Here is a 72,089-nt window from a genome sequence, read left to right as displayed (position 1 = left end):
TTTATATTAATGACTTGGAATTACATCTAACATAAAAGTTTCCAGATGTCTTATTTCGTATTTTTAATATGATAATGAACCAAAATATGGTTTAATATTGAGTACAGCTATATTCAACCGTTCTTGTTTTCCCATGAATAAGCTCCTGGAACTGAAGGGAACGCCCAAATGGGTTCCTCATCAAGTGAATATATTCTTCCTGCCAAGCAAAGTGTCTGGTCACACAGAGCTCATTGCAGGATAATTATCTAAAATGGTAAATTATTTATTCTTTGCTTGTTAGTTTACTTCTAGAAAAGCTTTTAGCACTTTGAGTGTTGGTGAAAGATTCTTGGCTGACAGTCCTGGAGAATAAAATTACGAAGTGCAAACGCATGAACGCGTTTTTATCACATCGAGGGACACCACTAGGAAAAAAAAAAGTTTGCTTCTTGGCTTCTTTACAACTCCGTCAACAGAGACTAATTAGTACTAATTACAGCAACAGTTTTAGAGCATACATTCAAATAGACACTGTTCTGACCTTCCTGGTATTTATCAGGATTGTCCCTGTAACAGCAACTCAATGCTACTAGCAAGACCTCCCCTATTCTAGATGTTATATGGACACAGACAAAAAGGAGACCTTTCCTCAGAGGTAATGCCGAATATATAGACCGCAGACTAGTTACAAAACCATGTTTGAGGAAGACTGAGGAAAAGAAAATACAAGTGGACAGAGCCGATTAACTTGATTTAAAGGAGAATTTTTCATACTGCACTAAGAACCAAATCTTAGTCTTCTACTTCTGGTATTGTCTATAGAAGCAGGAAACACCGAACTTCTCTCTTGCTTATTGCTTTTTAAAGCATCTTTGCAGTCTTACATCATAACCCTTAACTTTTGTATGGAAGTAGCAAACCTTAACACCATTCTGCTGCTTGCTCTCTGTTGTTGCAAGACTCCTTAACCTGCAGAGCACCAAAGTATTTTTACTGATACGATGTAAACGACACATGAGCATAGCTATACACCGAAGCGTCATAAAGAGTATGACCCCTGGTTTACCTGATATGGCATCCCAAAGAAACTGAGAAATTGACCAGTAAGTTCATTAAGACAGTATGGCTAGCATCGGGGAAGTATTTCCAGAGGTTTCTGTATCTACCACTGACTTGCAGTCGCACTGCAGAAGTCAACGCATCTCAAGGCTGAGAAGCACCACGTTGCCATCATGTAGGCTTGTTAACTGCGGGTGTTGGTTTATATACTCAGCCAGCAGCAACTCCACCAGCTTGCACTGCATTTTCTCACGGAAACGGACTGCAAATACAGTTCATCTTATTTCTTTTCCTTCCCTCACAATGCCTTTTGTGAGTAGATGGTGTTCCTATCTCCTTGTTCCCCCAAGCCTACAAATACATTTTTGTATTGATAATTGAAAAAAAAGTAAAGATTGCAAGAGGCACAGTCTGACCTGTGCATCAAAAATACCTCTCCAAGAGGTAGGCCACGTGTGTCTAGACAGCAATTTCAGATCAGGTCACATGAGAAAACATTTTATCCTCAGATAGGAAGCAGGTTTTTGTACAACGGAAGAGAAAAATGCTGAGTGAACAACTCACAAAATGGGATTAAAGGATGAATTTTAGTGATCTGCACAGAGATGATTTGTTGCACACTACTGAGTCTCTCTCACTCCAAGGCATCTCTTGTCATTTTACTAACATTCATTTTCATGCAAGCAGTTAGGTTTTGGCATGTTATGACAGACAATTAAAACTTGATGCTCAGCTGAAGAAGCTTAGTTCATGACATTGTAAGTACACAAATTCCTCCTCTTCTGTACACTGAAAATGAGGTGCCAAAGAACGGGATTTGTGACGTGCTCTGAAAGGCAACGCACCTCAGCCCATCAGCAGGAAAAAGTGAAGAATTAGGAACAACTGAATGCCTGTACCTCTTGGAAATTTAGGATTCTCAGTGACCCAGAACATGGCTCTGCTGCCTGGACTAAGGCATATTAGTTATTCTCTCTGCTGGAGAAGGCAGCAGGCAAGAAGGCCATACTTTTACAAGGCACAACATGCAGATTTAATATCTGCAACAGGGCTGTAAACCTCAAATTTCTTTTTTTTTTTTTTTTTTTTTTGAGCCTGATGTCATGTAGTACTTTGCAGTTCATGCCTGTGCAAGTTCCAAGAACATTCATGGCTCCTCACTGCAACAAGTACATGTTAGCACTAACCTCAGATACCAGTCTCTTAAAATTTCACAGACACGGTGTTCTTAAGGTTTCTCTACTGCATTAACCTCTCTAGAGGAAAACCCACCTACTTATATATTTTTTTTAAATGAAGACTTTCTTCTTTGGGTTGTGTTGGAGAAGCTACCTGTCATCTGTCAAGTGAAAAAAGGGATTTTGTCAGCAAACTAAAACATTCTGTCGCACTCAAAAGGAAATGGAGATCCTGGTAAGGCCAGGAGCTGCCGATTTGTCATCTCAAATCCTTGACACTGAAGAAGTCTATCAAACTTTAATTTTTGCTAATTCAACCTTGGAATTTGACAATTTATCCATAGCATTATCACCAAGTGACAAACACTCGCTTGATTATACTATTCACTTTACTTACACTGAAGTAAAATTACTTTTTTTTAATCAAGCAGGTAAGTGCGGTTCTAGTAAACCACTGATGAGTAAGTACTGTCATACTTGTCTGACAGCTCCTCTGAATAATATTTAACAGTTTGACACTAATGTGCTTCAGTCTGAGCGATACTGTGTGGAGTTAACATCTGAATACTAATGGTTGCGATCCTATACTGGATACATAATTAGAAGTTTGCCATGCAGGGTAAGAAAACAAGCATTTACAAGAGCATAGCCTGACATCAGTAGATAAAACCAGAGAGAATGAGTGATTTTACACTAAATAACACCAAGCAGACAGGATGATTAAAATGCAAAGGTGTTTTTCAAAATTTAAAAAAAGAAAATGGACATTTTTGGGTTTTTAAAATATTCAATAGCCACCACAGTCTCAACGCTTTCTTTCCAGCATTCTACATAGTAAGAACGTACCTCAGGACACAAAACAAGCATACTGAATACATCCAAATGCACACTTGTGCTCCAGCAAGTTATAACATAAAAGAATGTCTTCTCTGCTACTTATTCTTCACTTCCATTAACACAGTTCTTCACCCAGGTTACAAGACATCTAACAACAGGACATATGCCAAACTCAAATTTATAGATGTTATGTACACCACTGCATCCACAGATTTTAATTCATATTTAAACTGAAAACTGACCAGTCTCGTACTTGTCATACCTCAAACTTGAATGCATGACAGTACCCTTACTTCAGCCATTCAGCAACTTTAAGGCAGTTCTGGAGTCCATTATAAGGAAGCAAGATGGGAAGGGAAGGGACTGGAAATAAGTATCTGCATCCTCATATAATATTGTACCACAGAAAATAGTTGTGTAAAGCTATCAGAAGTGATTTAGGACAAAGAAAAGTTTATGTGGGTTATTCATCAGTAGCAGACCCAACCCTACAACATAAGATACAGATACTCATCAAGATTTTTGTACAAGAAATAAGACAATGGCTGTGCACACAGACCATATGTGGTTAGCAAACATTTACGCTGTCAGCCTTACAGTGTGGTACTCCACACAGTGTTGTTCTGGAGTTCTGACAACACATATATCTGAAACATTTACACTGAGAAAATGAGTTTAAACAAAGTCAATATTATATTAACAAACCAGACACATGCTCTTGGAATGACAAAAGTAATCTGAGGGTACATTCTGCTATTGGGAAACCCCACAGCAGGTGTCTCATATAGTATGCACTTGGATAAACTACCTACTAAGATTTTTTGGACTACAAGTCCATACAACCAGGAAAGAGGCACAGATTTTTACACAGAGACATTCAGAGCAAGAACAGAATTCAAAGATACTGGGCAGGGGGAAATCTGTTGAAGAAAAAGCATTCATCAGTGGGCTGCTGTGCCCACAAATAAAGAACTGCAGGACTGGGACCTACACCGACAGGTTAAAAGTGAGTAGAAATTAGACATCATCAACATAAGCCCAGAAAGCACGACAAAATGACACATAGATGGGTTAGCTTCTAGATTTGGGAGAAAACTGTGGTTTCATTCCATAAACTAGGAAATAAAGTGGTTGCTTATATGAAGTGTAAAGATTTCATACAACTATTTAATTCTGTTGGTACTGAACTCCACTGGAAAACAAATTATTGTCTCTAGGCACTAGCACCTCTGTTTGCGGGCCTAATTAAAAATTCCCATGATAGCATCAAAAATGGTGAATGATTTTTAAGAAGATGTGAGCAATCTAGAGAGGGCTTTACAAAGAAGAAAAGTTGTGTTTTCAATCAGGGAGAATGCAGACTTGTGCTGTGTCAGCCAATAAAGTTCCTCAATAGTAAAAAGAAAGGCCCTGCAGAAACACTGTAGATCAAAAGAGACTAAGATGACAAAACATGAAACCATAGACAAAAAAAAGACACAGAGCAGATGCTGACTGGTAACTGAAGCTGTTGAAACTTTTAAAGCACATCTGAGATGTCCCAAGATATTTCACTTGTGAATATTTACGGACCATAGGTTCTGTGGACAAAAATCCCAGCTGCAATGTGCAGTTATACATGTAAGTTTTAACACAGACTTCTCATCTTATGAAACAGAATCCCAGAATGGCGGGGGTTGGAAGGGACCTCTGGAGATCATCTTGTCCAACCCCCTGCTTGAGCAGGCACACCCAGAGCAGGGGCACAGGGCCGCGTCCAGGCGGGGTGTGAATGTCTCCAGGGAAGGGACTCCACAGCCTCCCTGGGCAGCCTGTGCCCCTGCTCTGGCACCTGCACAGGGAACAAACTTTTTCTCATATTGAGGTGGAACTTCCTGTGTTCCAACTTGTGCCCATTGCCCCTTGTCCTGTCGTTGGGCACTAATGAAAAGAGCTTAGTCCCATCGTCCTGACACTCACCCTTTAGATATTTATAGGTATTTATGAAATCCCACCTCAGTCTTCTCTTCTCCAGGCTGAACAAACCCAGGTCTCTCAGCCTTTCCTCATAAGAGAGATGCTCCAGCCTCATGATCATCTTGGTAGCTCTACGTTGGACTTGCTTAAGGAGTTCCACATCCTTCTTAAACTGGGGGGCCCAAAACTGCACCCAGATGGGGCCTCACTAGGGTGACTAGAGGGGGACGATAACCTCCCTCACCCTGCTGGCCACTCTCCTTTTAATGCATCTCAGGATACCGTTGGCCTCCTTGGCCACAAGGGCCTGTTGCTGGCTCAGGGTCAGCTTGTTGTCCACCAACACTCCCAGGTCCTTCTCAGCAGAAGCACTTTCCAGTAGATCACCCCCCAGCCTGTACTGGTGTGGGGGGGTTGTTCCTCCCCAGGGGCAGGACCTTGCACTTGCTCTTGTTGAATTCCATGAGGTTCCCCTCCGCCCAGCTCTCCCGCCTGTCCAGGTCTTGCTGGATGGCAGCACAGCCTCCTGGTGTATCAGCCACAAATGATGAAATTTGAAGCAAAGTCTGTATTCTCATTAGAGGACTTAAATTCTTTGTACGAAGCATGAACTTTATTCAGACAGGCTTTTTAAACAGAGACATCAGTGGACTGCCCAATAAAATCCCATAGAACCAGCACGATGCCACCACATTTTGTGCTTCACATGCCCAGTACAACCAGAACAGCAGGTGATACATCTGACAGCTGAACACCAAGTCCACCCAATGGTAACAGACCTTCTCGGAGAAGCCTTTTTTAAAACCTTCATGCTTCTAGAAAAGCCCACAGTGACACCTGGAAAGAGTGTTATACATGTAATATGACTCCAAAGTAAAACTACCTGCAGCTGAATTTCCTGTCTTAGAACACCCATTGCAAAATGATAAAGTAAAAAAAAAAAAAAAAATCTTCAAACTGTTTTACTTGATAAGTAAAAACAATTTTAAAATATTTTTTTTATTAACTTAAAAAAGACAACTTTTTCATCACTGAGCACGCAACTATAGCTTAGACTAGTGTTCCAGTAACAGGCTAGAACTTCTCTGTCTAGATATTAGTACATAATTCCTAAAACTACTGATATTTAAACCTATTCTATCAGTTTAGTGTAGTTTTATTCTTCCAGGATATTGCAAAAAGACAATCGTATCTTCTCATATGATTTTATCACAAGCCTCACAGTATTTGAAGTACTTTTAGAAGTTTCTTTTCTTTAAGGGTTAGGCAGGTGGTGACATAAAATTTTGTCAAATCCCAGCATTTCCATGTTATTCTAATTTTGCTGGTAGGTGCCCTATAGACGCTCAAGATAAAGATTCAAACTGAAAAAATTGCAAAGCATACCTAATATAGTGATCTGCAATACCAATGTAGGCACAATGGCAAAATAAAAAAAAAAATAAAAAAATATCCAAGCCTTCCCCCAGCTGCTTGTCAGCTATCTACGTGATTCAAAATACCAGACTGATCTCACCTGATTTTAACCATTTAAATTCTTAGTGGTTATTCTAAACTAGTCATATGGGCTTCTTCCAGAGTCAGAGAAAAAAAATGGAAGCACCAGACAGAAATTCCTCACACAGTGAATATTTGTTCCATCCATACTGAGTAACAGTATGGGATAAACACCTCTGTGACTGCCTCTCCCTTCTCCAGTTGCCAGGGGGATTACAGGATCACAGAATTACTGAGGTTGGAACAGACCTCTTGAGACCATCTAGTCCAACCCCCCTGTGCAAGCAGAGTCCGCTAGAGCTGGTGAGTCAGGGCTGTGTCTAGTCAGGTTTTCAAAACGTCAGAGACTTCACAACTCCAGACAACATGTTCCAACGTTTGATCATCCTCACAGTGAATTTCTTTGATAATAAAAAACAGCTGTATAATTTATAAAGAGTTAAAGTTCTGTGATGTGCATTCTCTCCTTAGTCACTCGTTTGATACCAAACAGATTAGCTTCCATGCCAGCTACAGCATTGTTCCCTTTTCTCCAGGACTAACTTTCTAGAGGAGTACACCATTTCACACAAACTTCTCAAAGCACTGAAAGCAGCCTGAATCATAAATTGCAAGGAGGGGAAGTTAAGTCTATAGCTCTATTACCAAAGCAACATGTCCAGCTTTCAAGAATATCTCTCAGGAATAATTTTATCAGAGAAAAACATATATATTAGTATTAGGAACCAAAACATTGGTGGTTTTTTTTCCCCTGCAACTCTTAGAGTAAGCTAGTTACTGAGGCAAGAGCAGGAACCTGGGAATATGTGTTCATCTTATTCTCTTTACCCTGGTAGAGAAGCAGAGTCCTCAACAAGGACCCAGTCTCTATTCTCACTTTACTCTAGCGAAAAACTTCATTATCCTGAGTTTATTCCTATCACAGTCTTGGCATCACTTCAGTAATATAGAGAATTAATGAAACCACTCCTGAGAATTTACTGTGAATCCTTAACTGTTTTGATGCACATTCAGCCTTTAGGTTAAATAATTGATCGTCACCGAATTAGATTATAAGACTGAGGAACACACGTAACATACTAAAAAGTTAACCTTATTCTTTCCTAGTCCCTCTACCCCTTCTTCTCCAGTCCACAATTCCATCACCAGCAGGCACTAGAGGTGGACTTGCCTTTTTTGTTTTTCCTTTAAAACACAATTATGAAGTACTTCTAAACACACCATTCTAAGTTCACCTACTGCCATGCTGCCTTGCACACTCCGTGAAGCTACTAGCTATTTTTCTCGTCTCTTCTCTAAAATGCAACAAAGGATAATCAATTATTGGGTGCCATAAACCTCTACTGCACATGAGCTTCGCAGGGAGGAACCCAAAATTTTCACCATACTAAATGGGACAAGAGATTGCCTGGGTAATCTTAATTAAGTCTCTTATTGCACATCAGTTATTGTACAGCTTTTGCCTATTTATTGGACTATCAAGGAGGTTTGCCTCACTGAGGTGCAGAGTGAATGGTGCGCTCCACTCTTGAGCTTCTATTCAGTATTATCCCCTTCCAAGTCCTGTCCTCATCACAGTGCCTTTGATGACCTCATTACCTTGTGCAAGGCATCTGAGCCTCCCCTTAACTCCAACCACTTCTGAATCTCAGGTGTAGTGCCTCCTGTACTCCCATTTCATTCTCTTTTACATCTCCATGAATTATGCAGGCTTCTTCCCCATTACCATCAGATGGACACGAGGGACAGGCACTTGTCATGCAATCCTAAACACATCTGGCCTGAACAAAGGCTTTGTCATCGGTATCATTTCTCCATTGATGAGTATCAAAGATCTGCTGCCACCAAGAGATATGAAGCACTTCTCAAAAACTAAAAAAAAAAATAAATTATTTCAACAATAGATTTGTTGAGTTATGTTAACAAAACAATATGCCAATACCCCTCCTAAGGTAGAAATTGATTAGTTATTTAAAACAATATTTGCTCAAATAATAGATATAGACTAATCATCCTCCTTAACGGTTTAGAAAAATTCTTTTTGATTTAGAAAAATTCAAAAAATTCCTGTGCAATATTTTATCAAATTATGTACTAAGGACAGTTATGATTATTTAATGACTTATGTTAGTAGAGTTGCCAACGCAAAAATGAGAATAGCTCAATCAAATAGATAAAAATGTCAAGATACACCCAACCCATTCATTTATTGTTTCAAGTTCTAAAATTATAGGCAGTGAAACGCCATCATTTATTTCTTTACAATTAACGGAAACCGAGTCTGTTCAGATCAGTAAGCACGCTTACCCTAACTCTAAAATACATTTTAAAAAGTTGCCTTCCTTTTCTCCCAAGTAATCATCTGTCAAACTCAACATTCATAACAGATCTCTCTTCTGCCTTCATCTAAATGCCACCCCTTAGAACACCAATTTCTCCTTGCCGAGAAAGCAGACAATGCTCATCAGCTTGCGTAAGTGAAAAGATGGAAATTTATTTGTAAGTGAAAAGAGGGAATCTTTGCCCAAACACATACTCCATTTTTATAAGCAAAGATTAATGACTGTTTGTTATTGACTCTGGTTCACGTTCAAAGACTTTTCCTATTACATCCTTTGGGCTTTACATCATAAAGATGAAGAGTTCACAATAAACCCATTCAAAGAAGGCAGCCAAGTACAATCAGGTTGTGGTTCCATAATCCGTGTAGTACTGGATCACACCACATTATAAACACAATCAAGATCAGATGTGAGAAGAGGATTAAATTTCTCTGAAAACTGCCAGAACAGATGACATGGAATTTATGCCAACTTTATGCCACTTTTATGACAGCTGTGGGAGGACAAATGATACATGATCCAGAACGGAATAAGGAAGGGTTGGACAGATGCTACCCTGATGAACATAAACTCTGCTTGCAGAAACTTAGTGCATCAAAAACACTGCAACATTTTGGATCCCACTCCAGTGGGAGTTTATACTGAAGCAACATTTTACATCATATGTAATTTTTATCTAATTCTCTGACCTCTAATGACAGGTTTACTATATGATTTGCTCAACGGCCATATGCAGAGCCCTCTTATCAAACTGAATGCATAAATATCCAAGTCCATTTCCCCTCATCCAACACTAGTGACTTCTGTATCACTAAGTATTACTGAGAAATTTAGCACACAGGTATTTATTCATCACAGGCTCATAGAATAATTCAGCTGTGAAGGGACCTCTGAAAGGCATTTAGTCCAATCTCTACCCTCAAAGCAATACCACCTAGATGAGAACACTCAGGGTGTCTCCAGTCGAGCTCTGAGCATCTCTGAGGATGGAGGCTCCCAGTTTCCTGGACACCCCTGCCAGCGTTTGCCCTCCTTCACATGGAAGAAGTTCTCCCTTAGACTCAGACTCTCCCATATTACAACTTTGGGTCCACTGCCTCTCACTGCCACTGTAGCATCTTTTTGCTTTGTTTTATTCTGCACAGGCTAAGTATTAACATCACTAGTATGCGTCAGTAATAAGTCAGGACCTTACTCCAAAAGAGAACGTTCTGATCATCACTTACCAGCTCACTTTGGTACCTCTTTGTGATGGAACTACCCAGGTTATTCTTCCTCACTTCTTTGGACATATCTGCTAAAATGGTTATTTCTGAAAAGTAACTTACTAACTATAGTTAGTTATGCGCCATCTGCCTTGGTGATAACTCACAATATTTTCAAACGCTGTATCTGTTATACCTTTGATTAATTGTTGCTGCCACTGAAATAAGAATAAGCTGGAAGAATATGGACTTAAAAGTCAACACATCAACACCTAAGCCTTACGTTCACACTGCAATGTTTTATCAAGTAATGAAAGAAATTTATTTCCGTTTGCAGAACCATAGAAGGCTTCCCCTTCTACTCTTGTCATTTAAATACAGATAGCATGATATTAAAATAAAAATCAATAATGATCTTACAGTTCCTGTCCCTGAGCTTCTGCACAAAATTTAGTGGATAAGTGCAAAGACAGCTGTTCTTTCCTTCCCTATAATCAGGACCAAGCTACAAAAAAATTTATTTTCCAGTACTCTGCTAACAGCTTTGCTTAACTGAGTGATGAGAAATCTGAAGTGCAAGGGATGCATATTATTCATAATAAACATACAGCAGAGATATAATCTAGCCTTTCATTTTTAACAGCCACTCTTTTACATTCATTAGCTGGAACGTGTGCTTCTCTGCAAGTACTCAAGAAATTAGAAACCACATCAGAATACATTAATAGGGAATGCAATAGACAAAACATGCAAGAGCCCAATATGGAACAGATTTCTGCACAGCTATGGACAGCACACATTAGTAACACTATATTGCCTATATGGTCAACGGGAGACAAAAAAAAGAAGTTTATTATGGGGTTCAAAGAACGTGGCTCCTTTTCCTTTCCTTGCCTTTGTTAAGTCTCCTTTTCTCAGGAGATTATTGTAGAAGTCTTGCATGATCAAACCGATCAGAATTTTCTGTCAGAAAAATAAGTGAACTAGCTCTCTCATGAGCCTGATTTGCTCTACAGAATTATTACACCCAGTACATGACCCAAAGCTCATTAAGATCAAGAGCTACCCTTCCATTAATTGCAGCAGTCACTGGTTAATGACCAGTCTTTGAGAAAGGCTGAACAGGACATAGTTTAAATTGTATATTTGACTATGTGTAAAAGGAATCTCTGAACTGATTTCCTAATTTCATTTTATTATGCATGGCCCATCCTTCCCCTTAGCGGTGCAAAGAATGTTACTCAAGCACTATATCACTTAATGGTTTAGCAAATATTTTGAATTGGACTGAATTCTATTCTATTTGAACCTTCCAACAAAACAGTATGGAATATCCACAGATTTGTATAAGAATATTTTTTCTACTTTATTATTGGGTGTAATCCTTTCCAGCAAGTTGCGGGTGATTTATTCTGTCTTTCTAAGGACATGCAATCAAGCCAGTGGTTTTTGTTTACTTTAATATGCTTTGCCATATATATGTAATAAAGTTACGTACATCTTTACTGCCAAAACATATGATTACTCCAGTTCTGTACTATATTTTATTTTCTTCTTTATTTGGCTTGTGAAGCTGCAGAACAATTAAAAAAACCCACAGCATTTAATTCTGAAACAATGTAGAACACCACTTAAAGATTGTCTAGGAGTATAAGTAGATACATACTTGAGGAAAACTGTGTAGTCCTGTCACTGAAACAAAACCCCATCCTCCAAGGTTCAAAATAAGCATAATAGCGTTAACCTTAATTTAAAATTTTGTTAAGGAATGAAGCCCAGTCTTAAGTAAACTAAAAGCAAATCACTTCAGAATCCAACTCTAACAGTAAGGCTGAATTTCTCCAAGAAAACAAAACAAAACAAAAAACCCACAACAAAAACAAACCACACAACAAACAACCACCACAAAACCTACAGATGTAACACTGGAAGAAATAAGGTACATTGTTTTGTATCAAGAGAACATAGAAACAACAAAGAACAACTGATACTTTTCTTCTTGAAGTACTACAGATCTCCATGAACCTCTTTAAAGACTTAACAGTTACCAGTATAAAATGGTTTGAGTTCTCAAAAGCAGCAAAACTCAGAGAAAACATAAAAAAGAAAATATTTTTTTAAATATCAGTTTATGGTATTCCACCCCCATGACTGCCAACAGACGGTTTCCATGATAACTTTCCACGGTACCTATCAAGTTTTAAAAAAGCCTCTACCTCCTCATCATGGAATGTAAACAGTTCATGCAAGTACATTATGAATAAGTTATCATTTGGGGGCCAGAAGAGTTAAATACAAGAAATTAACTAACATAATTTGATATGGACACAGGTTAGGGTATTCACTAAATTGAAAACATGGCATATCCTACACTGGTCATCCAATGGTCTTCGTTTTATGCCTCCAAGTCCAACCAATTCATCTGTTCTACACATTAATATGTTTCAGAAGTTTGATTAACAAAGATTCCTGTGCTCTGGGACCGTCTCTTTCTCACCTTCATTTCTGTTAAACTTGTTCAAAGTTATTCATAGAATCACAGAACAGTTGGCATTGAAGAGACCTCTGGAAGTCTTCTTCCCAGCCCCCTGCTCAAGGAGGGTCACCTAGAGCCAGCTGTGTCCAGATGGCTTTTTATTCAAAGTAACTGTTCAGTTGCAGTCAGTAATACTCCAAAATAACTGCTAATAATAAACCAATTTAAAAGGAAAAAAAAAACCAAACCAAACAAAAAAAAAAACCCCACGCACCCAAAAAAACCCCACAGTAACTAACAGTAGCTGTGATGCACTGTTACTTGCAGCCAGCTCAGGACTCAGGTGCTATTGCAATGATGACATTATCCTGTCAGACATATTTAGTAGCTCTACACAAAAATGCACACCTATCTTTGAAAGAGACAGCTACCTAGTCTAATTCTGAGAAATATGAAAATAGTAAAAAACCTCATAGTGCTTATCCACCTTTTCACAGTGGCTGGGTAGAAAAGCTCAAAGATCAGAGAATGAACTAAAACAAGGTAAAAACATGGATTTCTTTTTTCAGCCCAAAACTTAAATCCTATTTTAATATAGTTGCTCCCCAGAGCAATTCTCCTCCCAGCAGCAACCACACACACATCCTTCTTTCAGCTAATAAACAACACTAGCAATCCTAGTTCTACAGTCTTTTGAATTGTAACTCGAAAGAGGTTGCAAAATATTCTCATTTCCTGGTTCATCTCTGCTTGTTAGGTAAGAATAAAGTTCCTGAGAATAAGTCAGATAAATTGCAAATTAGCAATCAAGGACTTTTTGCAGAAGTGGGTAAATTAGCCCTTTTTCCTGATAAATGGAACAGGTAGGAAAGATGGCACCCACAAAAAATTGGCTAATGCTGGAAGCATTACCTCAATTATCTGACCAAGGCATCAAATAATGTGATTGGTAATCCTATAAATGAACAGGAAAATCTCTAATTAACCATTTTATATGAATGAATTGTTAAAATTTTTTGGTAGGAACTTAAATTATGTTTAACAAAGGAAAAAGATACCACATGGCATGGTAAGCCTAGATCTTAGTCCCTGCTGATTGGTGAGTTGGTAGCTGTTTATAAAGCTTTCAGACTTCACTATTTTAAATTTGGTTGAAATTAGCCAGTAGTTTCAAACCAGTTCAGGCATAAAGCAACACAAACTGACTGTTGCCATGATCTCCCAAGCCCAATTTCTACAGGAAACCAAATCAAAAAACCTGATTTTATGAAAAAAGCTATCTCTCTCTTCTCCTGGAGAAAAGCCCAAATACTCAACATTATTAGAGCTAGTGATATGGAAACTTATCAAAAGAAACTGCAAAAAAATATTCCTGCAAGGAGCCACTTTGGTTCTACTACAGATGCAAGACGCACAGGCATCTGGCTCTGAAAAATATTATGCCTTTCTATAGGCAGCTATGACAAACCAAGGCATTAAGCAGTGAATAATACTCGTTATCAGCTTAAACCCAAGCAGGAAAAAACATCAAGAGAAGCAAGCTAGCTCTTCTCTTCCAACCAAAAGCTATCATATAAAAATATTCAGATCACCTAGAAGAGCCAGTGGCAATTTTAAATCAGAAGAAAACAAAATTAGGAAAAGGTATGTGCTCTACAGTAAACAATTTTGGAGCAAAACTGTGCTTTTTCATTATCTGATTACTAATGCTTGGAAAAAGCATAGAAGCAGATTTTTGAACTATGCCTTACCAATAATGTGTAAAGGTTAAAGGTATATACGAGTGGCTCAACCTGACAACTTGAATCTGATATTCTCGATTGTTTTTATCATCATAATTATTTCCAAAAGAATGAGACGTTTAGAACTACCCATTTCAATTGAGGCTCAGAGAGGAGAGTTAGTGCTACATTACAAACTCTCTTTATGATCCAGGCAACTATGGCTTTCCGAAAAATTACAGCTAGCTACTTTGGTTTCTCATCTCTAAACCAACAATAATTCTTTGTTTCTCCCACTATTTACCAGTCTTGACCACTTCAGTTACAGCAGCCCAACATAGCAATAGCTTTGTAACACGCTAGCTCTGAAATGTGACAACAATTAACACTTCCTCAGAGAAAGATCTGGTCAGCTTCTAAAGCCAAACTCAAAATACTCCCACACATCCTCCAGAGGAACTCACGACATACTGTGAAAGGAAGAATGCAGAAGTCAGACAAACTGAACTGTAGAAACCAATGAAAAAAATACTTTCACAGACTTTGGACCAAGTTTTATTGCCTTGGGTTAGTATGATCTGGACGGTTTAAACAACTAGACTAGAACACTGGTACAGGGTAAAGCACTCCTCATTTTCACTTATACTGACAGCATTTTTTGTTCTTTAAAGAATGGGTGTGTCCCCCTTGGATAGTTTTCCACAGAGCTAGACAGTCAGCATCTCTGGGATTAGTTGGTAAGCCTGATTTACCAGTCTGTGTGAAAATTGTGAGAATTTTTTGAAAGACCTATCAATCATGACAAAAATAAAAATAAAAAATAAAAAAATAAAAATAATAAAAATAAAAATAAAAATGCCACACCACACCAAAAAAACCCCAAGGAAACCATCAAATTGCTGCATCTGATTCCACAATGTTTTTTTATAATGTGCTGAGGTTTTCAGGCTACTTTCAAAGTTAAAACTGACCAGTTTGATTTTGTTCAGCTGGCTGTACTTCCACCACCTCACTGAATGAGTTCCTATCAGGATAATGGGAGGTTCCAATATTGCAAGTTACATGGCTTTGAAGTCTGAAGATATAAGCACTGCATTTGTTTTTTTTAATGAACTTCAAAAGGTGGGTGGAAAACATATGATTTGTGATGTAGCCACATACTGCAATTAGGCTTCTTTTAATTTCTGTAAATCATCTAAAAAAGTATTGTAGCAATTAGTAAAACAGATTTGGATGCAAGCAGCACAAAGGCAAAGATGAATTTGGACAGAACAGTTCTCAGATATAGAAAAGACCTGTAAAAATGTCTCAATCCGATAATATAATGCTCTGATAATATAGTATTTCTGAATCTAATTATATTTAGTCCGTAGGCTGCAGCTCAGGGCAGACAGGCATTTTTCGGAACAGTTGCGATTTCTCATCATGATACCGCTCCAGCCCTTCTAGCAGCCTTTTACTGATAACAAGAAGTGAGATACAGATTGCTACTTCATATGACAGCTCCTCAGCTGAGGCAACTCAGTTTACCTTGAAAAATCTGAATAAATGGTTTAAACTAATCTGGTCAGCCAAAACAGAAAAAGGACACGATAACAGAAGCCATTCCAGTGACACAGTCACATCAGAAGCCAACTCTGGCACGGCCATACTAATTAAACACGGTGTCGGCAGGGAAATAACAGCAGCTCTGCTCACATTCACAACGGCACTCACACAAAAACAGTAGTCATACTAGCTACGGAGTTATAGATTCAAAGTACGCTTGATTATTAATTACACTAAAAAAAAACCAAACCAAACAAACAATAGTTATTGTTATTCAAAGACTCAGCAAACCTTGGGCTCTGTATTTAAGGTACTCAACAGGGCGATACACCTGTGTATGAAGAGCAGCAGGTGACTGTAAATCAGCAAGATTTGGAAAAGATGGGGTGGGGTATAATTCAAAAGCATCTTCCTTACCTTGTCATGTTTTACCAAGAGTTCAATGTTGGGGCCTCCACAAACAGACTATTCATCTCCCTCTTCTGTTGACCCGAATTCCTAACACACAAGTGATGCACACAAACCAGCACCCAAACTGCGACACATAGCTTTTTTTTTATGATATATCTCACAGAGAGTTCATCTATTCAATTTTCATACATTTTCCATCTTGTACTCAGCAAATAACCAGTACGGGCTCTAAGGTGTGATCTGAAAGCTGCAATATTCCGGGTTTTTTAAAGACTTGTTATAGATACACTGGGGGGGGGAGGGAGGGAGGAGGATTGGAAAAGGAACTGAAATGATATTGATCTGAACATTCCATAAGAGCACGTTTTAATCATGAGGACAGCCTGCTACAGGTTACAAAGTGTACTTTGTAATTATGTGCCTTCAAATAATATTTTAATAACTTTGTATAGGTGGGGTGTACCCTAGTGTTCTCCTACAGTTCCATAAAAAATTAAAATATAACAGGACATGGTTTTGATTGATCTTGCCATCAGTTGACTGTGGGTGTCTAAGCCTGCTTTGAAATAGTCACTGGCACTACCTCAAAAAGCACCAGATGCACCATTTACATAAGTAGGGCGTTATATGTGAGCTTTTTTTTCATTTTCTTTTTTGATGACTACAGATTTATGGTACTAAATGATTTAGTTCACAGATGGACAAAAAAAATAATCCTGAGAATCTTCTAGATGTCAGCGAGGAGCTTTTAGGTACTTATCCAGCACTGTTGGACCTGCTCTGACAGAGTCCCAGAATGGCTGAGGTTGGAAGGGACTTCCAGAGGTCATCTGGTCATACACCCCCTGTGAGCTCTTCTCATTTGCACCATCAGTACCACCGGGAACATGGTCTGACAGCAGAAACTGTACTACGGCTGTCCCAGACGTACTACTTCTCATCCCTGGCCCTACACACTCCGAAAAATTCAACTGCAGATTATCTAAGAAAAACAAAGAACTAGTAGAAAAAGCTAGAAAATTTCCCTGCTGACACTTCAGTGAAGATGCAGTAATCATCTTAAAGCTGGTTTATGCCACAGGAGTGGATACAGGTGTTCACACTGCACAGATAAACAAACCACAGGAAATGTAAACACTAGAATCTAGCCTCTTCTCCACACAGCAGAAAGCTGATGGCTTTCACCCACACCTAAGAGAAGTTACAAGTTAGAAGTGCAATGAACACAGAGCATCCTCCCCAGCAAACATTAAAGAAAAAAAACAAACCACCAACAGTAAAAGAAAATTACTGCCAAAGATGCAATGTATTTCAAGCAGTAAGTTCCAATGTCAATGTGTTAATTCACTACTTTGAATTGTAACAGACACTTCACCTCAACATGGATACACCGTAATATTTCAGAAACATCTCATTCCGTTAAGGTTTGAACACTTCCTCCAATCCCCAAAACTGTAGAATGACTAACCATAGCTTCACAAAAAGAATCAGATTTTCCTTTTTAATAAAAGCTCAAAGAGATTCAAAACTTTGTAGTTCCCTTAACAGAGAAAAACTTTCTCTTAATTTCAGGAAAAATATAGGAATAATAACATAAAACTGTCACTAATGGACAGTTGGACTGTCCATTAATGGACTCAGAGGAGTACTCTAGGAAGAAGTATCCAGAAATACATTACTAAAACCTAATATTTCAGCTGTGTATTTCAGAAGACTAATACATAATTATCAGTAAAACCAAAAAATACGCTATAGGGAACTAACTTACTTATAAAATTGAGTCTTAAAAAAAGAAGGAAAGAGATTCTGTACCCTAAGTCCTTTCTTTAAATAATTCATAGTGATGGGAAGCCCAGGCCATAACTTTAAGCTGAACAGTTGGGAAACACTGCCATTACAGGAGAATTTCCTTTGTATTGAGCACATGAAAAGCATAAGGGCGAAAATTACTTTTCAGTTTGTAGTAATTGCATTTTGTTGACATCTGATTAGTCATGCTGGTCTTAAATGCTGACAAGGCCATTAATAAGATGGGAATTAATGAATTAGGTAATTTAGAACATTTTTTAGTAAATAAATCTTTAGAGTTATTACCCTCAGTAATGTCATTTCAAGACAATGAGCACGGCATATTTGTGCTAAAAAAAGCCGTTTTAGTAACGTAAAGCCTATGAGATTTTTTTGAATCAAGAAACATACCTAAATAAATCACAGAAAGGTCAACTAGACTATACTGTTTAAGGCAAAATAATGACAGATTATATCAATATTAGCTAAATCAAATAGCTCCTACAATACCTTTACCTGATGGCAAAATAATCAGCCAGTGAACATTACTTATTTATGCAGAATGGCAGGTTAAAAAAAATAAATTTAATGGGCGGTAAAAGAGGATTCTTTCAAGACTTAATGAAATAATTGTGATTGTATTTCATCATTATGAGTTATCACAGGTTGGAAAGACAAATTTTGCTAATTCAGTAGTGCCTAGAATCCCAAAATTCCAGAAACAATATGATCCAATTTTTCCTCCTTCAAAGATACAAGAATATCACAGCACAGGTGAAGAGCTCTCTGGAACAGGCAGATGAAGAAACAGTGTCATATAGCAATAAGCAGAGAAAGAGAAGCTTTCATAATGCTTCGTAATGCAAACATGAAAAATTATTTTATGAGAATCAAGTTATTAATTTGAGGTTTTCAAATTCTAACAAGAACATACTCCAAATCTTTACCTTCTTCTTATGCCCTAGAAGAGACAATATTGACTTAAATGAAATTATTAGTACATGCTGTAGTTACCGGTGCAGCGGGAAGGGATTCTAATTTCGATGGCTATTCAGAGCAACAGGATCTCCATCTTTCAAAGAAATAGCCTTTTTTTATGGTGCAGCAGAATTCCATAAACAGTGCCTTACTAATGCTTTTTCCAGTTAAATAGCCATGAAATCATCACTTCATTAAAATTATGGTAAGACATAAGACTAATGCCTTTACTGGTGTTCAGAATAGGTAATTATTTTAGAGCTAATACTATTTCAAATTCATCTAGATCAATGTAAAATTCACAGCAAGAAAGGAAATGTTTTCAATATCTGAGAGGACTAAATTAATCACATAAATACCAACATTCTCAGGCTATTTCTGCGACTAACTCACACCTACTAATTTCAAACAAACTTTCTGTCTGTTTTTAAGGAAATTTTTTTAGGATCATATCTATAACTCAATTTCTGCAGTTTCACAAAGGTTCTGGCTTCTGATGATGCTCTTCATAGACAGGTTCCTGCTTAGGTACCTCCAGTAGCAGAGTACACACAAATCTTTTTGCCTTAGCTTTACTCCAAAATACAGAAGAAAAAAAAAAAAATCCCCCTTTCATCTTGATTTGACAGACTGTAATTTCCTTTACAGTGTTAAATTGTATCAACCATTGTGAGTCACCACCAAAGTCAATGAGACTACTTTTGATAAAGTTAGAAGCAGGTGGACACATTCTTAGGCTGTATGGCCTCCAGACAGTGAAAAAAACCTCCAACGATTACCTGTTAGAAAGTGGTTATGTGGAAGGACCTTTTGTGTTCTGATCTCATTCAGCGCTTCAGCATTTGTCAAACCTTTGCTTATTAATAGGGTCAGGATTTCATTCCAAATATAACCAGGGAATTTTTGCCCCGGGCTTTGGCAGACCAAGATTTCTCACGTGGACTTAAAGCAAAAGGCTCATGTAATGTTAATCAGAACAAACCTGAATGAGGAAGAAGCCTGAAAACAAGCTTTGCCAAGATGCAACTTCCCACAGGGGTTTCCTGAGAAAATGATTAATATTTCTCTACTCATATAGAAAAACACTGTTCAAAACCACTTTTCCCACGCTCAAGTAGGAAAATGTGAACAGAAATCAAGGCATATTAGCAACTTTAAAATATTAATGCTCTGGATTTCTTCAAACCTTTTCAACACCGCATTATTAATGCCAACTAATTGTAGTGGAGATTGCTGCAGGACAAGCTGCTTTTACTACAGACTTTATATTTTTAACAATAAAATATTTTCTTTTAAAACCCACTGGGATGCTGGTACGATTTCATCAAGTCTTCTGACATTCAGACGTTAGTCTTGACTGAAAATTGATAATCAGAATCAGTAACTTAACAAAATCTTGGAAAACACTGCAATTTCTGTATAAAATTTCTTCTGTGATATAAAGAATTTATTTTAGAATATCTTGCAGACACTGCATTCAAAGAGTGCTAAGAGTCCAGTCCTCAGCATTTTTCAATAAAGAAAAATATCTCATAGCTACCACTGCCAACACTTAGGCACACAGATTTGATTTAGGCTAAGGTCTAGGTGGGCGGCATTACAACTACTGTAAGTTGCTGAAGCAGATCCTCAAAGCCAAAGATCACCAGAGTTCAGCAATACAGTTTAAACATGTCACATTCTTCCTACAAGAGCTCTATACCAAAAGGGACTGGAAGATCACACAGGAGCTCATTCACCTGATCTGAGACACCTAGGGACTGTTAGCTTCTTTCAGTGACACAGCAATGTAAAGAACCTCTGAAAAGCAATATAATAGTTACATGAGGAATAGGCTGAGGAACAGGATCAGTTAGCTACAATTAAGCCCATTTTTCAGAAAAGAAAAAAGAATTTACTCTCAGGTAAGGGTTGTTCTTATGAGACCCGCAAAACATCCAGCCTTTGTTCCCCCCAGATGCACAGCCTGGGGCTCCCTCTTGATGATACATGTCTGTGTTCCTCCTTTTCAAGACCCGAACACTTGCACATCTCCCAGAGCAACTGGAAACAAAGACAGAAGCTCACGGTTGCTGTAACAGAAGTTATGGTCACCATCTTTCTCTCTCATTGCATTGTCATTCATTAGGATTGTTTTTACCCATAGATTGACTACAAAACCTCTAATTCTTGCATTTGAATTCTCGCTTTAAATAGTCCCAAACCCTGGACCTCTCAAGGATTTCCCATTTTATTTTATGCATTGCACACTATTCTCCACTTTCACTGAACTTTGTATTTTTTGATTTATTTTGTCTTTGTACCCTGTAGCTTTAATGTCTGCAATAATCCTAAATCAAATGAGGCTGTGATCTCTGCTGCTCATTTCCCTCCCTTATCTCTCCAGCTGCAATTATGTTGCTTGTATTACTGCAACTCTAAAATTACTGCTCCCGGTTTACTCTCTGGTAGTCGATAATGCTAGACTGTTGTTTAATTTGATCTGTTTACATCCTTAAACACAACCCACTTTCTAATTTTACAAAGTACTTCTATGCCTTTTTAATGTTAGCATTTTATTGTATTATATTATTTATATTCGTTTTATTTTAGCAGTCCATTTTTATTAGTTTTGATAGTCACCCTTGCATGTATTTTTTTATATTATCTGATGCTTATTTTCAGAATAACTTTGCCTCTGTCCATATATTGACTACTGACAGATAGATAGATAGATAGATAGATAGATAGATAGATAGATAGATAGATAGATAGATAGATAGATAGATAGAAAAAATGCTCCTCTTTCAAAGCATGATTTCGTTGAAATGAAATAGAAATTTGCTGTAACTGCTTTAAAATCAAAACACTCTACAGCCCATAGAATGGAACAAAGTACTTCCCCGTTCTACAAGTATAAACACATTAGGTAGGCTGCTACATTAACATTGTATCAGAACTTATTGCTAAGTACTCTGAAATTTAAGGATAATCACAATTTTTGAGCTTTCTTGACTCAAATTACAATCTCATGTAAAACCTAAACATCACCAGACAACTAGGAAATCCAAACAAAAATACACTAAGAACTTAGGAAAACTGTAAAGTAACATTATGAGCAAGAAAACATTGTTTCCATCACTCAGATACACACTGAGAAGCTAAAAACCTCTACCCTACTGGGTGTTTCAGCCACACAAATCGGCACAGCCCATATTCTAGCAGCTAGCTGGGTGACATCAAGAGAAGCAGAGAATCCTGAAAACTTCATACCCATGTGTAAGTGCTGACCTTCTAATAGGGTCCATGATTTCTTCAAACAGGAAATTATCCCCCCGTAGTTTATAAAACACATTTCAGTTGTAATTCATTGTGTGTACACAACCCACAGAACAACCCAAATAAAACCAGGCAAAAACCAAAACTGACAAGTTTTGTTGTACAAAACTGACAAGTAACAGACAAGCTGGCCATTTCCCACTTTTTTCCTTTTATCTCATTCAACTTCCAGTACCACCATCTACTGTCTTTGCAGCTGTTGCAGAAGCTGTATTTGAAGACCATTTCATACTTAAGTGCAAATCATATTTCTACTGCTATTTTTAATTATGAGTGTGAAATCAGTTCTGGACAGAGTTAAAATAAAACAGGAGTTTTCGAACGACTGGAAGATTCAAGGGACGAACATGACAACATACTGTGACTTAATTCCTGGTACTTTACATTTTTGAATGTATACAGAGATAAATAACCTGATCCAACCAATAAAGTCAAAAGAAAGGCTCTTGCTAATTTTAACAAATTCCATCCAATGCTTCCGATTTCAAACTTTTTCACCAGGGCTGGGCCTACAACTAAAAATAACCATCCTATATGTTTTGAAAGTGAAGCTCTTTTTAATTAACGGGACAAAAATTGGTCTTACACATTAATTCAACTCACTTAAATCCTTAAAATAGAGCTTAGCCTAGATTTAGTGAAAGGAAAGACGATGTGACAAAACAGGTAATTTAACATTTAGTTAGAAGTGATATTCTTTTGATCAGACATGAAAATGAAATACATCTTCTATTCAGTAGAAATTAAGTCTTCTGCGGCACTTCAACAAAGTTAAAGATACCTCAGCAAATCCATCTCTTTATTACAGCCGTGGTGCTAGAGGTTTGGCTGACACATCAAGAAACAAGCTCAATAGCTTGAGCCATTTATGACTGAGTTGAACAGTGCTCAGGGGAAAATGATGGAGCAAACACCCCTGCAAAAACAGGGAAATGAAGCAGGCATCATATTGTAGTAAGCCTTTTCCATTCCAGACCACTTAATTTTTGCTGGTGTTTTAGCATCTTGAATGCAAGAAATAACTCGAAACAGTTGTAGATGAATGTTAAATTTCAGCAGGAAAACAAACTCGTTCAACAAAATCTGACTTGTTTCATTACACAGATTAATAACGGATCCTTTCTGCAATGTGCCTACACAGGATTTTTATTAAACAGCTCCCTCCTTATTTCACATTGTTCTAAGGAAAGGAATAGATTCATTGAATCGATTCTTAACCTGCTGGCTTCACGACACACAACTCAGTTTACTGCTAGCTGCTTTTCTCTCTCCAGTGCTACATTCATAACTACGGTGCGTTGAGCTACAGAACAGAAGAATTAGCCTTCCTTAACTTGAAGTTTGAGTCACTTGAACAGAATTACATATTTTTTTTTTTGCTTGCTGTAAATTGGAAGAAGAGATGTAATCTGTTGAAATGGGGAAAAACACCTAAAGGAAGTGAAACCAAAGAAGAAAGGTACCTGAGGAAACCTAAGATTAACATCATGTCCTTTAATGAAAAGCCTTTAAGATTCCAAAAAAAAGAACAAAATGGCCAAAGTGTCAGCTTTTGTACAAAGCATGAGCATAAAATGTCAGGGGGAAAAAAAAAAAACAAACCACAAAACAACCAAAAAACCACAATCTAGCAAAAGTATTTCAGCCTATGACAAACCAATTAAATGAAAAAAAAAAAATTATTTTGTAATGGCTTGAAAATTAGATAAATGAGGTTATAGTTTTAGACAGCAATTCTCAGGAGTCCTTATGAAGGACTCAGGAGGGAAAATAATCATGTCCCTGACTTTCCCTTTCTCTACTCTGTATACCAAACAGATACTATTCTTCAAATCTAAGTAACTTTTTTCCAGGGGAAGAGGAACATGCTGCCTGGAGATATGCAACTGAACCAAGAAGTTCCTATTTATTTTTGCATATTCAGTTTTAACATATTGAGTAATCCATCAGAAACATCTAAGGATCAGCGATAAACGCGTTTTTTCTTCTGAAACAACGTAGAGATTTTCCTCTCTCACCACAGTAGAAAGCAGATGCTACTCACTTCATATTGGACACCTTGCCTAGAAAGCTTTTCCTCCTCCATTCTCTGGCTTCTGTTGCATTAATTAGGTCAACGTCACAAGGACAACAGCATTAAGACAGCACAGGCAGGAATCCCTGTATGTATCATATAGTGACTAACAAACGAACTCGTCAGGATTTTTGCAGTTAGTCTCTTTCCCCTTCCTCTCTTACATGAGCCTCCCTGTGCCCCTTATTCCTACCATGGATTTGCTTTCCCCTATGGCATGTATGCAACACAAAACCTGCTTCTAAGTGAACTGCTCAATGATATACTATAGGTCTTGTTATTCAGTCAAACAGCATATTCTAAACTAAGCAATATGAGTAACTATCTCTACTAAACAACATGGAAGTACAACAGACAAAGATAAGCGAAGCACAAATTCCTGGGTCCAGGCTAGAAATGTTTGTTGTACCTCCACTATTCAATGTGTTATTGTTTCTTAATAAGAAATTCCAGAAGACAAAAAACCCTACTACATATTACACTCACAGTTAGTTCCTAAATATTCCCATTACTACTAACAAACAAGTTAATTAGCAAACAAATCATACATACTTGTCTTATTGAACTTTAGCACATCACTGAGCCTAATGTAAAGATATATTCCAGGCTTAATAATGAGGGCAAATTGACATACAAGTTAATAGCAGAAGATAGTAAAAAAAAATAAATTGTGCCATTTTGGGGGGGAAAAATTAGTGCCAATCAGACTCAAGCAAAGGATGCGTAAACAATACAGTCCTGGAGGTATATTTCTAATTTGCCTATTAATACTAACGGAACTGCCCATTTTAGACCCTGTCTGCATTCAAAATAGGACTAAGGCCATGCCAAATTTTATTCCAACCTTCTTTTAAACTGTGAAAAAGCTTTATTATTTAGGCATTCTAGAATGATTAGCCTTGTGGAAGAAAAATACCCAACAGCAGTAAGCAATTATGCAGATGCATTTGTATTGTGCAAGTTAAAAGTTTATTATGCTTTCAGATGAATAAAATAATGCCCCTGTATAGAGCTAGCCAATTCCTTTAAAAGTTTGCATTTCACATTTAATCTAGTCCTATAATTTAATCGTGATAGTCTTATGCATTATACTAGGGTTGAATAAGTGTGTAATTATCTGAATGCAAGATTTTTATGCACGAGATAATTACAGTGCTACAGGCTATCCCCACAAAATAGACAAGGATAGATGAACCAATTAATTTTTTTTACTGTTTATATTTCATGCAACTCTTCTATATTCCTGGGTAAACATGAGATTATACAGACTATCGTATTTATGATATCTATGAAGAGAGCACATCCTGAATTTCACAAAAGTCTGTGAATGTTATCTTAGTTCTTCAACAAGAAATTAAGTAAAAGTCTCTGAAGGAAGAGAAGTTTGAGCCATAGACTTTTTAAAGTATTGAAAACAGCGTTAAGTTTACAGATCCCAAGATTATTTGCATGTTATCAGTGAACCATGAATGCACCTTTTCTACCACTTGGCCGTTTCTGCCAGCATTCTTCCACTCCTCTTAGGAAACACTAGAACTGAAGCGCTCACCCAGAGCAAAGGCAGGACATTTCAGGGACTCGTCTGACTTCTGTATGGAGGAGTGGAAGCTGCCTCAAGGCAAGGACACTACCCAAGTGCTACTGCTACTTAACCCTTTCTAGGTAAGGTTACTGAAAAAAATATGTAATAAGAAAGGGAATTCCGGTCAAAGACAGCATTTTTATTACCTAGCAGAAAGAAGCAAAAAGGCTCACAGTCTCAAACTGTGAAAAAGAAAGTGGAAGGGATGTGGAATTTAGAAGAAAACGTGGAAGGAAATTTAATCTAGCTTTCATCGCCCAGTTCTCTTCTTTCTTCTCTCTCATTTTTCCCCAAACACTCTCTGTTCACTTACCTTTTCTCATCTCTAGCATCTACACAGACTAGCTTTTACTCTGAATTTGTGAGGGCAGGTTGCTCACGCACAGACACCTCTGTGTGCACATGGCAACAGGCTCCCTACCCATTCTCTCCTGCCCGATGTGGTGAGCTAAGCTGGATAATAAGGACATTCCATTGTAGTTGTATGAGAAAAAAAGAGTCTCTCCTTCCTTTTCCTCCCTGCCTTGCTCAGCTATTCCTTGCTCAGCCAGAACAGCTAAGCTGGACTGCAAAAACATAGCTGCAGTAGAGAGAAAGGATTGTCCCTGGAGTCTATGCTGCACTCTGGAGAAAAATCTTGGCAGTACCCAGAGTTTGAGAGCCAAACGGGCAATGGTAATAGGGAGGGCGTCCCTCACTGCATAGGAGAAAACTGTGCTGGTTTTGCAGGAATGCAAAGGATATGGCTTCTAGCATGAACAGGGGGCTTGAGACTGAATTGCTGACACTTTGGGATAGACCAGAGAGCATGCTGACAGCTGTGGCTCAGGCAATTACAAATAAAAATTACTTTCAGAATCACTGGTCTTAAACAGCACAGCTCAGATAAGGTAATAAACGAACAATACTCTTGATAAGTATTTGCCACGGAAGACAAGAAATAATTTCCTTTTGTGTTCCAGTCACGGGCAAGACAGAATACAGGTCCTGTCAGATATCCATCAGCTAGGAGAAGTAAAATACAATGAGCTGATTTAGTTTCTGTCATATAATTTATTTTCTTGGCAAATGAATTATTTTCTTTTGTATTTGCTCAGTGTAAATTACTTACACTAAACCAACTGGTTTTTTAAGTATCAGTCTGAAAATGCCTATCTACTGGTTGACAAATATGAAATAAAAATTACCTTAACATTTAACTGGTTTTTGTCTTTTCTCCTTTAATTTAGGAGAATACAACAAGCAGAAATTCACCTTTATTTGATGTTACCAAAACAAACTCTGAGACACAGCATCAAATCTGGTGTATACATAGGTACAGACATTACCACCCTTCTACTAAAACTTCAGTTTAAGTACTGTGCTAAATAGACAACATACTTCCATCAATTTCAGCTAAATAGACAACATACTTCCATCAATTTCAACTAGAAGTCATCTTGCTTCAGCTTTAATGTATACTAATACAGAACAGATCTGTAAACATGAAACACATTTTATACTCCTCCTAATCTACTTCAGACTTCAAAACCTCTTATCACAGAAATCAGAAAGATATAATATAGCTCTGCTAAAACAGAGTAAACTTAGGAAATGAGAGAATTTCCATTATTCTTTTCTTGATCTGTTTCTCTACCAGAGCAACCAGAGAGGTCTGTTTTCCTTTAACGTACGTGAATAATTTCAAATCTATTTACAGTGAGACATAAATGGGTAAATAAAATACCTAGTATTCATTAGGCAGTCATAGATTTAGAAAGACTACCTAATCTTAATAAAAGCATATTTTCTTTCTGAGATACATAATCATGAGGCAAATCTTACACAGAGTAATAGGTTGACTGCATCATAGCTGTGTATTCAATCACACAGCCAATACAATGAAATCGAGTACTCTAGACAAAGGATTTGTATTCAGACCCTATAGTTAAATACCCAGCTTGGGCAACAAAATCTGGTATATTTATACTGGCATGTTTATTTATATAAACAAACAATCAAGGGACTGCAGAACAAGCTGGGAGTGAGCCTTTAATATGGTGGCCTTGCTGTGATTCCTGCCCATCTGCATGTTTATAGCCTGTCATTTCCAGCAGGTTCAAAGTAGTTTATAGATAAGTAAACACATGTTTATAGGAAATATTTAAGTGTTTGACAAGCTTTAAGCACACAAAATTTAAGGACCTTGATTTTCTATCCGTATCTTTAGATTTCCACATATATACATGCGACATTTATCTACAGGTCATAGAAATGCTCCGTGACATACAAATACAGTAAGACTAGCCAACAAACAAGCAGCAACATTTTCGGCTATTACCACTTTTTTAGTACAGAACTCAGCAATACAAAAAAAACCCTCTCCTTCCAAGCATTTACCCTGAAAATAGTGAAGATGGTATTTACTGGAGAGGTTTTATAGTAACACTGTGAATTTACTGCTAGAACCCATTATACATAGAAAATGACAGCATGAATAAGGCAAGGAAATACAGGACATACTCTTACTTAAACACAGGGGTCAAGCCTCAGCTATTCTGAACTTTACAGGACAAATTCACTATTTTAAGCACTTTTTTGAAAACTGTATAAGGCCACGGAGGTTGTAAAAGATGGCTTGAATACATACACAGCAGGATTCTCCCCAATGGCCAACTGAGCCATTCGACTACATGCACTCTGAATAGGAAAAGCATGTACAACTCTCCTCTTCACACAGATTCACGCTTCCACTTAAGCAAAACAAGTATTTCTAGCAAAGATTTGAGCATTTCTCAAATGACTGAGTTAGTCTCACATTTTTTTGAGTTAATTCACTTTTAGCATTATCACTAAATAAACCCATTTGTTAAAAAAAAAAAAAAGCTGCAAGAGACAAAGACATACAGAAAAATTGGGGTATACTAATCTAGCATATGAGCCAAATATCTTGGCAACATTCACTCAGCTTTGTGCAAAAATCTTCATCTGATCATAACGAAATACAAGTATTGTCAAATATCAGCACCTTCCCTATGTCCATAAGGGAACATAGCTATAAAATCAGTGTAATACAAATATTAACAGAGGTTTTTCTAGTTCATGCCAAAGCACTGCTTACACACATGCATGTGGTGCCAGCGTCAAGCTTTCCTTTGTGAAGCCAGTACAACTGTTTTATGAAAGACTACCATTTGTTGTGTGAATGGCAGTTACTTATACACTATTTGATGTCTGTTTATAGATACTTTCCAAACTGAGCATAAAAGTTACCCTGGGTTTGGTTTGTTATTTGGTTTGTTTTTTTTAATTTTGAGGTTGTAGAATTTTTCTCATTTCATGTCAGAAGGAAACCAATCTGCTTTTAAAAATAATATTATTACAAACACAAGCAAGGATTTGGGTAACCCCCACTTAATTACCTGGTCTAAGGTAGGCACATCAGGAACCTGAACCCACATGTCCTACTTTCAAGCAACTATCCTGCTCTCTAACAAGACTTTTCTTTAGCCAGCAAAATAAAGGTCAGTAAATAAAATGTTCATATCACACTATGCATAACCCGCTTTGGTAGGCAGAATGGAAATCATCCAGGAGATGGCCTTCCTAGCACCTCTTCAGTTTATGCTACGACTCCTTAGTATACTAACATCGTCTTCATGAGGGTCAAGGGCTACCACAGACTTTCCTCTGGCAGGCTGCCAGTAAGTGGAAGTTTTTATTGATAGGCAACAATTGCCTTGGTATTTCAGTTTCCTTATAGGCACTGTTACCGCCTCTGCCAAGTATGAATTTAGTATCAGTCATCGAAAAGTTGGCTTATTTCAGTCCTGACGTTATGTGGCTGTAGAGCAGTGGTCTTCAGCACATTTACCACAGCTTCACACACTGGCTTTAGGACACAGTTTCAGGAAAAAATCAGTCACTTCACGCTTGTGAGCTCACTTCAAAGCAAACAAACAAAAACCCCAAACAAAACACACACACAGAGGCTTTCCCGTGGCTAATTCTAATCACCAGAAGGAACAGTCCTGTCCCAAAAGCTTCCATTCCACACTATCACATGTAAAAAAAAAAAATAAAATTAACAGAGCTTTCAATTCTGCAGCACTCCAGGAAAAGAGTCCTACATACCTGAGTAAAACTGAGGAGAAAAGCCTGCAGCACAAATTGCCTACCTGTAATTCAAGACATATGTATGAGCATGACTGTACCAAAACACACAGGAGAAGAGCTGTATGAATGACAGTAGCTTAGCACAAAGATGATTTAGGCAGTTTCACCCAACATCAACTATTTCAACAGCGTTAATAACGGTGGAAGACACATTAAAATGCATTAAGCCACTACACAACCCCGAGTTCATCATCTTTCCATGTTATTGGTTAGCAAAGACCATCTTTCTGAGGACACAAATGACAAGCGTACCAAAGATGCAATCACTACTTGTATTTGCTTTGTTCCTTCATGTATTTCTGCAGAAGTGAATCTTAAAACCAGGCATAAAATACCAACATTTTCTACACTGGTGCCTAAAGACACCAAACATCATGCATCACCACGGACCTGATTGCTGGATGCCCTTGAAAACAGTGAGAAAACAGTGAGTGTTTCTTCAGTTTCCAAGTTGCACAGTGTAAATTTAAAATAAATAAATGAATAAATAAAAATAACATAGTACTCCTGTGAGAGACATTCCCATTTGTGATACCGAAATAATAAGCATTTATTAATGGGGCGAGCAAGTCTTTTACCTTGTAGTGGCCTGTATTTGTTGTTCAAATATCAAATAAAAGGTTAGACAGTTTTCCATTTCATATCTGTAATATTTTAAGCAGCTATCTTCAGCAAAGCACCACATGGAGCTCAAATAACGGCCTGAAACAGCACTATTTTACTTGAATGCTTTTGTAAAGCAATGGGGCTGCTGCTTTTTTAATCAAATTTCATTTCCCAGCAATAATTTTAATAGCTATTTTAAACCTATCCCGCTCCCTTAAGGGATGTTGGGCTCTGATAAAAACGAAATCATGAACTTGTTTTCTTCTACAAGAGAAACACGCTTTAGTAATAGCCATTGCTTTTATTAGCACCCTGCTGTTCGGTTTGGGGGGGGAAGTTGTGCGAACAGATAAGGAAAACAATTATCCCTCGACACATCAGGACGAGGAGCAAAGTTAACCCTCCCCTGCCTGCAATACCGTGCGTCCCCCTCCATCCGCTTTGTCCAGGGGAGCACGCACAGGGCGCTACGAGCACGAAAACGCAACTCACCGAGGCACAGACACATATGGAGAGAAAAACACATATATAACCCCAAGCAGAAGGAACCGAGTGACCTCGCAGGTCAGTCAGCGACGCAGCCCAGAGCAAGGCGAGCGGGGCGCCGAGCAGCTGACCCGCGCTGACCGGCCGCTCGGAGCGCCATCCCCTCCACACAAAAAATACACATATTTTCTCTCCGCAGGCAGTAGGGGGGAGGGAGGGCGGCCCCCTCCCCGCGTTACCAACGCGAAGAGCCCCCCGACCCTGAGGGGAGACGCCCGCGGACCCGCCCCCCCGCGCCGCCTCAGCCCGCCCGGTAGGAGCGGGCCGGGGGCAGGCGGCTGCGGCGCCCCCTGGCGGCGCGGAGGGAGCGGCCGCCGCTGCGCGGGGCAGAGACGCTTCCAGAAGGGCGGGAAGGGCTGGAGGGGAGGCGGCGGCCGGGCGCCGAGGTGAGGCCCCGGGGAGCAGCGTGCGGCCGCCTGCGAGGGCCTGTCTGCTTGCTCGGCTGTGCCTGGCGAGTTAATTTTCAGTGGTCCTGTTCGTTCTTCTTGGTATTTTTTTTGTTTGAAAGCGTTCTCTGGGGTGGACCCAAACGCCCTCTCAGGGTGCCGCGCCGCCCCTCTGATAGGGCTGCCAAATTGTATCACCCCGTCCCGTGGGGTGCCTCCCCTCAGCACCCCAAACCCGAGTAAATACAACACCGTCCAAAAGTACTGTGTAACACGAATGCCAAACAGGCTGCTTCAAATTTTTCCATGCGTGATTTTTGGAGAACCTCTTTCCAACGTTCCCCAAGTGCCGGTAGCAGGTGGGTCAGCACGAGAGGCGGTTTAACACCCCGTTTCTGGCCCAGGGCTGGGCAGGACCGTCGCTAAGCCTGGCTCTCCGCCGCCAATGCACGTTGAGCAGCATAATTTGTTTTAGTTCAGCCTCAGTGTAAAATCCAGGACTTTAATCTCAAAGGTGTCTACGCTAAATCATAACTGCAGCAAGCTGACATAGAGCAAGTGAGTAATTACAACGGTTCAGCGTTGACGACCAGTCATTTATTAAGCCTGCATGGCTGGATTCTCTGTCCAAATAAGTTTGGCGGAAATATGCAGAGACTGAAAACAAGAACTTACAAAGGCTGTGCAAAGAGGCAGCCCAACAGAGAAATGCTGTGCGCGCATTTGATTTTTTTTGTTAGAGGTAATTGTTGAAGCAGAATGGGGAAACATAACAGCAGCATTGGTATGAAAATCAAAAAAGAAAGGATTGATTTATATAGTGCGTGTGACTTTATGCTGAGGATTTTTTTAATAAAACAAGTTATGTTTATAAAATATGAAATGTTATTTTAAAAAATGTGAAGGAAGGGGGAGAAGCGGAAACTGACAATACACTTGAAACCTGATATAGCGTTCGCCAACACTGAATGCTACGTTATGCAGTGTTTGCTTTTTTAAGTAATTTAAAGAATACATTTTTAAATGTGCAGTCTATTACCCATCTCCTGCACGTTTAATGACTGGTTTATAGTCGGAAGTCTGGATGATTCTATAAACTTTCTTATACATGGCTTACAAATCTTCCTGCTTAAACCGTAGCCGTTCCCATTTTCAATCTGAACCAACAGCAGTCTGTGGAAGTCTAATGGACCCAGCGATGCTTTGCTGCAGAATCTCATGGTATCTCATCTTTAATAAAAGACAAGGAATTATTTCACTTGCCCCATTTGTCTCTTACAGTTTGGCAAATCCATGCTTTTTATTTCAGTCTGACTACTTTTTGTGTATTTGAGTATTTGTTCTTACTTTTGATTACTTCTTAAGTCTCTGTTTGTATTTCGCCCATTATATCCTGCATTTGTGTCTTTTGCAGATTCAGGCACATTCAATATTACTCTTTGAAGGAATACTTTTGTTTATGATTATCACCAGCCAGATGTCATTTTTCTGACCTAAACATTCCTCAGCACCTGTTAGATTTCCCAGATATTAACAAAAGTAGTATCTCAGTAAATATGATTCATATTCATTGCAGTAGTGAATTTTCATGTTAGCTAAGGTAGCTATGACGTTATTGCAGAGATACCTTTACTGTAGGAAGTTGCTCTATTTCTAAATAAATTTAAGCTGTTTTTTATACTATCTCTTCACTTCGTGCTAAGTTCGTGGTCAAAATTCAGAAGAACAAACTAACACAACTACAGTTAAGTTAGGGGATTTTAAAATGGTGGGAACTATTCTATCTACTCAATGTTGAACACAGAACTAGAAACCTTTTGTAAATAGCTTTAGATTTCAATCTGTATCCTTTAGAATTTAAAATTACCTTTCAGAGGCAGTGGTGAAGTTGCTGTTCAACTCTAAGAGATGGTTTAGATATAGCAATCACGTATTCCCAGTCTTTTCTTTGATAACATTGCCTTTGCAACTGCAGTATTCCTTAAAATCAGAATGTCTAAGAATGCCTGCATAAAGACAAGGTGTCTGGGCAAATGAATAACGTTAAAGGCATATTTAAAATGTAGGTTTGATTTGAAAATACCTGCTCTGAGTACTGCAGTCCTAAGCTGGCAGATTGTTGTATCTAATAGCAGATACAAGTAAGTATTTAGTAACTGTAAAACTTCCATGATATCTAGAGTATCATTTTTCCTTGTTTAAGTCATAAACATGGGAAACACAGCTGGAAATATCATTGTGTGAGCATGGGAAGCTTTTACCTAGTCGTTTAAACAGTTTAGTCTTACTCTGTGCTGATGTAACTGTGAAAAGTGTTCTCTTTGCATTCTTAATTAGTATAGAACAGATGGTAAGGCTTCTAGTTTAAAGCAACAAGCCTCTGTAAAAAAAAAATCTTTGGTGCTTCTTCACTGTTAAAGAAGTTTACTGCGGTCGATGTGTGGGAAGAAAATGAGGCGCTTTTTTCTTGCTTGCGTGTTGCTAACCTGGCATTCTAAATAACTTCAGTATATTTTCAAAGGTTCTCGCTAGATTTGAACAGTTCCCAAAGAAGTAGTTACCTGGTCAGGAATATGATTTTCATCTAATTACAGGGGAAAGTTCTCGTGACATTTGTAGTACAGAACACCACGAGTATCTCACTGAATGTGAGCACAAGATAAACAAATGTATATTTCAGGTATATTACACTGATTGTAGCTATGGCAATGAGGTTTGGTTTTGGTTTGTTGGTTTTTCTTTTTTTTTACATTGCAAGTAAAAGGAAGGGAATTTATAAGATGCATCATCTGAATATTAGGTATTCAGCTGCTATTTTTGAATCCCAAAGATCATCTCGAGTTCTGAATGACCTTTAGAACAGCCCTGTACTGAGAACTGGCTTTAATAGGCTGCTTTTCATTCATGAAAACACAATAAAGCAGAAGAAAACAAAAACTTGGCTCAAAATTAATGCATCAGAAAGTAAATGTACCACTGCTTATCAAAAACCTTATCACTTTTTAACATTCTTTTGAAATCCTATCCATTAATTCCATGTTGGGGGTTCCTAATTTTAGTCAGAAAAGGCTTTTGCAGAAAGTCTTAGCGAGGTAACTGGTGTATGAAGGCTTCACCTGTAACTGTTCTATCACTATACTACTACCCACGCAGGTTCACAGTAGTAATGCAACTTAACTCTGCTGAATACATATGCTAGATACAAAAACCATAGCAGGCTCAATTCAGATTTCCCACTGATCATTTCTGCTCAGTGGAGGCTTTCCTTGCCTTTTTTCTCATGTTTCTTCTCAGTAGTGACCCACTGACTGTCCCCTTGTCTCCTCAGTACAGTTTTTAGTTTGGGTTTTTTTTAATTTGCAGCGCAAGTTTTGCTTTTACACAAGCCAGTTAAAACACAGAGACCAGCAAAATGTAAATTACAGCACTATTAGAATTTACCTTTTCTGCGTTCACTCAGGTTTTGCCTGTGCACCACAGTTTTTGGCCCAGATTCTGTTCTTGTGTCATCACTTTGCAAGTGAACCAAGAGCACAGAAATTAGCTCTGCAGAAATGGCATTACAGAATTCTTTGATTTCTAGAACTGCATAAGATATTTGACACTGCAGACATGGAACTCCCATGTTTTTTGGCATATCTGGTTTCTCCTCTTTGCTAGAACTCTACTTGCCTCAGTGACTTTCAGATGTCAGGAAGTAATATCAGCGTTTTCAAAACTTCATGTAAATAATTCTCATCAGAGCACATGCAAATATGTGTGTCAGGAATCTACGTGTTCACAAAGAGAAAACCAGAAGACTTTCCATTTTGTTGCAAAGACAATAAAAGAGCCCTTGTCAGTATCTAGTTTTCAGTTCCCCTTTATTTCTCAGAGAAGTATCGTAGTTAAAATCAGCTCTCAATTCACCCCTCAGCATGCTGTGCATGGAGATGTTAATGGTGGAACTTCGCCAGTTCTGTCCATCTGCAGCCAGACGGTTGTCTCTTCGATGTAGCTAGATTGGCTTCGTCTCTAAACACAGACTTAGCAGCTCTCTGGCTCCGGTTTCATACTTGAAAAGTTCCTAGAAGATCAGGCGGGGGAATGATGGATGTGATAGTACTTGAAAAAGAAAGGAAGGAGAAATGACATGCACATGACAGAAGAAGGAAAACCTAAAAAAAAATAGGGGCAGCAAGATCACTATTAAAGCTGTATCGTTCAGCTTTCTTAGCTTCTTAGCTTAATCTGAATGGTCCACTTCTATAGGTATTCAGCTGGCTTAAAACTGTTCAGGGCAAAATCCAATGTACAGAACCTGATTCTGACTTTAAGTAAAAATATCGAGTGTGTACACTGGCACTGATAAACTCAGCCTATATATTGGTTTTCCTTTTTCTTCATCAGATATTGTCATAGTACCTTCTTAATATATTTTGGCTTTATATTCTTTCAGGGTCTTTGGCTTTTAAGAGGGCTCTGTGAGCCAATCACTATCATTGAACTGGAGAAGTTTCATGGTTTGAGGATATTAGTAGATTCATCACTTTCCTGTAGCACTGAATACATTGTTTTATATCCACTATTAAAAATTTTTTTTCTCAAAACAAATCCTATCTTAGAATATTTTCTTTTGTTCGCATAAAAACAAAACTTACTTTCCTGTTTTTATGTACTTTTATTATATAGATTTTGTTCTGTGTACTTGGAATCAGGCTGACTTCTTTCAGTTAATTTCCATGTCAGCAGCTGGCTCAGTACCAGCAGCTGCACACTTAACAACTGAGTTTTAAGAGGCGACTGCTGACTGGTACTTCATAAACATTAGACTGGGCCTTACCGTTAAACTTCTGCCAACTCCTCTGCAAAGTGAACGGTTGTCATGTAGCAGAATGCCTCATTTAGATGAGTGATCTGCTTCTCTAGAGTGCGTTTGACCTCTCTGGCTTTCTTTGTTTTGGAGAATCAAGAAATATTTAGGAATTATACTCCTGCTGCTTTATTTTTTTCATTAAAGCATCCAGTGGGAGAGTATGAACTTTTATGCGACATTGCTTTCACTGGAGATTACTAGCATAGACAGATGGTTTTTTCATTACCTCCTGTAATGGACTACACATTTACAAGAGCAGCAGTAACGCATTCTATCTTGAAAATTAAGGGCCAATCCACCTGTAAGAAAATTGTTTTTCAGCCAGATGTTATCCCAGACTGAGGCCAAGAAGAGGCAACTTTTAGGTAGCTAAAGAATGTGTGATGTGTAAAATTTGATAGTATTGAGCTATTTGTAATTCATGGGCGTAAGCTCAAAACATCTATTTCAATTTATTATTTTAGCTGTCTGATTAATTCAGTTCATTGGTGTGACATAGGTAGTTTTCATCCCACCAGGGGCTAGGAGAGGGATGATCAGGAAGACCTCCTCCTCCTCCTCAGTCATGCAGGCCAGGCTTCTATGCTTGGCAACTCAGCATGTACCTCGTTGTAAACTGTGTTCATGAATCAGGAAATATCAGGTTTGGACAAGATAGGGTAGGGCTCAGGGTGTTCTGGCTTTGTATCAATACAGTGTAATCAATCAACAGGAGCTGGAATTAGAAATCATCACTGTGTGTCTAGCCAAGATGCTGGAAGCCAGCAGCAAGTGCTCTGAGAATGAGTTTGGTGTTGAGAGGCCAGAATATAGCCTATGAACAAAGCCTGAACATACAAGAAATTTTATGTTTATATTTTATATTGGCATTCAAAAGACAGACATCCCAGAAGTGAGAGGAAAAAGAAATTTACATCAAACCAGCCAGGATAATGGACTCACAGTTGTAAGAGTTAAAAACCCCAAAAAGCCACAATGAATCACCTAATTCACTTTGGGATTTATGAAACGGTCAATTATATAACGTGATTTTTCACTGAATATGTTTGCATTTGTCTCTTCAGTGAAAAATGCTGTGCTTTATCATACGTTCAGTCTGTGCAACATAACAAGAACTGGAGTAGGACTCAGGACGTGTCAGTTCTGTTCCTGGCTTCCTTTACTGACCAAGTGGTTATCCTGGTTATTCCTATAGAAAATAAGTTTCAAGGGTTGGGAAACCCATTGCGTCTTCACTCCTCATAAATACAATTAAAAGACTGGAGTATAGAAATGGGAAGTGTGAGAGATGGTGTCAAAAGGAGGAAAAGAAGTAGAACTAGGAATGTAATAAATACCATGTTGGTTTTAGTTGTGGAAGTCTAGGACGGCTGCTAAATCTATACAAGCCACTCATGAGTAAAAGGCTTTCACTGCAGCCAGAGTAGTGAGGCCACATAGAAAATTTCTGAAGGACTACTTAGTTTGATTGTGTCAATGCAAAACTGCTTGATTGATTAATCAGCTGGAAAGTGGCAGCTCATGGAAATATTTGGCCATCACCTAGAAGAGGAAAATGAGGGCATAAAACTAGCAGTACAAGGATAATTCTCCATTCATTAAAGACTGTATAATATAAAAGGATTAAAAGCTGCTTCTGATTGTGAGGCTTCATTCAGCATCAGCCTCTTACTTTCTCATTAGCACTTTTCTAAAGTAAGTCATGCCAGTATATTTCTTATACTGCCATTCCATTTCTGTGCTCATCTTCCTTTTCTGCATTACTGTACTGGAAGGGATAATTTCCACATGGATTATTGCCCTCCTGTCATTTAATTGTAAGCCTGCAAACATCAGTTCAAGGTGCACACTTTTAAGATACCATTTCTTTTCTCCAGTTACTGTGTATCTGCCTTTAAACAAACCTAGAAATGTTAAGTAACTTCAGGGCCTGGATTTTCAGGCTGCCACCTAACAGCTTGCTGAGTAGCATTGCTGCAATGTTTTATTCCATCAGAACTAAATGAAATAAATTCATGTTGGTATATCAGATTATTTAGGTGAAGATAAAATCTGGAAAAGGAGAAGGGTTTTCTAAAGGGCTCTTGCTCTCTGGGAAACATTATGTACTTGATACTGTTCTGTTCCTCCCCTTCCCCTAATTTTTATTATAAAATCATCTGTTGCAAACACGATCTGCTTAGCTGCGTAAGCAAAACTAAATGTAAATGCCTTCGAATTAAATTGGACATGATCTTACAGGTAATAGTATGGTCCACACAAGCTCTGCCATTCTATGCAGAACAATGGCAACCAGGGAATTCTCCCGCTGTTTCTGAGATGACTAATTCCGTACCTTTCAGGAATGGACTCCTCCAAGTCCATTTAGTTCATCCATGATTAGTAAAGATTTCAAAGGATCTATTTCTGTATTACATACACGTATCATGGCTTTTCAAGAATCCTCAGTTTCGGATTACACAAGAAGGGAATAGTACTAATAACAGAAGTGTTTGTTCAGTAATCATTCAGGGTCAAGATACCTAACAGAGATCTGCTTGATTAAGAGAGCAAACAAAATTATTTTCATGATGTGACGTGATCCTTGGGGCAGCATAACAACCAGTTCCAATTTGTTCATGTCAAAAGCTGTAAAGATGCATCTTCCTTTCTTAGTCATATATTATATAAAAGATTTTTTCTTAAATCTCAAATTGAAATAATCTAGTGGGTTGACCCTCACTGGCACCTAAGCACCCACCCAGTCACTCTCATCCTCTCCTCAGCAGCATAGGGAGAGAACTGGATGAGCAAAAGTGAGACAACTCGTGGGTCAAGATAGAGACAATTTAGTAAGTGAAGCAAAGCGGCATGCAGAAGCAGAGCAAAATAAGGAATTTATTCAATACTTCCCATCAGCAGGCAGATGCTTAGCCACTGCCTGGAAAGCAGGGTCTCAGCACACATAACAGTTACGTGGCGAGACAAAACACCATAACCATAAACGTCACTTCCTCCTACTTTCCCTAAGCTCTCCTTTCTGAGCACAACATAATATGGTATGGAATGTTTATTAAGTCAGTTCAGGTTGGTGGCATCGGCTGTGTCCCCTCCCAGCTTCTTGTGCAGCCCAGCCTACTTGCTGGGAAGGGGGAAGTGAGAGAAAGAGAAAACTTGGATGCTGTGTAAGCACTGCTCAGCAACAACAAAAACACTGGTGTGTTCTCAACACTGGTTTAGTCACAAATCCAAAACACAGCACCGTGCAGCACGCTGCGAAGAAAATTAACTTCATCCCAGCCAGACCCAGTACAAATAGCTATAAACAATAAACTAAATTGAAAAACAGCATTCAAGCTATCTCTGAGCTTTTCCTGTGCTATGTGTACCTATAGTTCTCCCTTGCAGATGGTGTCATCAACCCTTTTGGAAGTATTCCTTAGATATGAGTCTGTTTACCGAGTGTCTTGCTGCTTGCTGGTACTCATCACTTCATCACTAAATACCATGAATAAGATGGCTTTAAACTTTCACAGTTCTCACATTTAAAGAAAGCTTATATTTTAATTGGATTTTTAATTGTTCCAGTCTGCTCTTCAGGATACTTCTTCATTTATTTTGTGCAGAGTAGTAATGATTAACACAGGCTCAGAGTTGAAGGGTTAAAAAGAAATAAATTTATGGAGTGTTTGAGTTCTGACTAATGAGAATTGTTTAAGAGTATCTGTACACCTGCTGGAAAGAGCTCTTGAAAGAGCTCGCCTGGTCTTTATTTCAGACTACCTTTTTTCCTTTTCTTCCTTAGTTAATGGATTTTCTCCGTGGCTGTCTTCTTTTACATGTTCTCTGGTACTTTTTGGTATAAATGCAATTATTCACTGTCATAACATTCAAATATTAGGCATTGCTTAGTTAATCAGAGCTTTGAGAATTTATCTGTTTCTGGACTAGAGTAGATCAGCCTGGCATTGCTTTCTTTGAAGAGGTTGACTACCTGAAGTTGTTTTGCCTGGGCGATTCTGCCATTTTACAGAGAGAAGGAAAGTGTGACATTAACAAATTTAAACATTTTCTCATAGAGTATTTATGAAATGACACCTGAAGTATTCTATATTTCAACAAATTATTACTGAGGATGCATTTTGCTTCTGAATTCAGGGGATGATGTTGAATTTAATATTAATTCAGAAGTACTTGGTGCAATTTACAATGACAGCCAAAAATAATTAATAATATATTTATATCATCCATTAATAACCATCCATCCATTTAAAAGTTTCATCCTAATGTGTTCTGGAAATCTGCAAATTAATTATGCAAAACCCTGAATGAATATAAAATTGAAATGCTTAAGAATTTAAATGATGCAATTAAAAGCTATTGCATGTAACTCAAAGTTATTTTCTTCTAATACGTACTCATCAATCTTAATTTCAGTACCACCGTTTAGAAACAGAATCAGTTCTTATGTCTTGTCAAAATATTGGAAGTTTGAGTGAAGACTGTATTCTTGTTGCTTCAACTACATTATTTCTAGACATGAATTTAAAGTCTTTATTTAAATGGAAATGGTCTTTTTAAAGACAGATTACAATGTTCATCAAAATTAGGAGGGCGAGGTCATTGGTGTCAATTCTGTTTCTTAAAAAAAATCCAAACAAATCTGACAAGAACTGGTCTAAAACTGTAATCATAGCTGCCTTAAAAACTCTAAGGATTAAACTCTGTAGCACTGGCAAATCAATACATGACTAGTGATGATTAATATTTGCTGACCAAGCTGCCTGAGGAGTCTGTATAAACCTACATATTTTTATTATTGTTATTTTTAGTAACAGAGCAATAGCTTGCTGACTACTTTCTGTACCTTAATACGCCTTGGGGTACAGATTTACTCCCATGTCAACAGCTCTGTAGCACCCTGGCAGCACAAAAACAGCTTCTGTTGAATTTCTGTGCTTCTGCTGTAACCTTGGAGACTAGAGATTGGACAAAGCATCTCTCTGGTTGAATTGCAGAGCTGTATTCCCATGCTTCCGTGTAGGTAAGGTACAGCTCTTCTCTCGTGAGCTGCCTAAAGTGCTTCTCCCCAAGAGTCAGAATTTTCATGTTGACCAGCTGGAACCTATCTTTATCTTACAAGTGTTTTGTCTGTTTCTGCCATGCATCGATGTTCAGAAAACATACAGGAAAAAACAGAAGAATAGTTTTTGCAAAGAATTTTGCAAAGAATAATCTACATTGGATAAGAATAAATAAATAACAGGTCATACATGGTGCAGAAAATCAAAGCTGTTGAGTGTGTGCATGCTTACTGAAGTACGCAGCAAAATCTTCAGGCGGGTCAATGGCTTTGAAAATGCAAAGGATTTACAGTTAGCTAGAAAAGTCAATTTTAACACCAGCATCCTAGAAGTTATACAGTCTTAAGGAAGAATACTTTCAAGAGCCGGGAAAACTTCAATTTGCCTATTTCTGTTTGCTCTACTAATATGAATGCTTTGCTATTAGGTCAAGCATTTTGATCAAGGGCAAATTACTGTGTTCAGGCAGTTCTTACTTAGGCACTATAGAAATGAGAAATACAAGACTCTTTAGGAATTGATGTTAATCAAAAAGTCCATTTTCTATGTTTGTGTGTCACTTTAAGCTGGAAAACCTATTTTGCTGAAGGATTATAGATGTATATTCCTCAGGGTTTGACAGCTATTTTGTTTTTTAAAATGTGTGCAATTCCAATAAATTGAAATGTATCTATAAGTAGAAGTCTTCTGCCAAAATCTCTGTCTTCCTTAAGGGTTTACAGATTGGATGCTTCAGGGTTAAGGCAGTCATCCCCTGTCCCTTCTGGATTCCACTATAGAAATGTCAACCTGAAAATCAAAAACATGGGTGAGGACTCCATTGGACAGGTTCTTGCAGCAGTTGTTCTGCTGTGCTCCAGGAAACTGGCTCACTTTTTTTTTACTTTAATGGGAGTGAGATAGTTTTAAAATCTCTCACCCATCTTCGCAGTGTGGACTGGAAGGCAGCTATGAAGTTAAGGCCTGTTAATAAGTCGCCCTTACTGTTGAGCAAATCAACCTGGAAATCAAGGTTTCAAGACAAAATAAAAAAATAGAAAATAAAAATTTAGGTGAAGACAAATGGTCTGTAGGGTGTGCAAAGGGTTTTGGTAGAAAAGTTTGGAAATACTTTGAAATATTCTGGTTTAAACTCTGTGAAGAATGTTTTGTTGGGAGTGAAATTCTTGAAACATTCATTTAGTTAACTTTTTTCCTGTATTCTTTTCCTTCTCTTTTCACATACAGCAGTAAAATACATACATTACATTAGTAAAATATCAGATTCTGCAGTTTTCAAGCCATATTTTAGCTAATGAAAAACGTGAAAACAGTAATTTGAAAGTGAAGAAGTTTTTTTAAATTAAATTGTTTTCATCAAATCATACTTATTTTGAGGTTGCATTATAAGGTCATATGTTTTAGAGGCAAAAACTCATTAATTATTTTTCATATGTGCTTATGTGAAACCCAGTCCAAATCTCTCAATATGAACACTCCTACTTTTAAATTCTGAGTACTTGAGTGTTAAATACAATTTTGCATTAATACAAGTTTTTTAAGAGTGTGTGTATATCCACGCATTATGTTATATTTTATTTATTAGACAAAATCTAGCATGTGTTCAAGGTTCTGACTGTAAGATTTTGGATAGCTGTTACTGAAGTTTGTCTATTCAGTTATTTAGCCTGGTATTTGCATCCATGTGTTTATTTTACTTCAGTGAAAAGAATCTGATTTTACTGTAATTCTCCTTTCATTTCAATAGTAGAGAAGTGAGTTCAGCAGCATATAAGGTTTAAAGAGGTATGTTCTTGCTGATTAAAAAGGGAATTTTTCTCTTTCTCTTTTAGGGAACAACATACTGGAGTACTACAACATTAGGGAAGAGGAAGCCCTTTTCTAATATATGGATGTTGACCAAACATTATAAAATGGCATTGGACTACACCGGAAAGGTAATCAATGTCCCAGGTTCAATCTTACAAAAGTTCTGCAATCTCATCAGAAATACAGGAATAAATACTTAGCTTCCTTCCCCTTATCCCCTGACACCAAGACTTTTTGAATGCAAGGCGTTGGCCTTTGCATTAGTTTATTGATCTTTTAATGTAAGATCTAACCTGCTTCAGGGGCACTATAAATACAATATTGCAAAAGTCCTGCAATATCAATATTCATTTATTTTTATTGATTAGTTGCCACTTCTAAATTCTAGGTACTGAATTAATGTATGCTGAATAACTACTTCAGTTAATGAAGTTAAAATTGGCTCTAACAACCTATACAAGCTACAGAAATATTTTCTATTACAAAACTAATTCTTTATTTTTTTTGAAATCTGCATTTACTTTCGTAATCTGACTTATCCTTGGAACCTCACTGGAAGACGCAGAATAACGAAACAAAGACTTTATAAACTTTTATTGGTTGCAATGTCATACAAGAATGTCCATACTCTAAGTCAAATATTAAGCATTGTAATTAGTAGGTGAATTTGACCAACTGAATACTTTTCAGAAGATGAAATTTTAGAAGCTGCATTTGAGGTGTTGCTTTTGTGTGTGATTGTTTTGGCACACAGGAAAAGTACATCTATTTCTGCCTCTGTTATTCATACACCTAGATATACTGTTAGACAAGCTGTAACACAAGGCACGTGAATACATTCATGAGTATTTGTTCTGAGACATTGTCAAGGTGTCATGGGTGTGTTTACTCCTTTCTGTTTCCTCTTTTGCACATAGAGCCTTTCTCTTCACAGCACTTGTTTGTCAGTTAGCAGTCCATCTTTATATATTTGACATAGCAGCCAATAAACCACTAGAACTCAGTAAAGGGAAGCCCAGATATGCAGGTTAAATTACCTGTATGCAGATAACATTAATTCACTGTTATTCTCTTGTAGTCAAATGCTTAATTCAAGAGTTTTCGACAAAATTGTAGACTTAGGGGTGCCTTTGAATGTAGATCAATTTGGGGGGGGCCCGTTTTCCTCATTTAGTCATAGATTGAAACAACTCTTGATCCAAATATACCCTCTTTTACACTCCAGATGAGAAATTTCCAAAATCTCTGTGTTTTCTGAACTATACCCTTTGCAAAAGATGTATTTTCCTTTCTTCCTTGCCAACTGTTTTGGCAAATGTAATGTGGGCCTTTTTTTACTGAGAGTTCTTCTCCAAACCCTTCTGCTCAAGGTCTCCTCATCAAAAACGTGTAAAACTCAAAAATCATGATACCAATTCAGAAAGAAGCAAGAGAAAGGTAGGTGGAGATTCCCCAACATACAAAAGCCCCAGTGGGAGGTGAACATTGGTAGGCCTTCACAGGTGGCCTGGGGCCTAAACACCAACATTATGAGAGTCACTGGGAGTGTGTGTGAGAAGCAGCCTTACACAGTTGAAAATAAGAAGCTTTTAAAGCAGAGAGCTCACAGAACTGTATGGCTAACTGCAAGTCTAAGCTATCATACATGCATGTTGTTAGAGCTGTGTAGAAAATATGGCACATATTGGCAATTTCACTGCAATTTTAAGTTCTCAAGATTTTCATTCATTTGCATTTGAGAAATAGCGCTGATATCTCTGTAAGGCATGTTTAGCCATTGCAGTTTTTGTAAACGTCCTTCTGGATCATATAGACTCTTTTGACTAATGTGAAGCCATTTGACTTTTAACGCATTACAGACAATGGAGAGAATTATTTTGAATGAGAATCCAGAAGTTTTGATGCATGTTAATTTATCAGATGTGTTGGGCTGAAGTTCTGTAGGGTGTGTGATAAGGCATTATCATGAGGGTTTTTTTAATGCGAAGAAATAAAGCCATCACACTTAATCTTTATGATTCTATTTAGGTAGGATTTATGATGGAAGATATCAAAGAGTATGACTTGGTCTTTGTATACATGTATTTATAATATTATAGTCCATTTTAATCTCCATAGGAAAATAGACTTAGCTTTAGAGAAAAAAAAAGCTTTAGTTCATATTTTTCTACTTATTTTCATTTTTTGATACATACTTATAATATTCAGCCATCTTTTCTTATATTTTTATTATTCTTATATTCTTAAACTTTTTGTATTTTCACTTACATGACAGTACAAATTACATATATTTCCTTCCCCATGAAGGGCTAAAATTATGTCCAGTTTATTTTATGCATTTCTAGGTCTCCCCATTATACATGAATACTGAATTCGATTTGAAATAAATGCTCCAGCTCCTGTAGCCAGGATAAAGTATAAATATATATGTGTCCGTATGCCAAATCAGAGCAGTCGTTGAGCTACTTAAATTTACGTGGGCAGGCAAGAATCAAGGGTCCATAGCTGGTGGTTTTGACCACAAGCTAAACTCAGTGGATAGTAACTTAAAGATCTTCCTTTTACACCTCTTCTCTGTGAAAATTAACCTAGTAGATTGGGCTTTTCTTATGGATAAAGCAGTCGCATTCAGTGAAGTTCATGGTGAAGCCTGTGCGTCAGTGACGGTAGAATTTGGTCTATAGCTGATATATATGTTGTCCTCAGAGAGCAGCTCTCACAGGAGGCTTGCCACATTCATCACTGTTACAATAGGTATATCCGAGTGGCAATCACTAAGTAGGTGGAAAGAAGCATCTCAGATTTTCCATCCTGTTCGTGATTTCATCTGATATAGCTAACGTGGACTCAGGCTGCCAGCAGTCCACAGTCAGCGCTCTGCAATAGACACACGCGCACATATAAGCAGCTCTGTTACCACTGACGACTGTAGTGCCCAAGACAAGGCTCAGTTAGCTTTTTGTAAGAAAATTTCTGAATGTCAGTTTTTATAAACAGTTTAAAAAATTAAAAGTAATTCACAGTTCACCCTTCATCATTCTCACAGGAAATAGAAGTCAGCTTGAATATAAAAATAAGGTGAAATAATCGGGGGTTTAAATGTAAGAGTAATATATTCATATCCCTAAACACTCGGTATATCTTAGGCCAACTAGAAGAGTCTTTAATTCAGTATCTTACATAATAGTCTCCTTGTTTTAAGAATATAGCTACATATATGTTTCCATTTTATAGCTCTGTCTTGTGCTACTTACCTCTGTCATACGCTTAGACTCTTCCTCCTGCCCTTCTTCTGTCCTTCCCCAGTGCATGACATAAGACGACTGAAATTAACATTACACTAACAGACAAGCAACAATAAAACTTAATCATCAGCTGGTTTCTGTGAGGTATGAATAAGAAGAAATTTTAGATGAGCGACTAGAGCAAGCAATTAGGTCAAACTATATTAATTTCAAGTAGTGTTCTAGCTTAAATATACATGCCTAAAATGGTAATTTGAGACTTACTGTTTAGAGAAATGCTATTAACTGAGCAGAATAAGTCTTTCAAAATGTTGTTCATGCTAAATTTTATCAAGACCATCTCATATACTGCACAGACGCATTTTATACTTGTTAAGTGTTGACATTCAAATGTTAAAAACAAGGAGCTATGCTCACTTCTGGATGGGCACAGCTACAATTCTTAAGGAATCTGTGGAAATAGAGATCATGTTTTTTGGGTACAACTTAATCACTTAGCTGGACAAGTTTTTTTCAGTGTAATACACAACTACATTGAGTTTCAAAATTGTTAGTAGAGTCTTCTGAAGTACGGTCATAACTGTGACCATTTATCTGTGTATTTATTTGTCCCCTGGGGAATAGGTAAAACTAACAACAAAGATAAGCTTCCTAAACTTACTCTCAATCCCCCAAGGTAGTCTTAATAGATGTTGCTGTGAGCTAACTCAAGATGGTGTGTATTAAATCATTTTTCATGGATCTGGTGTAACCGGTGTAGTAATACCTGACATTATATTACAGTGAAGTAGAGGTGTCAGTTTCTGTCATCTAAGTATGCAACCACTTAACACCATAATTCTCAATAGAACATGTTTCTGGAAGATGATAACAAAATTACAAAACAGCAAATAAAATAGCTGGCAGAGTCAAACTTTATCATTGTTATGTGCTGTTAAATTGTAAAAAGGAGATGCAGCAGCTATCACCTGCTGTAAGTTTTGTTCTGCAGAAAACGAAAGATAGAAATTCTTGCACAATTAGAAATTGATGTCATGATCCACAGGTGTTCTCTGAGAGTAGTAATGCAGATAAGACAAAAAAGATATCAGTGTTATACACCACTCTATGAAAATGTTACCATGGTTTTCTGCCTGTGGATACAAGGGTTACAAATAGCAGTTTCACAAGATGCATGTAGATTGAAATCTGTTGTAGAGAATATAGTGTCATACACCTCCTCATCTTAGAAGTGGGAGTAAGTCTTAGAGAGGCATTAACTGCAGTTTGCTGAGGCAACTGTATTCCAAAACAGAGACCTGGAAGGGATATACTTCTTTTGAACAGTGTTGATGCTAATGCCTAAATTACACTGAATGTCTGAAACAATTTCTCCTAACTGTGAGGCTGTAAGGAGGAAGAGAGTCCCTAAGGCTGTCTGTGGTTCAGCGTATCTCACCATCATTCAGACTGGATGTTTTCTGACTCCATGATGGGATGAAAAGTAAGCATGTGAAGTGTTCATTCCTGCACCAGAAAAAGGAAATTTAAATGCCTCAGATTAAAGGAAGTGCTCAATATTTTGGGCATGTCCCTGATCTGCACATTTGAGGAATGTCAGAGCAGCCAGTTGTCACTTTGTGAGAAAGACCTAGCTGGCTGAGTATTTTGCTCTTGAGAAAGAATAATTAGCAGTTTTATGGGGATTTTTCATGCATTACTGCTCAATAAAGCTGTATGGTAAGCTACTTTGTTAAATCAAAATGTGTCTAGAAAGTAACAAGGGTTTTTGATAAGACACTGTGATCCCTCATTTAAAAAGTCACCATATTTGTAAGAATTTTCATAAAATCTTTGTAAGGTCCTTGGGACTATAATGATCTTAAATACAGATCTAATGTAAATCAATGAAATTTATATTAGCTCCTAAATGTGCCATGAAGATATGCCAAGCATATTATGAAGTACATATAAAGAAATTTGTAAAATGAACATTTTTATTATAAAAGGTTATGTTTAAGAGACAGCAAATAATACTTTTTACACCTGTCTATTAGTTTGGGGTAAATCTTTGAGCATAAAAGGCATTAAAAGCTGCTAGTTGTTTTATTTTTTAAAACTTGCTTCTTTGACTTTGGTGACAGAATATTACTGCTATCTTTTACTTTCTTCTTACGTGTAGACTTTCTGTAGTAATACTGGGTCAAACCTTGTAAAAATCAGAGTTAATGTATCTTTTTCTAAGCCTCAATCTAATCTAATCTAGTGATTGACAGAAAAGACTCAGAGATTCAGGGAGCACTGAATGAGAAAATCAGAAACTCCCAGAATATTGAATAGGATATTGCAGCTTAGCTGAGCTTGAAGTGGTGACAACTGTTGACATTCTGAATTATATTTCTGTTGATTGTTCACTTTTGTTGCAATAACCTGACGGGAAAAATGAGGAATTGTACCTTAAAGGTTTTTGACAGACCATTGTCAGTCATTGTGTTCACGAGGTCAAGTTACACATTCCAAACTAGCTGGACACTAGAAGAGGCAGGTCACTTTCAGGCTCCTTGCCTCCCAGTGAGAGCTAAGCAGCGAAAAGGAGTGATGCAGCAGTGTACGTGACTGAGCTCTCTGCGTAGCTGGCTTTGGTAAGGGGAAAAACCGCACTGGTGTAGCGCTGCACCTAGGCTGATGCTTGTTGCCTCCTAGTAGGTGTAAGCATTACCTGGGTGGCACCGATCCATGCAGTCCAATTCATTTATGCCTGCAAGTACCAGCTGCTTCGGAGGAAGGGCGAGTCCTCTGTGTGATGAGGTTGTGCAATCACCTGTCTCAAAGTTTTCCTCCAGATTCTAAACTATGAGGCTCTATTTTGTCTGTATTTCTTGCTACTTGACATTCTTGTTATCCTTATGAACTCCATTGATTTCATGAATCTGTAAACAGTAAGTTTCATTGTTAATAATGAGTTGCAAGGAAGATACTTCCTTTGATCAGTTTCTTTGAATGTTGCCTTATGTTATGAGAGAACAAATCATTTACTCTTACTTATCCTGTCCATATCTTTTTAGAGCCTCCTTATATCCCATTTTGGTTTTACAGCCATCCAGGTGATGACATAGAAATGATTTTGAGAATGATAACATTGTAATGCTTTCAGCATTATTTTCTGTCTGTAGTGGGTTTGGTATATGTGGAAGGTGTTAGGTTTTATTCTTTTACTGTTGTTGGTATTATGAAGTTAAAGTTTTTGTTCTTAATAACTCTGACTTCTTATCCAAACCTGAATAAATGTCTTCATAATTTCTCTTGGACAAAGATATTTATTCTGAAGTAATCAATCTACAGTAAAACTGATTTCTACCATAGTTAGCCATGATTCAGGCTCTAATGGCTGAATTGCCATGAGTTATGTTAAGTGTCATAATGACAATCTTACAAGTGATGGCACCAGAAAACATCTGAGCAGCCTATCTGTTGGTGTGAATGGATGGAACAGCAACGAGCTACTCATTGAATGGTATCTCAGGAAAACATGGCCCTGAATTTTGTGAGGTTTACTCTGTCGGTCATTTACCTTAAGTTTATGATGAGGAACAGCCTAAAAAAATAGTATTGATGAAAAAATCGTACCACCACACTTTTGAAATTCTTATGGTGCAGAAACCAAATTAGTTAAAACATTGCCTTTGCTCAGAAGGTTGTATCTGTCCAAAAGGTTGTATCTGTCATTTGCTCAGTGTTATGATTATGCCTTAAATGCTAATTTAGTAGAAATGAGACAGACTTTTGAGTCTGAAAGCCAGAGGGACATATTTAAAAACCATCCCAACCTCCTCATAATTGGTTTTAGTTTTGTGAACCAAATTTTGAGCATAATTCACATCTCGGTTTCTGGAGACATACATCAAGGTTTATGGCTTCAGGATTGCAGTGCTGTTCTTTGGGTGGGGAGTTGAGCAGGGAGAAGGGGGAGCTTACGGAAACGGTGGTGCTTTTTTCCTCCGCATTAAGTTGTTGAGCCCGTACTGCCATGCTGTACAGAATGCCGTCAACTTACCTGTATATGTAGCACAGGCATGGGCCTGTAGTTGCTATTAAAGTTATGCCGTGTCTTCTTGATTTGAACACAAAGACAGGTGATGACAAATACAGAGGCTGCTATGGCAATCCTTCCTTAGGGAGAATTAGACTAATAAAATGGGAAAATGAAGGCCCATTTTGGAAACTGATGATACAGGAGAGACCTGACAAGACCCAGACATATGTACTAGATTAACAAATAGAAACTGTATGCTTTGGGAAAAGTTTTGAAACATTTTCTTTTCCAAGCAACACCGTTTCAGTTTTGCCTAGATCAGTTTCCACCAGCTGCTCTTCCAGGAGGTGATTTTCCATGGCTAGTCAAATATCCATGGAGGGATATGTGTCACATCTGCTCATGTTATATGATCAATGTAATGGTACAGTCAATGATACATGTTCAAATGTAATGGTGTAATGTTGGCAGCTTAAGCAGATGCTATCTTGTAGTTTCTCCCCAAAGGAAGCCAATCAAGCTAGGTCACTTCTTATCAGATAAGAATGTGGTCTTTTGACTTCTCAAATATCTTAGTAATATGTATGGTTATGACATCTAATCTTAGATTACGTCATTCATGCCTTAGTACACTGTATGGTGTATTGTAGTGTAATGTGATTGACACAGCCTGATTTGTAGAGCTCTCAGTGACAAGTTAGCTTGGAAAATGGGTGGGAAAAGGTCGTTTCTTTGATATTATTGTCAAAGAGTCTTTTCTACAAGAGCAACTGGCTTAACGGATTACCAAGACCTGAAGAGGATTTGCTGTTGGGTTAGATATAGGTCAAGATTTTGCGAGCTTTAAAAAGTAATTACTAAGTATAAGAAAAAATATTCTAGTGGTATTCTGTGTATAAGAGTGAGTTCTGCTTCAGTGTGCTTCTGAGGTCAGTTCTGGCTTGCAGCTGAAACTCAGGCACAGGATGGAACACGATCGAGCAGCAGCTTTGCACAGCACAAATTCTCAACAGTTTCTGCTTCAAAGACAGCATAAGTTGATCCTGTTCCCCCAAATGCAAACCCGGTGTGTTCTTGTTCTGGCAGCCTGTCTGCTTAGCTGATCACCATAAAGAGCAGGGTGCTCTAATACTTTCCCAGACACACACTCCACTTTCAGGTGTCTTCTGTTCCTAAATCTTGGCCTGTTTTCAATGACAAAACTCCCAATTCCCTTCTAAATCTAGTTGAGCATGTACTCCAAGAAGCAAAAAACCCCATAGATAGATTAATTAAATCTTTCTAAATTTTGTCATTTTAATCTCTTTAAAGGACAAAGCCCATGAATTCATCACTGATATAGGATGTACAGACTTGAACTTTTATTTTGAACTCTATCATTAGCCTACTAAATAACATAAGTATTTCATTACCTTGTGCCACAGTTATCCTATTTATGAAGTATTGGTAAAGAAGCTGCTTACTTTGAAAAATGCTTTGAGATCTATGGGTTCTATGAAAGGATTCGTTTGTATTACTCCCAGCAAACCTACTTATATTAATCAAAACCCCAATCATACCAGCAGCCATTTGAAATTTTCAGTTTAATTCTTTAAATAAAGTAGTTGTCTGTTGGTCTGCAAACAATACCATAGGCATTGATGTGTCCCAGAAGCCACTCCATCTCTTCCCTGCTGCAGCTCTGTGTTGTGATGTTCCTCCTCCCTCCTACGCCTGAGAAATCCTCCTTTCAATGGTAGTGAGCCAAACAAATGTTTCCCAAACAATCTTTGAATGATGGCTTTGTAAGCAGTTAAGTGAAAAGAGAATTCTGCTGTGCAAAGCTTCTTTGTTTATTGTTTTTGCTGACTGGCTGAAAGTAAAGTCACAATAAGCTCAGAGGGCTTGATATAAATGAAATAATTTAACCAGAAAATACATCTTCAGAAAGACAGCACTAGGAGCTATAAAATGTCACACTTACCAATCTTGCATTCATACCTTGCAAATTTGAAGAGTTGTCATTAAAACATCATTATATATAGATGAAAGTATATATGGTTTCCAGATTTATGCAACTCAAGCATATTACTACTGTGGTTTTACATGAATATGCATCAAGGTATTCTCAGCCAGCATCAAAATTAATACATGAAAGCAAATAATTCCAGTTCCTAGGGTCATCACAACTTCACTGATATTGGGAGATCTCCCAGTAGCATGGTGGCAGAAAACAGCGGTAGCATTCTCTTACTGCTGCTGCTCTAACAAGGGATGGATGGCCCAGAGTAAAGAGTTCCGCCATGTGCCCTTTACATATGCTCACTTCAGTAGTTCACCTGATTCCTTTGCCTATATACGCATTTATATATGAGCAAAAGCAATAGTCTCTTTTAGAAAGTTCAAGACTGCATGGAAATGACCACATTAATGGAGAATATTATTTATATTAACCACTCCAACAATAATAATAATAATAAAAATTATCTGCCATTCCTAAGCCAGGAATCAGACGTAAATGTTCTAAAATAGCAATCATCATACACTTAGGCAGCTGGATTAGCCTTAGGCTTCATGAAGGTTTCTTTTTTGGAATTTCTAGTAAGCAATGTAAAATTACCTAGGATGTGCTGACAAGAAAACAGGTCTTGTTATTTTTTATTAATGTGTCATAGCAATGCAGAGATTTTTTGGCTTTTTCTTCAAGGATTTTAGCACATAGTGTTATACAACCAAGAAAAGCTTCCATCTTTAGTATGGGATTGCCCTCTGGGATTTGGGGAAAGTGGATGTACCTGGATGTTATAATCACAATAGCTTCAATCTTAAACTCCTTTAAACACCGTAGGGACAAGTAGGTAGGTTTAGCTCGATTACTTTTCTTTTTTTTTATCATAATAGAGATTTGTCTCAATTGTACATTACCTTCTGCCTTTTGAGTTGTTTTTGCACTTTCATCTGGAGGAGCTATTTGAGAGTTTGAAGGGTGTGACTTTGCCTTATAATATATAGCTTTTATTCAGACAAACTTGGTACTTGTCTGCATTGTATAGTTTGTACTTTATTTAACTGTCGTAATAATATTAAATCAATTCCAAACCCCCAAAATTTTAAATTAATTTTAACTGAACATATAATGTGGCTAATACATGCAAAATCTGCAGCAGAATGTGGCATCTCTTGTTATGTTGGCAAAAAAACGAAATCCAGTTTATAAAGGTAGAGATTAACGCAACAGATTGGGACATTGTATTACCTGCAGTACAGTTGTTTCTCAAACAATGTCTACAGATCACTTTTTAGTTACAAGAGTGTGGACTGTATGTTTCATGCAGAAAGACATTTAGGGTAAAATTAATTCCATAAATATGCTGGATAGGTGGATAAATAAAACTGAAAAATACTTTCTCCCAAATGTTTTGTACAAACAATTACTGGAGAAGATAGAAATCAACATCAATGTCTTCAACATTTAAGAAAAAAAAAGTATCTTCCTGAAGTTGGAGTGTTTTGGTTTAGGCCATTGTCTAATTGTTTACTCTGGATTTAAATTTCATATCACTACTTGTTCAGACCACGTGGTGATACTTATTTCTGTCTGGTCAAAATAGAGAGTTCTTTACTCTAACTTTGAAGAAGCAAATATGTGAAAAAATTACTGTCCAATCAGTTAAGGATCAAAACTTTCATGACTTTCTTTTTCCTCTGAAGCTTGTTCTTTTTAACAAGGTCTGGATGCACTAATTTTCAGTGGAGGATTTAATGGATGAACGAAGCTCCTGCTTGCTGTTCAGCAATTATCCATGAACAAACATTTTTACCAGTTTGTTTGTCATTATTTCACATACTTAATTTCATAAAAAACAATTCAGTGTATTGTTTTACAGTTAGCTGCTTACATTTTTTTAACTGGTTGACCAGGTCTTAGAATATTGGTTCCCTTCTCCGATTTAAGTCTTAGGTCAAAAAATGTTTTCAAAATTACTAAGCGTTTCGAGAAGTTACTGTTACACAGATAGATACTGCCAGTGTCACAATTTCATTTATCACCTCGCTAGAAGCAAAGTTACACCACTCTAGATATCTATTCTATTAAGTAATTGCAACATAAAATTCCATTAAGCAAACTCAGTGAAAATATGCCTTCTATATCCCTGGGCACAGGGTTAGTAGTTTTGAAATTTAAAGCATGTTTCTATTCACATTCAAAAGGGCAACTCTCACTATCTTTACAATCTCACAGTCTCAAACACTTTAATGCATTTTCTCTTACTGTCTAAATAGCATTGATACATTTATGTCTAAGATTTGTCTTCCTACCTAAGCTTCGACACAAGCGGGGTCCATTTACATTGTTGTCAACTTAATCCTCTGTGTACAGTTTATACAGTTTATCACTTTGTTTAATCAGTAGTTGTTAAATACGGACTTAAATTTAAGCATGACAGTAACACGGGAAGGTCAAGAAGTGGATGATATAGCTAAGTGTTGGGACATTGAAATTTTGCTGAAATGAAGCATCTTCTTGAATGGTGCCTAAATGGTTTAACTTTAAACAACCAAGTTTTGGTGTACAGCATACAACCTTGATTGCTAATTTAAAATTCAGTTCAAGTTTGTAAATATTCTAGAGGAATATAAACCTGAAGACTTCATCTGGTTCATGAAGTTTAAAGCAAGGGGGGACTCTTTAGTAATCTGCTTTGGCTACCTACACAGCATGGACCTTTATGTTTCAGTTAGTTTTCTGCAGAGGAAAACTGGCATTTAGGTTTACATGCATCTCTTACAGAAAGGTGCTTAGGCTTGACTTAAAGCCATCAAAAATAGTGAATTTACTGTTGTCCTTGGTACTGTTTGGTTTTTTCCTGCAGTTAATCATAATTGCTGTTAAAGGAGTGTCTTTTATTTTATATTTTATTTTTCTGGCCTCAACCATTGGTTCTTCCTATGTTTTCACAATTTTGGAACTTTTTCTCATCCAAAAGGGACACTGCAATGAAGTAATTTTGGGGTATTCTTTTTTAAGATTGAAATAATTTAAAGTGTCTAAGTCCCTGCCATTTTTTTTTTCCCACTAGTTGTTGAAGAAACTTTTTTTCTGCATTGTGTCTAACTTCCACATTTTGCTAATATATAAACATCACATCTAATCGCATTTCTAGCTGTTACCTACTGCATTGAGCCGTATTGCTAAATGTGCAGCTGAAACACTATTTAGCAAATATTCCAGTGTTGTAATTTTTCACTTGCTATTCAAAATGATATTAATAAAGTCCTGCTCTTGGGTGACTAAGCAAAAAATTGAAAGCCAATTGAAAAAAAAGAAAAGAATTTTCAGTCAAGAAGGAGAAAAGACTTGCTGACCCATGCATTAAAATAGTAAGGTTCTGAATGGTGGCCTCAGGCAGATAATTACATGTGGAGTGATGGGAGTCGACTACTGGAAATACTTATAAAAAATTGATGAGTTGCTAACATATGCTATAAAACATCAGCTGCATCAGTAGCTTTTAGAATACAGGAAACTTTGAAATATTGACACAAATATGCTTAGAATGGCTATAAGGGATCCAAATCAAAAAAGGGGAAGCTATAAAGCTTTCAATAAGAGGCAAATTAAATTGCTGGCAAAGTTCTTCTTTTAACTGAGCTGACTCTTATTAGACTGAATTCCTGTAAATAGTCTAGTGCATAAAAATAAAGCAGAAGTGTAACTGAAACTACTCTGTATATCATAACATCTTTTATTTCTGTTTAAGTAAAGGACAGTTTGAACAGCTGCAGTGGAATTTTGATAAACAAGCAATTCACATGTACTGGACAAAATGGAAGCATTGCAGATCTGAAGCTGTTCCAATGATACGGGAACATGAAAATTAGATACCAAGAGTATGTATGGCATCTGGTGTTGGTTCCCAGTTGCCACAAGACCAGGAATCTTCATCTTTCAGCTCATAGATGGCTGAAATCTGAGCTCCCCTAGTCTTGGACAGCAGTGAGGGTGAACTGTACAAGTCAAGTGATTATTGTAAGTTATTATGCTCTCACAGCTTTAAATTTGTAGCCACGGCACTTCTGAAGGAGAGAGTAGATTCTGTGAAAGGAATAGCCAGCATTACTGGCTTTCCCAGGTCTGTTCTGTATTCCCTCTGTACACTCCATTAAGACTTTTTATTTGTCTGTACAGTGGGGATGCTGGTGTGTCAAGGGTATCTCAGGCATTATTTAATTCCAAAAATTTCTGAAATCTCAAGTCAACACATTTGTTTAATATTAAAAAGAAACTTCTAAGTGATACAATTTAGCTGTTACTCCAGCCAATGCCATGTGCAGAAGAGCAATGCAGAAATGGTAATACATCATTAGTGTTTGAACATATATGAAAAAATAAGATTAGTTTATGATTACTTTATTGTTACATGACTCTCAGCTGATTTTTCAAAAAACTTAAATCCATTTGATAATAAAAGTTACTTTCAACTGTAATGACCAAGTGTAATCCAAAGATCTAATTCAGACAAGTGGCCACAAATATTCATAACTGTCCATGTAGCAAAAATACTTTTATTTATCTAGAAAGTAGACTAGAGAAACAATTTGAATTTTTAATTTGTAAGACAATGTTCGTAGTAACAACAACGGCGGTAGGTTTTCCTAGTCTTTTGAAAAAATATTTCTTTGGCAAGCCTGGTCCAAATCAGGAAGAAGAGTCACAAACAACAATTTCAAATAATGAAAATAAACTTAAAAGGCCATTAGTACCTTATACAAAGTTTATAGGTATTCCTTTTGAACCTAACATTGATATTGTTCATGGTCCCAATAATAAAAAACAGATGAATTTTATTCTCCCTCTTCCTGTTGATCACTGCCTATATGCCACCATAGCTATACTTCTTCATTTATGGTCTTAACAGACACACAAGAGAGCAATACAGCACCTTGCTCTAGGCCATCCAGTAACCTGACCGAAAAATTAAAAATATTAATTAACACTGGACTCACTAGCTGAGTGAAAAGAACACAGCTTTATGATTGGTAGGTAATACAGATCTACCTGTGACACATCATGTTAAGTGATATAGATACCAACTGACAGGTGACAGGTTTTAAAAATATGAAGTTGTTTTTCATTTACTGGCAAATGGATGTATAATTCAATGGATGTATAATTCTAATATATCTGTGCATGAAAACATTGCTTTATGGACCCGATTTATAGTGCATTTTAACCTCTAATGGGACATCAGATTTTCCACAATGTGGTGGAAGTAGAGTCCAGTAAGTACAGTTAATAAAATACCTGTTTTTAACAATATTCAGAAATTGCACATAGTACCCAGAGACCGTCATTACCTCTTCAGAAAGAGATTTTGCCTGCGGGTCTTAATTGCCATAGATTCTCCTACACCTGGAAACCCTAATCCTAATAAACAGTTCTAACTGATCTCTGAACACAAAGTGTTGTGGGTCAACAAACATAATAAATTCCATAAATGGACTTAGATAATTAACTGAAACAACTTCATTGTTAAATTCCCTAATATGTAAAGCATTTAGCATTCTGAGACACACAGGCTGATACATTACAATTTTTACTTTTATTTTTGTTTCCCAGCTGTTTTTTTTTTATGATGTAGTCAAGTCACAAGAGTAACATCCTACCTTTACATGTGCTGGAACAGATCAAAGTAGTTTAAAAATCAGTATTGATATTTCATTTCATTAGCTTTCTCTTACTTATTACGGTATTCAGGCTTGGTTTCTCCTCATACTTACAGACACACCATCACCAAACAGTCCACCACGTATTTTCCTACCCGTGTGAGCTCCAAGAAAACTGCACTGCAGGAATTCATCAATGAAATGAGCAGCAGTATGAAGGCTGTACCACAGCTGAACTAGAAACTGGATTTTAATTATCATCCCACCATTGTTGCTGTCTCCTGGCTTGCCACAGATTCTTGCCTTTATTCTGACTGTCAAAACTGCAGAAAGAACATTGATTCTAGGGAGGAATATATGCCTTCTGGGCACTAGGCACCATGCAGAGAATTCTAAGTCATTCCTGGAGAGCCTAGACATCAGCACAGCAGAGGTATTGATCTACTGCGGCTGGGTGTCAGCTTAATCCATTGATGAGGATATCAGCAGTCAAAATATAACCACAGTTTTAAGGTTTTGAGGATGTGGGAATCTAAACAATGACCCTTTGAAAGGTGCTTTTTGGAGAAAGATTGTCTTTTACCAGAGTTTCCATGCAGAGGTTTTTAAGGTGTGATGCTTGTTTTGGAATTTCTTAGTGTTCCCTTTCCTCTTTCAATTAAAAGTGTATGCAATTAGTGATTGAAATGGAGCAATCAATGTGATGTAAAGAACTGGCCTACTCATATATTTTTTGGAACAAGAGAAAGGGGAAAAAAAATCAACTAAAGAAGCTGATATTTTTGTTATCTACAGTGTACATAAAAATTCTTGTTTGTCTAAAGAAATAAACCGTCACTGTAATTTTGGCGGATATCGCTAAAAGGAGAATGTTATTTGGGCATTTTTTCATACACTTGAGGCATTATGAGTAGCTGTACTTTTTGGCAGTGTACCACAGTACATTAAGTAAGTTCAGGTTACCTGTAATCTTTATATCACAAATGATCTAGCATGGGTCATAAATTCTGTAAATTTGAGGTTGCCTAAAATAGAGAGCAAAATAATCAGTCACCCTCATAACCTGATCAAGCCTGGATAATCACAAAGAAGAGTTGTGACAGGAGCTAAAGGAAAATATGGTTCACTTAATCCGTTATAAATTGATAAACTCTTGCAGCTTTAAAGGAATGACCCTTTCAAAGCAAGATAATCAAATCCTTCTCTTGTCACTTTGGTGAGATTTATATATGGCAGCTGATGATTTTTTAGCAATATTGTCAGTCTGCTTTTCAGATCAATGCCAGTGAAATATTTTGTTTACGATTTAACCTCCATTTCCCCTAGAATTTGAGAGTTTTAATACCAAAAGTAGTTATGTCTAACTCTATTGATCCAGTGGTAAATTAAATGGCAAACAAAAGCAGTTGTATTGTTTTGTCAAAATGCTCTCAATAGGGAGCAAAATTCTTTATTAAAACAGGATATGTTGCACTGAAATGAAAAGAAAGTTTCATTCCAAGAATGATCTTTCAAAAAAGCAGAGAAAGACCTTCACATAGCTAGATTTATTTGATGGGAATAGTACAAAGGTAATAAAACTGGAATTGTATATTGAATTTCTTATCCCTAGTATAAAACCAAAAAACCCCTGAAAAAGTGTAAAACTTACCTAAAATGCACATGTGGTAATTTTATTCAACAAGGTATTTTCTTTTTTCTTCAAGTAGTTAATTGATAATTTTCTATTTGGAATTACTTGGTTTTATTTATTTTGTTTCTTGCCAAATCCTCTATTGATCTCTGAAATATTGTGTGTAAATTATACATTGTATATAAGCGATATATTCACAGTGAGATTGCTGTGACACAAGGACACAATGAGCACTTGGATAAAGAGTTTCAGAAGAAAAGGAGGGGCAATCTATTAAATTAAATCTGTTAAATAAGTAAAAACTTTTAAGGAGATATTTCCAATGTGGAGTATGTTAATATTCCAGCCACGTACCAGATTAATATAATTGGAGAATTTACCTGTTTAATGGGTTGATAAAATCATGACAGTGATTACTAATCATATTAATTCCACTTACAGGTTTGCTTGCCAAGGGCTTTAAGGTCAGTGGGACTTCAGGCATTGATTTCAATAGGAGAAGAATAGACTCTAGGAAAAATAACAAAAGCCATATAAATGTTTCTTCTTATGTGGCATGATAATTCTGTAAGAGACCAGAGACTTAATATAAAAAAATACTGTATGTAATAGAAAAGAATTATTTAAAATATTTTTCTCGAGCACACCAACTTGGAGGACTTGCATATGTACTGCCCTCTTAACAAACCTCTAGAGAGCCAGGTTTGTGCAGCTTACGAAAGCTGATTGCCGTAGAGTTCATCCATTTGTAATTATTTTCTTTAAGATAGCATTGGCTATTTAAGCTTGAGGCAACATGAAAAAACTGATTTTTTTATGATGAAACTCACCCTGCTACAAATAGGACATCATGATTCCTTTTAAAGATAATCATCTGCCTGTGTCTCTGCAAGCAAAATTGTTGATACAATAGATAAAACCCCCACAGCATAAATAACATATTCGTAAATCCTACATTTTCAATTCTTTTCACTTTTAGGGGTATTTTTTTTTCAAAGCAATTTTTTAAGTTCCCTGAAGTACTATACTGTGACTCTGAAGCCCTGAGTGGGAAGTGAGGCAGAGCTACGTCTCCCTGCAGGAGGACTAGGCGGGCTGTGACTCAGACTAGCTGTTTCGCACTGCTGCAGTTCTTTGTGCAGGTTGTGTGTTGACCTCGTGGCAAAGCCCTGTCTCCATATCCTGGGAGCGATGTCAGCGCTTCATGAATTTTCAGTCATTCCATTACCCGGAAGCTCAGGATAAAAATACTCTGATCAAGTTTTTTTTCAAATTAAATCTATTCAGCATTTCAGCAATCCGAGAGCAGAATTTTGAAATTCATTGAGGAGACATTTCTGAAGTCAGGCATATACCTGTTGGTGATCTTGTAAAAAGCTATGTAGGTCAGGCAAGTTGCAAAAGCTCTGAAGCAAAATATGTGCCTGTATGATAATACTTAGTGATAATATTCTACTGGTACCAATACTAATCCCGACAGCTGTGTTCCACTGGTACAGAGAAATGTTGGATAAAATTCTCCAATTTACTGTGCAGGTGTGTGGGGGATATATTCTGTAATAGTGGGTGCGTAATAATTAAAGGACCTTCTCCTGAAATTTTTCCCTTACATAGATCAAACACACAAAGGTAGAATCTAGCTTTAATCGCTTTTGCTGAAGAAATTTGCTCAAATCCACCTCAACCCTTCTCAGCAATTTTGCGGTGGTACCAAATGATGTTCCAGCCAAAGAAGAAAGGATAGGGCTAGGGGCAGATGCAATGAAATGGCTTTTGAAAGAGGAGTTTACTGGTCATGTTATTTCTGGGTTGCTGAGTGTTGATTATGGCTGTTGTGGCTACGACAAGTGGAAAAATCCTCATGCATGTAAGTACCTTAGCCTCCCTCCTTCTCTGGTAGGAGCAGCTCCTCTCTGATTATAAGGTTGTCTTAAGGTGTCTGTAGGAGGATACAGATAAGAAGGTCTCTGTAAGAAGACTGGTCAGGCTAAGGTGGTCAGTTCCCCATGTCCAGAGGGCCCGGGAAAGCAAGCTGTCTGCCTCACTTTGAGCCTGCTCCCTGGCGTTGCTCTCTACTTTGTGCACCGAGCGAGCTCTGAGTTTGGCTGCTTGTGATGGTTCATGAGACGGGGATTTGTATCTACTTACAGAAATAAGATGAAGAAGACAGAGGAGCTCGTGACACTAACATGTTTTTTAAACTTACATTTCTTGGTTTGATATTTCACGTTTATTAAGATTCGGTTACCAGTGAAATCAGTACTGGTTTTTTTACTATACACAATGCAAGCATTTAACTTAAAATAGTGACATTTGTGTCTTTATTTATATTTCTATTTCTGTTACTATTTTTTTTTCTAGTTCAACAAGGTAAGCTGGAAAACTGCCCTGACAAACCTGTTTGATGGGCAGTAGAGACCTAAAAAGTTGTATTTGATGCAAGAGATGAGGGTGAAAAATGAAACAAATTCTCATGTAAATGACAATATGTATCACGAAGATTATATACCGGTATTGAATTAATATGTAGTTCAACTTCAGAAAGTTTAAATGTATTCTGGCATTTGGCCACATAAAAACAGGGTGCTAGAGTTCAAGAAATTAAACTGTCATTAAAGAATGCTTAGAATTAGCTTGTAAAATAAATATGAAAAAATAACAGTGGAAATAATGAGTGGGGCAGGGAAAATAAAGAAAACTAAAACAGAATGCACATTGCAGGCTTTATGAATGTTATCTCTGTATTTATCACTCGTACTAAATAAGAGCAAAAGCCAAGTACAACATCATTCAGACCAAGCAGACAAATCGTTTACCCTATAAATGTGAAATGTCACAGAAACATTTATGCAGAGAGCTCCCATTTTAGGAGCAGGTATTACTTATCAGTTTATTTTCTTTTGCTGCTCAAGGTGATTTCTTGTTGATACTGATAAACTCTGTTCTGTTTAGCATGCGGATGAGAACATTACTTGAAAACTTGCAACTCTACCTAGCCCTATGGCAGGATGAAATGAAAATTCATTCTTGCTCTTTCCACAGATCCTTTTATGTGACTAATAAAGGCAACAGAAGAAACAGGTTTACTGTTTCATAGAAAATTCAGATTTTTCCTAATTTTTATTTTGGTCTAGATCTTCTTAAAGTTGCAATTTCAAATTTTCCTATTAACTGAGAGCAGGTAGAATTTCATTTTAAAAACACCAAAACATGTAATGAAGCAGACTCTGCAGCTTCATTGGTATTCTTGTCAGTTTTACTGCTGCTATTGGCAGAGAAGCTGACAAGAATACCAATGTCACTAAGCAGGCAGGTTGTTCCCAAAATATATAATTCTGGGCAGTTTATCCCAGAATGACCACATTCTAACCCACACTCTTTCCTTTGAAGCTGGAGTCTTGAAAGTCTTTACTTTATTTTTTTTTTTATTTCCTTTTTTCCTCCAGAATCCCTGACTCTGGAGTGGGTGGACATTTCCATCGCTGGGAAACTGTACTTTCAGAAACACCAGCATCCAGGTGGATTGGCTAGATAGAATACGTGGTACTGTGCCATAGTCATAGAACTCAAATTGCTACCATTAACAAGGGTCAATGCCCTTCAAAGTTTCAGCAAGATTTTTTAGAACTCTTCCTGACCTCAACAGATTTTATACAGATTTTACCAGTCTTACTGATGGAGTGAGTTGCCTCTGCTTAGGGCTCCCCTGGTTTCTGAACTGCGAGATACAAATTCTCTGTCATTAGAATGCGGAGTATACCAGTGCTGCTCAGGGTTTGGAAATTTTTGTATCAGAACATGCAAATTTTCATTTATTTTTATCCTCTTCGGTGAACCCTTTGTCTCCAGTGAGAGCAAAGAGCAAAGGTGGTGACAGTGCCACCTGAAAATAGCCAGCAGCCTGTTAGTGTTATTCACTCACATCCGTGCTCCAGCTCTGCCTAAGTCTACAGAGGCAGCCTCATTTGGCAATATTTTCCTTCTGGGTTGCCTGCCTCTGGCCAGTCATTACCTACATTACAGGACATTACCTACAGGTCAGATCATAGAAACTCTTTAGCAATCAACTGTGTAGAGCAACTGAAAGGAGTCTTTGCAGAAGAATGCTGAGGTAGAAATAATGACCCAAATACAGCGATGCTGGGACACTGGGGAAACATCTGGAGTAAATGTTCTGAGAGTTGCTGTAGTGAGATACTACCTTGAAATATTTTACTAATGAGCCTGTGTGGCTGAGTTAAGGTTTCATTTGGCTTTCTTCATTCACTGTAATTGTTCTTCTCCAGTCTTCCCTAGGTTGCGATTGCTCTGTGTTCATTATTGGCATGTATAGGTTTGCTGAATCTATGAATTAGATACCAGAGAAAAACTGAAGACCTGTAACAAAAACCAGCTTAGTCACTTTTGCTTTCAATATAGACTCCCCATCTCTTTAACAGAAACAAATTTAGTGCTGTATCAGTGTAGGTAGAAATCTTTTTTAAGAAGATGCCTGCTACCACAATAAGATTAAAGCTGACATTTTGACTGTAGGTCCTTCTAGCTGAGGAACAGATCACTAAAAATACTTCTAATTATAAAAATCGCTTTGGTGTCTTATGCTATGAAAAATAATATTTTATGGAGGGTTGAGCAGTGCACATTCGACAGGAGAGTTCACATAGATTAATCTGCCCCCTGGTATGCCAATCAGCCAATTTGATTCTTTCAATGGTTTACCAAATTCTGATGTGCTTAGCACTGAATTTGACTTACCGTCAAAGCTCTGTAAGTCAAGTGGGATTGATACTCATATAACAGTTCCACTTGTTTTTCTTTTTCCTTTATTTAATTAAATAAGAGAGTTAGTGAAATTGCATTTTCTATCTTTGCTGTGTAGACCAACAGAGTAAGTATAAAGCTGTCATTGATGTGGTATGAGCTCACAATTTTAATCTAGCTGGATAAATTGGACAACTATATATTTTATGACAGTCACAGTAGCTAGCCTACAGGAGTCGTTTGGGAAGCATAAATTAGCCATATGTCTAGGTGTTTCATTAACAAACATCTTAATATGAACATTGATCTTGCTGAATATGGCATCTCAGCTATAATAACAATGTTTGAGTTGTTCTATTATGCCTAGACGGGCATTTTCATTTTCAGAAGATATTAGAGTTATTGAGCCTTCAACAAATAAACCATGTAAAGAGAAACTAAGTATAAAAGCCAGTGTCTGGTCCGCTGTAAATTAGTATGGACTTGCTGACTTCTGAGAGGAGGATCCTGCTGTCCATCTCCACGTGAAAATATGTGCATAGTGGCATCCAAATAGTCAAATCAACTTAGATCACACTATGAGGGCCTGTGTTCTGCTCAGTATGGCAGTTGCCAGTTGAGAAATAATTAATTTGTGTATAGACAGGACTTAAAGAGCTGTGGAGCACTCTAGTAGTGCTCAGATAATGTTCTATGGTTCGGGAACAATATCAGAGATGATTCAGAGCAGCCGTGTATTTGTCATTTGTATGGGTCAGACTTGACTGTGGTGGGATTCCAGACAAAAAGCCTCTGTTACCTAAACGCTAACCTGCTGCTTTTATGCAGTTGATACTGGTAGAGACATAGATACACACATTTTATCCTTAAATATAATACTGAATTTTTCAAAATTAAAACTATAACATTTAAAAATAAATAGGATACTATGTAGCTCAGAGTCCATCTGTTTAAATCAAAGATGTTCATAGTATGAAATACTTATGTGCAGTTTTTAAAAGGGCAGTTTTATGACCGATAATTAACACCTGAAGCTACGTAAACTGAAATAAGAAACATACTATGATTTTAAAGAGTAAAAGCTAATTGCCTTTTGAGGGGTAGGGAGTAAGAAGAAATTCCTTCCCTACTAGCATTTCACAGGTTGCTTGGAGGTAGATGATGAGCCTCCATCAAGGAAGTCATCATCTTTCTTTCTTTGTGCCCTATATAGACCTTGGTAGTAGATCATTGAATTTAGTAGGGACATTTATAATGCTTCAAGATTGAAGGAAAGCTGTGGACTCAGTAGCAAGTAGTGTAGCCAACACTGGGTAATCCATCACTCAGATAAGTGAGCAGCCTATTGTTACTTCCTACTCTCTCTAATAAGGACTTGACAGACAAGAAATTATACTACGCGGTATCTAAGCTATAAAAAGTTTACTGGAACTATTGATAGATTAATTGAGCTTTGGTTTGTGCTATTTCCTGCTTATGTCTAATGCTGTGCATGTTTCAGTTCTTTTCCCCTGATATAAGATTTTGCCAATAGGATGATCAGTTACTAGATGGACCGGTTGTATGACACACATTAGCAAATTCACCCTTTCCTCTATAACTCAGAAGAAGGTATAGACTGATGCCTTAAAAGTCATGTAGTATGTTAAACTGGCAATGTTTGAGTAGTCAGATATTCTCAAACTGTATTAAAATTATCAGTGAATCAAAACTTTAACAAAGTGTTGAAATTAACACTCACTTTAACGAAGGTCATGGAAAACTAAGCTTGGTGTCCAAATCTGTTCATCCATGGTAAATGTTTCACAAGATGTTGCATCAGAGGTAGGAATGAATAAATTAATTCACAGCCCTGAAATATTAGAACCTGGCTTTAAGAGAAGAGTATTAAAAGATTTCATTATATAAGCATGCGCACACTCTTCTCAATTTCAAGAAGAAATTGATAATTCCTTCTCAATGTGCCTCATAAAGAAAAATCTCTTGTCAGCTCATTAACAGTTACAATTTTCTGAGAATTCAATACTTATTCCAGAGAAAGTAGCTGAATGTGGAATGGGATAATTTCATTTCTTTAAATCAGAATATGAAATCAGTTATTTGCAAAACAATATTTACCACTTAATGGAATCTGTGTCTATTTCTGCTCTGTACTATGATACATTTTTAGATCTGGATTTTCATTTGGATAACATCTTTGATTCCTTATTGTGGTCTATTCTCCAGTTAATGTGCTGTGTCATGAACTTAAGCATGTACATGATCAGTTTCTTTTGGTTATTTTTCAAATAGTGGAAAAAAACCATAAGTAATATTTAGCCTGAAAATGTCTGTCTGATTTTGTCTTGCTTATTCTGATATACTTTCAAAAATTACAACTCAGTTGCGTATCAAGCATTCTCAAAGTTACAAACGGAGCTACTAGAAGCGTGGATACATTTTCAAATCCTCTTAATTCCAGCATTTAGAGAGAATGCTTTTATGAAGTTATACATGTTTCCATGATTTCCAAACCTGATACAATGGAATATATCCTAGAGTTGTTACTCTTTTTTTTTTCAGATTAATAGAAATTATCAAAATATTTAAAAATATCTTCCACATCAAATGATGGCTTATGTCCTTCATGACATGCAGTATATTATCTGGCTACTTAGCTGGAATTAAATAGTCAATCTTTTATTAATTTGTGAACAAGCAACATTAGTAATCACAAATGATGCTGATGATGCAAATGCAAAAAAATGCTTGTTATAAAATTACAATCACTGACAGTATACCAATATTGCATTTTGAAATATTCCTAATGCAGCTTTATTGCTGTCTTGAAAGCGATCTAGCAAAGGTTATTGCTCTTTCAACTGTAATAACAGACAACCATTTGAAATATTTGGTATTTCCACATAGAAAAGAAAGCAAAAAAATGCTCCACTTCACTATACATAATTTCTTATACGCTACAGAAGACCTACAGGTGAATTTAAAAGAAAAAAATCCAAAGTTGTTTGGGTTTATGTCACTGTCATCTAATTAACATAACTATTTTAATTGTTTCTGTAGACGTTACTGTGTCACTTTACAAAGATGTAGGCATTTTATAGATACAAAAAATGTTTTAAGAATTTTGTTCTTTCATGTCATGCTGGAATTGTTTTTATGTCCTCCATTTGTCTTGTGCTTTATATCTGAAAGACCACTATGAGCAGCTGAGAAGCTTATTCTGCATAAACTGCAGTAAGCATTATGGCAGATTTTCTGACTTTATTGAGCCTTGAAAGATTGTATATACATTTATCCTAGAAAGCACAAAGCCTCTATTCTTCAAGAGTTACATCCTAATTGTCACAAGTCTGATTGCAATTTATCTTAGACAATTAAAAGTACTAATTTAGATATACTTATTTAGCTCCAATAAGACAACCTTCTCATTGGCCCAGCCCACTGTAGTATAGGGCAAATAGATAGCAGATAGTGTGCTCACCAACAGCTGAGGTAAATACATACGATAAAATCATATTTAGATATGAAATGGTTCAAAATGTAGGGCAATTTTTGCTGGTAGTCAACAACGTAGATTTACCTGTTTTTGTCTTTCAGTGGTAGCTGAAGCAGGATCTGTTAGTTGAGATGCTATACAAATAATTAATAGTGTTTGAGACTGAGGGCACTACAAGATGTTGTAGCCAAAAAGTGGCCTTCAGAAAAGGTTCCTAAAATGTTGTCATACAGAGGTCTCACAGAATCAGGATATTATTCACAGTTGGTTTCAGGTCTTCATTCCGCTCTGGACAGTTTTTCAGTCTTCGGACAATATTCTCAGTAGAAACAGAAGAGTTCTGCAGTGCTTTCTTCAAAGGAGTGATGCAGGTCAATTCTCTGAAACTTTTGATTTTCCTTTGAGTTCCACTGAGCAGTTCTGATATTCTGCAGTTGTGTCAGTAGCTTAGAGTGCACCGCAAGCACAGAAAAGGGATGCCCAGATGGAGTAGAATTCCTCCCGGATCACAGGTTACTTAGGCTGGATGAAGTTTTCCAAGAACTCTGATGAGGCCTTTCCTAGGATATTTCCAGGTTCTGAGCAGAGAAACCAGTTTCCTAATGGCTATCAGATTTTATCCTTCACAGAACAGTCAATGAGACACTGAAGAATATCAATATGCATACGTGGTAAACATTTGCAGCTCATGAAATTGCTAATTCATCTGTGTAGCAGTTTTCTTCCATACCATGCCATTTCCTTACTAGGCTTACAGGGGCCAGACTAACATCACATTTTGACAGGCAGTGTTTCGAATGTGGACTTACATGAATGATACTTATTTCATAGGTACAAAGTCAGTAAAGCTTCAAACCGCTGGGGTAAAGCTACAGATCATGGATTTGTGTTTCAGTACTAGTTTTTCTTTAAAAACTAAGTTTCTTCAGGCTGCATTTTGTAGCAAAAACAAGGTTTAAGTCAACAATATATTGGTTAGTGTTGCTTTGAAGAGGTTTGATTGATTCATTCATCCCTTTGCTCATTCAAGGACTGAAAAAAGTTATTTCCCTTAAAATGATGGGTTTGTCATAACTCTAAGGGACAAAGTAATGTACTTTCCTTTTGGTTTCTCACTGAAAAAGTAGAAAGAGAAGGAATTGAGGAAAAAATAAATTTAAGTCTATGTTTCATTTTGGTTTCTGAGCATTGGGAAAAATATTTTTTAAATTTATTTTCCCCTTTTTTCCCCCCTTCACTTTAGGCCTTGAATGAAATGCTTACCTTTCCAGGCAGCAGGTGGGCACTAAATATTCCTTTAGAGTGGGGGAGGCAGTATAATGGGTCTGTAACAGCAGTTTTCTCCATCTGTTGCCATTTCCTCATTTTTCATTGTTATTTTCCTTCATTGTAGAGTTGCTGTACTTCTTTCCCTTTCTGACCACACTCCTCTTTTATTCTGGATAGGATCTTGGATAGGAAGACAGATACAGTGATGGAGGGAAATAGCTCTTTGTGCTTCCTTTTTTGAGCCCTGATAGCAACTCCTGGAAACTTAGTAGATTTTTTAATACTACTCTTTAATCAGCTAAACTTGCAAACAGACTGGGAAAGACAAAAATGCAGTGTAGTAATATTAAATGTTATTAAGAAAAAAAAAAAATCAAGAGAATATTGAGAATTACCAAACTAATAAAGTGATTTTTATTGACTTCTGCAGTTCACTTTCTCTACATGTAACTAGATCCTAAGGAGAAATAAGAAGTTCCTATGGCCTATCAGAAATACCCTGTGTGGTCTTGATACTTCTCTGAGGTTCACTGAAGACAGCAAAGCCAGAAAAGATCACAGGGTATTGCTGAGATGGTTAAACCGCAAGTTTTCCCTTTATACTTCAAGTAGGCAAGCGAACACTTATAACTTTTTCTATGTTCTTTTGTTAAACAACATTATATGCGTAATCACTCTTTCCCTGCAGATCTTTAAAGTATCGGAAGAAATGTATAGATAATTTAAAACCTGTTTTCTCATACCAATGAATTGTGCGAGGGAAGTCACGTGAGCAGTGTTGACAGACTTGATGTATCAAAACTGACATATCAATGAGTTATTTGCCTGGGATCTTGTTGTAAGGAAAAGTGAATACATGGATTTTCAGAAGGGAAACCAACCAGTAGTATTTTATAACAGGACAATCGTGACCTTTAATTCTTATCTGTGAGAAGTTGCCATTTTGTGTATTGTGATTTACCTTGCCATTTTCCCAGACATGTACTTGTTACTGGCAAGTGCTGACAGGTGAAAACTTAGGTCCTAAAATCCACAAAATGGCAAGTAGTATTTTAAAATAGTTTTGCTGTTAGAAAGATGAAGTTAACTTTAATTCTTAAGAAGAAACCTTCCTGCATCACACAGATTAGGGATAGCAGTGCTAAATAACTCTACAGCCCTTCAATGTTCAGTCTTTGAGCTTTGCTTGCAATTAAAATGCAATTTTTCTATCATTCTCAGTAAAGCTGCCCAAAAATTATATCCATGCAGATATAAATAAATACTATTAATGCCTTCGTCCTCTGTCAGAACTCTCAGCTTTCATAATCTGCAGATGGATAGCACTGGAAAAAAAATGGAGAATAATTAGAGTTATGACTGGAAATTTAAGCTTTGAAATAAGAGATTGTTAACAGGTACACTGAGCTTCAAAAGTAATGTACAGAGGGCAAGGAAGCCGGCAGCTGTGACTTCATGGAAATACGAGGGGAAAATACTATCAAACAATATGATCTCTATACACTTCTACAACCCAAGTACAGATAAAAAAATTGTTCTCTGATATTACAGCGCAAAATATAAAATGTAAAGCTGAATACAATATTCTGGGAAGTAAACAGTCAGAGGGGACATCATCACCTGAAATGAATATATCAGAAGGCTCATGTGGTGTTTCAAACCAGTAGTGTTTGAAGGGATCAAAGTGCTCCAGACACATTCCTGTCCTTTACTAAATTACCAAAAGCCAACAAAGAAGAGTTACAGAAAGTAGTGTTTTAAAAGTATTTAAATATATTACGCATTAGAAGGACCTCCGTGCTAATAATTGAGAATGACAAAAATACTAGAAGGAGAAATACTCAGGGTGCCAAAGATACCTTCTGTCCAACTGTTAAACTTAGTAATATTGCTTCATGCTATCGAAAAAGTGGAGTTTGGGAACTACAAGTTGCACTTTAAATAATGTTTGAATCCAGCACAGCTACAGCTTCAGATGAATCAAACTGAAGTTTCAACCATTTTTATCAAATATCATGCGTTTTTAGGGGTGATTAGAAAGGGACAATATGTCAGATTTTACACATTTTATTATAAGTTTTGCTAGCTGTGTCAAAATTTTCTTACAAAACATGAAGCCTGATGGTAGTTTTACTCTATGCATAATATGCATCACGTTATGTATTAGCTAATGAAATCTCTCTTTCTTCACTACAAAAATGTTCCCAAAGTGGATTTGCTAATGCTTTTCTAAGCCAAGCTTTAAGGTTGCAACAGAACTGACTGTTTATATTCCTTTATACAGCATCAAAACGTACACTGATATTACTCTGATATTACCACCTGAATAAAAAATGGCATTGGGGAAACATTTTTTGGCAATGAGAGCCTGGCTGAATCAACCGGTGGGGAAATTCTGGGGCATTTACATTATGGTTTGGGTAAAGGTAGGAAGAAGATTTAGAAGAGTACAGCCTTTGAAATGTCTTCAGATGAGGACCTGAGAGCACCTACTGGTTTCCATAACCAGGATACATGTTCTGGCCACACATCTGTCTTCGGTTCTTATGTGAAGGCAACTTGGCCTTACAGACTGCAAGCGAGCCATGATATGATTCAGTTAGATTTCTGATGTGCTTATACAGAGTCACAGATAGGATCCTGCTTATCTGCTA

The sequence above is a fragment of the Phalacrocorax carbo genome, chromosome 4 (genome assembly GCF_963921805.1).
Source record: "Phalacrocorax carbo chromosome 4, bPhaCar2.1, whole genome shotgun sequence".
NCBI lineage: Eukaryota > Metazoa > Chordata > Aves > Suliformes > Phalacrocoracidae > Phalacrocorax > Phalacrocorax carbo.
Note: the sequence above shows the minus strand (reverse complement) of the source record.